The sequence below is a fragment of the Leptosomus discolor genome, chromosome 4 (assembly GCF_034619465.1).
Source record: "Leptosomus discolor isolate bLepDis1 chromosome 4, bLepDis1.hap2, whole genome shotgun sequence".
NCBI classification, from domain to species: Eukaryota; Metazoa; Chordata; class Aves; order Leptosomiformes; family Leptosomidae; genus Leptosomus; species Leptosomus discolor.
In genome coordinates, this window is record NC_141394.1 from 68,494,551 (window position 1) to 68,566,639 (window position 72,089).

Genomic DNA, 72,089 nt, shown 5'->3' on the forward strand with positions numbered 1-72,089 from the left:
CATCTGTGGTCCCTGGGAAAGTAAGACAAGAATCCTGGCTGGGAGAGTGAAGATTTAGCAGGCATCAATCCTTAAGCTTTTAGCACTGAACAGGAATTTCCTGGGGGTTTTGCTGCTTCCCTTATTACATGCAGCATCACTCTAGTTCTATTTTTAGAAATTGAAGATATTTCAGTTTAAATTACTAAAAACGTGCAGTTGGTCACAACATGGAGCTAATCACGCAAGGGAATCCAATAAACTGGACAAGGTAGACCTCACCATTTTCCTTTATCATAGTACTCTGGCCAAGTGTCTCAAGTACAGTCAAGTATCCACGAGTCTCTATCAAGCCACTGTAGTTGCATGGAAAGAACTGGGGGCTGAGATGAAAACAGTCAGCAGAAGTATGAATCCAGTTGCTGATGGATGGGGTGTGGAGATAGGATTGTGGAGTATTGTTTACAATGTTTGGGACACAATCAGATCTAGGAATGGAGTTCAAGACTAAAGTAACCACAGCTTCTTTATTACAGGATTCTGCAAGGCATTTGGGGTTAGATGAAGGCTGCTGCTGCTATGGACAAAGAGCTTATGTTTGTTTGAGGTTATATTAAAACTAGTACTAAAACTAAAGTTGGTGTAAAGTTCTTGTAGAGTAAGAACTGAAAAGATGTGTTGCTGAATGCTAGTGAGACCCACAGGGCCAGCAAATGCATACTGTTGAAGGTGACTTTACAGATGGACGTGGTTTGTTGAGACACAGTAATGTCTGGGGCAAAGGTGAGGGAATAGGTGAGCATGAACTGAATATAATATGCCAGTGGCTTTGATAGGACTGGTAGAGTTCGGGTGAGAACTGCCCCAAGGGATGCAAAGCCAGGAGCCAAGGGGGATGACAGGAACCATTGGGGCAGGGGCCTTGCCAGCCAGGGCCCATCATACCACCCCAGTGGGACAAGTAGGGCACACCCAGGGATGGTAGACAGGTTCAGCCAAGAGTCCAGATCAGACAAGTTCATGGCAGTGAGGCAGGGCTGAGGCCAAGCTGGCAAGTCAGTTTGCTGGTCAGGGTTACAATCATGTCTGATGAGAGTAACCAGGGTCAGACACAGCCCAGTGGTTGCTGGGCAGGTTCAAAGTCAGGCTGGGAGATCCTTTTGCGGGCTGAGGCCTAAATCAACAGGCTCCATGGCAAGACATGGGCATAGCTGTAGCTGGGCTAGAGACTGAAACTTCTATGATGTCATTCATTGGGTAGGATCTGACAGCTTCCAGATGAGCTGAAATGGGGATCCTGGGCCATGGGCAGGCGTGAGGACAGGCCCCAGGTCAGTCTGGTCAGGGCCATTAAAGCCTGTCAGTGCCCCCACGGTGTTGATGGTAGATGGTGGTGAGTAGTTACAAGAGTCCCTGAGGTACCTTCAAGGTTCAGAATTGGGATTCCATCTATTATATCTATTCTATCTCAAGACCTAGAAAAAGGAGATAGATAGCTCTAAACTGTGTCAGACAATCCCCACAGAATTAGGATGTGGGCTGACAGCAGCAGCATGGCTAGGTCTATGGAAGGTTTCACTCAAGCACAGTTAAGGCTAAGTTCCACTCAGGAAATAAGTAAGTGGTATAATGAAAGGCATGGTTTATTCCTGGATCAGCCAAGGCTAGGATAAGAGCTGTGACTGGCTGAGTGAATGAGTTGTGTTTAGTTTTAGGATGAGAATAGATTGTCTTGCAGTATCTGTCTATAGAGCTGACACATTTTTGTGCCAACTGGGAATGAAAATCCAGGTGTCGGTTGAGCTTACTAAGAAGCCAAAATGGTAAAAAAAGAAAAGAAAAGAAAACAAAACAAAAACAAAAACAAAAAAAAAAAAAAAAAAAAAAAAAAAACAAAACCAAAACAAACCAAACAAACAAACAAAAAAAGGCTTTCTACTGTTTTTTTCTGGGTGTGAACAGGAACAAATTGCAGATCAGCTGAAAGCAAGGATGAGGTGCTTGGCTAAACTTATTCATTCAGAAAATTAGATGTGTGTGTGTATCAGTGGTGAAAAAAATACTGAATGTGGATCCCCCTTCTGAAGAGATTTTGGTTGTAATTGACATTATTTAATGTTAGATCTTATTAATATTATGTTTGAAGCTGAAACCAAAGCATCTGGGATATAGCAATTCCAGTGGTATGTTGACCTAGATGGAAAATTTGCAGTATCTCACAGGATTTTTCTTACATCAGTACTTTATGCACACAATCATAGGGGTAGATACAGCACTACTAACCTTATCCTTGAAAGTAATTCTGGTGGTAGCATTTTGAACATCAGCAAGGGCAAGCAGCAAAGCCTGCACTAATACTGTGATAGTGGGTTAACTGAAAGTATGAGGGCCCTATATAGCCACTGAAGAACCTTTGAGTCTGCTGTCACAACAGGAAAAATTGATCAAATTATGCAAATCCTTCCAATAAAAAAAAAGTATGTCTTTAAACAAATAATGTTCTCTCCAGTAGAAAAGGAAGGAGTAGCTCCTCAGACTAATCTAGCCTTCCTGTGGGGGCACCTTGAAAATTTAGTTTGTTCATTTTTTACTCTAATAGATATTATAGAACCACCAGACAACTGTATTATAGGACTATGTTGCAAGATTAATACTGCAAAAACGCATTATTATAAACCAGGTTTTAGTACGTAAGTTCATGTTAGTAAAATAAAATAATCTCCCCTTCTTCTAGCACGTGGTCACATTTGGCAGCCTTTAAGCTGCCAAAGCATTCTTTCTCTTTTCGGTAGCATCCTGATGATGCTACGGGTGACATCTGCAGAGAAAAGTACAAGATTTTTGCAGCCCTCTGTCTCTAACGTGAAATTTCTGTTACTGTCAACAGAGAATATCTCTGTGGTTATCATTAACACCTTGAAAGCAAGAAGGAAAAAAAAAATTATTGACGCAAATGAATACAAATGCAAAATCAAAGAACTTAGAATAGATGCTTTTATTAACAGGAAGTAATTCCTTTGAAAAAGTGTATACACATACTGAGCAAGATACGAAGTTTATGGAATAGTTTTGTAGTGATGGCCAAGACAGATGAGGATAAATGTTGCTTTTCTTTTGATTCTCCTGGACCTCTTTCTCTAGGTTCTGTTCTAATGGGGGAAAGAATACCAAAAACGATCATTTTGGATGTGCAGATGTTATAGAATGAAACTCTCATTTGTTGTAAATGGATTCAGCTTTACTTTAAAACCTAGCATAGCTCTTTTAAGCTTTCACCAAAGATACTGCTGAAGTATCTTTTTCCCTGCAGCGGAGCCTACCAGTTCTCATTTGACTGCCTTTCCCAGCATAAGTTTTTATTTGCAGATATGTTGGACATGCTTCGTTGACATTTAACCTTGTGTCGTTTAATTTGGGCATGGAGGTCAGAGTTTGGTTTTGCTAGGCACAGTATCTGAACATTAGACACTTGAGATAGCTTTGTTTCAAGTGTCATATTATGGCTGTATGGTGAATATCCAGTTCATTTCGGTATGTTCCTTAATTTAGCCGGAATGTTTATCTGTGCAATAGCATGTGCATATGAAAGTATTCTGTGGTATACTAGAGTAAGAGCATGCAGTAATGAAGTTGTTTCAATGAATTATTGAAAATGTCAAGTTGGAAAAGCAATATATTTACAATCCTGGTTTTTGACAGACCTCTATTACAAAGAAAGGCATTACAGGAATCTGATCAAAACCCTTTTGAAATCAATGGGAATTTTCCCAAAAACTTATTTGGCTCTAGGTCATTCATTAGATTATGAATGATCTTGCTGATGAAATTATGTAATATTAATCATTCTACTATTAAATGCAGAAGTAACAGAGGTAAAGGAGGTTTTTGAGAAGGTTATACCATTAAGTTAGCACTATTGATTTTTACCAAGTAGCCTAACCATTGTGCTTTCCCCAGGTAAAAAACCCACTATGTTTGGCCTCTGCTTTTCTAAGCAGTGACTGACAGCAACTAAAGCTGTTACTTGCAAGAAATAAATACATAAATTAAAAATAAACAATTGAGCATAACTGGAAGGAATTAACTAGCCTAGTGTGGAGCCAAGCCTCATGCCTGGTCTGATTCCAAGACCACCTCACTGACAAAGGATGGATTCGAGGACTGTTCAAGTTTTATCACCTTCAAATCCCCATGCATCACAGACAAACTTGACCTAACAAGTTTGTGCTGATCCGTTACGAAAATCCAGAGTGCCAAGTTATTCACAAAACAGTTTATTTGTTGGTGGTTCTTGAAGTCTGCTTCTGTTGAATGGCCTTCAAGGAGAGAAGAACTGGGACAAGGATTAATATTAGGCTGCAGTTGAAAGTGATGATTTAAGAAATCTTTTCTAAAAGGAACACTGTGCTACTTGTGAAATGTGTCCAGTTTTCATCTTTGCCAGCTACCAGTATCAGACACTTATTCACAAAGGTTTTAAAAACAGCAAGGTCTATTCCACCCCAGTCTCTGTCCTTTAGTAAGCTTTCCATGTAGGCATCCAACCTTTCACCTATGTACATGTCAGCGTGAACTGAAATCCCAGGAAGCCATGAGATCAGGTGGCTGTCAGTGCTGAGCAGATACTCAGCCATGACTTCTGTAGAATTTATACCCTCCAGAGTGGAGTACAACTGCAGAAGAGTGGTCAAAAGCAAGAAGAGGGCTAATCTGGGATTGGTCAGGAACAGACACAGACAGCAGTCTAGGACTGGTCAAGAACATGAGTTTTTACATCAAGTTGGGTAATTGAAAGACAGAAAAAAATCTTTTAAGTGGAGGAGTTTTTTAATTTTCAGGGACACTTAGCTAGAGCTAGAGAAAAGCCAGTCTTTTCAAACATGAATGCCTGCACTGACTCAACAGCAGGTTAATTAAAACATGTATTTATATTTCAGGTCCGCAGTCTGAGTGATACGAATGTTTAAATAAGCAAATATAACCTATTCAGCAAAGCCCCTTCTGTTTCTCGCAAATGTAGCATTTCTTACATTTCATTGCTAATGTTTTCGGTGTGATTCCTAATCAAGACACCAAAATATTATGTGAAATTTATAGGTAATCAGTAGATACTGTTTTCCAGTCAGAACCCCTACAGAAACCACTGGTTTACAATATGCCGTCCACCACAAAGAACTTTGTGTTTAGGAAATGTTGATGACTGTTTTTCTAACAAAACACAAAGAGGTAATTTTTAAAAAAATTAAATCATAAAATGAATAATTTTTATTTGTTATTTGCTGATGATTAAAAAACACCAGAAGTATGCATATAAATGAAAGAACCAGCTATGGAGGTACTAGCTTGCTTTGATTTATACTTGGAAGAATGACTACTATACTTATGTCTAACACAGCATGGAAACCAACCCTGTGAGAATACTTGGAGCAATCATTTTCATCCACCTATAAACTGGATTTCATTGGCAACCTGTAACTACAACGTAATTCTGTCAGGTTCACAGATACTAAGGATGTGGATATAGGATTGCAGTGCAGTAGCTGTAAACTGGAGTGCTTCAGTGAATGCTGTTCCTTTCTTTTATACACGTATTTCTCTCTACCTTGGGCAGGGTAATTTTATTTTCCCTGGATACTAAGAGCCATATTTTAGGTTAGACTCCATATCTGGGAGGGAGGGATCAAGCACTTGCATTATTATATTTATATACAGGTTACTCCATGTTGACTCAGAGTGAAATTAAATTAAAAGCTTCTCACCTATTAGCTCCTTCCTGACAGAAACAGCATTTTCTTTGAGTTCTATCTCGTTACTTGCCTGTCATGTGCAAGAGGTCTGCTTAAGTTACTTTATGATTTGCTGGTGTAGAGAAACAACAAACCATCAGCATAACAGGAATAAGGAGGGAATTTTGATTCAGGCACTTAACTCTGAGTCAAATGTCTGCTGAAACAGCAGGTTTGCCTAGAGCTATGGGGAAGATTGCCAGACTGGTATATAGGAGAGAGAGCTATACGCGTAATGACAACACCCTGGGCAGCACTGGGTTGCACAGCACCTCCCCAGATTCTCTGGCAAGTAGCTGTAGCCAGCAGCGCATCCTGAGATAAGATATCATCTGCCTGGCTTCTTGTCTGCTCCCGGGATGTTGCTCAACTGTGGAGGAGGAGGGAGATAATAAACCTTCAGCTCCTCTGACCTCTAAGACTGGGATGCCTAGGTATTCTCTAGGCAGGTGGAAAGCTAGAAGGCTTTAGCTTCCTTTTTCATACCAAGCAGTCCCCGAAAGGTCTGGCAGCTGGTAACCCCAAGATTTCAAGCACTAGTGAGAGAATTGTGAAGTTAAACATTTTTCCTTCTGACCTCCTGGGTGAATAGGGATTTGCACTCTTCATTACATTAGATGTGAAAAATCCCAAGGGGCTGCAGAGAAGCTAAGAAATGTAAAAATTAAGATAGTCAAGTAACGCAACCCTAAACCTCTACGAAGTGTTAATATCATCCCAAGACCAAATTCAGATGAAGCATTGTAATTGAATGACTCCCATTTCTATGATCACAAACCACAGTGCTTCAAGAGCATCCTTTTATTATTATTATGTTATATAAACCAATTTACATCCATTAAAGACTTCCCTCAGTCACACCCTCTCACTTTAGTATTTAGCTGCTTGGACTGAAACATGTGAAAACCCTATCCACAGGATAGTTTTGGTTCATTTGTGTTTTTCCTCATCTTTTCCTCATCTTCTCATAGAATACGTGATTTCACATGACTTTAGCAAAACTTGCTGAGAGACCATTTTTATTGGCACTTAATAAGCATTTCTATTTCAACCCATTATTTGCCTAATCTCCCTGCTCTATATTGTGCCATGGCAGAGCTGCTATTGTAGATAAGTGCTTGGCATAATCATGCACAGTAATATGAACGGTAACCACAGGTACCAAAGTCTCCCACTAGCATTCTTCCAAGTGTCAAATGTCTATGGTTACCTTACAGGTACCCACAGCCTCTGTCTCTCCTGACAGCATCTCTTCAGCCGGCAAGTCACTGCCTGACAATTTATTAGTAGTTGAAACTACATGAACCTGATTAAATGCATGTGGGTCTCAAGCGTGTGCACTGAGGTTGCAGATGCTGCACTTCAACAAGTATATATTATTAATGAAGCTGTGTGGTACTGCCTTGTGCAATGTATACCATTAAGGAGACATACAGGAAGGGTAAGGCAAGGAGGAGGCAGGCTCCTGGTTCATATTATTTTATTCAGGAGCAAAATTTTCATGCCACACCTCCACAAAGAATCTTTGCAATGTGGTTCAGATTATATTGCAGCATTTGGCTTGAAGTGTCCCAAAACACTCAGTTACCGTGTGAGTGTGTTTTGTATGATTCAATAGAAGAGTTGTGGGAAGAAAACCATGCCAAACACCAAATCTTTTCCAGGCATTTCTCTGCACAGCACGGTGTCACACACAACAACAAAAAACAAATCTCAGTTTTGCAACAGTAATGGCTTAAAAGGGCCAGTCTCTGTGAGTATTTGCAATTAAGGCTGAGTAAAATATTTTATTCTACAAGATCACAACCATTTGGCTTGAAGCATGGCTTAGTGTAGTGGCATGCTTTTCTTCAGCCCCAATGGCTTATCCTTTTTTCTCTTTTTAATCTCTCCCATCCAGTGCAAAGTCACTTGGCTAAGATTCATTACAGCAATTCCAAACCAGGTGAGACTAATACAAACAAAAGTGCATTCTGTGTATCCTAATTGTCAGCCTGAATACCTGTACTAGGGACATGGGATTCATAACACGTTTGCCAGGGGACCTGTTTCCCTCATAAAACTAGTTTTTATATCTTTTAATATTTTGTACGTAGATTTGCAAAGAACTCCATTTTGCAGCTTGTTAATGCAGCTTGGCACTAAGGAAATGTTTCTATTCAACATTTCTAAATGTCTGCATTTAACTAGTACAATAATTAATTAATGTTTATTGTAGTTGTGTTTCTGTGAGGTTATTTGAACTGCTATTATGTTGACTGGTTGGTGTGTTTATACATATCATTTTAAAGGTTGCCAGGGAAACCTAGAGCACACTTTTTTGAAGAAAGTAATTCAAATGAATTGTGCCAGTTATAATTTTTAAATAATTTTGCAAGTGATCAGTTACATAATTATGCTAAGATAATATAGCCCTTAATATTTACTATTATGTCCCTGACATATATTTTAGGTAAAGTCTTCTCCTACATTACATGCTTGGAGGGCCACAGCTTAGCAGTTCAAATACGTTAATCATATGAGCATCTGTTTTATGGAGTTTTTTTCCTAAAGTTGCAACATTGAGTACAACGCTTCCATGGATCATTTTATTACTGATTCATAAAAATGACCTTTATAAATTAAAAGCAAAACCAAAAACCTCCATTTTAGGGCAGTATCTGTGACATGTTTCAAAAAAGTGGTTAGGCCTTTGCCTCAGACCCGGATGATGCTTATATGCCTACGTCAAGACTGTGATTCTGAATCCCTATGACACCTGAAAGGTCAAATGACTCTTCACTCTCTCCCCTTTGGCTCTGCCTGCCTGTGGGCATCGGGCCGGCAGCAAAATCCCATGGAGCCCCTCGCTCCCTCCACCCCATGGGATGAGGGAAGGATGGAAGAGCAAAAGTGAGAAAACTTGTGGGTTGAGATAAAGACAGTTTAGTAAGTGAAGGAAAGAGAAAGAAAAAAAGTAGTGTGAAGGCAAGCACTGAGCAGTGTCTGCCTCCAAAAAATCCCTCCCTTGGATTTTATTGCTGAGCATGATGTGGTATGGTTTGGAATATGCCTTTGGTCAGCTGGGGTCAGCTCTCCCGGCTGTGCCCACTCCCAGCCCCTCACCCACCCCCAGCCTGCTCGCCGAGGCAGAAAAGGAAAAAGAGAAAGCCTTGATGCTGTGAAAGCACTGCTCAGCAACAGCCAAAACACGGGTGTGTGTCAACACTGTTCTGGTCACAAATCCAAAGCACAGCACCATATGGGCTGCCCTGAAGAGAATTAACTCCATACCAGCCAAAGCCAGTACAGCACACTGCAAATCATCTCACCTACACAGGAAGGCAACTCTGTTGCACAGAGCTGCATGCTCCATGTTTTTATTCCTTTCCTTGTAGAAAGTTTTTACCTTCAGCTTGCTGTTTAACCTCCCGTTTGTTAGTTGCATCTACTTGCTTTATGCATCCTTTGGACTGGGACTGACTTTATGATTGTGAACGCATTCAGCACGGGAGAATCTCTTCTATGATAGGAGCTCTCAAACACTTCTGCAAAGCCAAATAAATGTGCAAATAACTGAAAAAATATGGAACTGCAAAACCAAATAACTACAATAATGTTTAACCAATAAGGAATTGCTTCTGAATATTTTGAGCCAAATTATGCCATTTACACTCTCTCATGAAGAAGGATTTGACACGTGAGAATGGCAGGGCCTTTGGAATGTAGTAATTGATTGAACAAAACATCAGGCAGTATTGGACTGTTTCATGTAAAGTATTGCAGTCAGAGGAGAGATATTTAACATGATAGCTTCTTTGTTGTTGTTGTTTCACTGTTGAAATGGAAGCATAAAAGAACACGGAAAAGATGAAATGGACTTTTCTCTCTTTTAACCATCTGTACTTCAGCTACAGACTTAACCATCTTTTATCCCTGTTAAGTAAAATTTACTGTATTAATAATCCCGTTAAATGCTGCGAAGTAAATAAACTTTCAAATGGAGTAAGCGTCTTACAATTTACCTAATAATTTAATGACTTTTGGAAATTTTAAGATTTTTGAAACAGAAACTATTATACATCCAATTCATCATAAATTGATCATAATATATTGCAACAGAACCCATCAAGATTAATTCACTTGACACTAATGTAAATGTCATCCATATTTCTGTAGGTGCTCCATTACAATTTGTCTGCAGTTAAATATTAGTCAATCATCACTTAAAATGAAGCCCTCGATTTTTCTCCCCAGTATATCTTCTGGCCATACGTAATGTAACTTGAAACTTGAGCTAAATGGGTATTGCTGCCCTGTCTGTGCCACTAAACTGAACTATCACGAACACACAACTCAGGGGTTTGTGTCTGGTCAGTCTGGAATGAGTATCATAAATGGAAAAATTTATAGAACATAGTCGGTTGAATGAAATTCCGCATTCCCCTTGAGTTAAAAGAGGTGAAAGTGTCTTAAATTGCACAGAAAAAAATCCCATCTTTTTGCAAAAGGTGGGAGCAACGTTGCTGTAGCATTGACCAGAGAATGAAGGAAATCCTGTGAAGGAAAAATGATTTGGCCCCATAATGAGACATGGGGATTTTAAAAATGGCATAGCTGTATTTTAAAGCAAAAATGGCGAAACAATCTTTTTGTAATCTTTTTAGGCAAGGTGGGGATTTTATTAACATTGATCACCCAAAAGGTGCTGAATGCCCTCACAGTCTGAACCCATGATAAATTTCTGACAAATCCTGTGCTTCTGAGCCATTTATGTGACTAGTTACCAGAAACATGTGTGTAGTTCTGAAGGACCCACGGAGGTAGCCAGCAACAATCTCAGTGCTGCGTCTCACACACAGACAAAAACCAGATTAAAGAGACTAAAATAGTTCTCTGCTGCAGGCAAGGGAGAACTTGCAGAAGGTCACTTTTTAGGTGCATGTTGGGAAATTCACCACCAGAAGCGTCAGGGAGGAATGCAGTAAATTCAAACACAAAAATTATGTTCACTCTATGTATAATACTCATATGCAGCAGACTTTTGCATTTGTAATACACACTGCCTTAGGAGGAGTTGAGGGAAGAGTTTTGCAAAGAATGAAGTTGTTCTTTTAAAGGACAAAAAAATTATATATCAATCATAAAGAGCATTGAGATGACAGAAATCAGTTACCTGTTTGTACTCCTGAAGCTCCAGAGATATAACTCAGCAGTATAGATTTAACCATTTAATCAACATTCTCTACAGCTATGGCAATGGTTCAAGCATATCTCTTTGCTAACTCCACAGCTCAAAATAAAATTGTATCTTCTCATTCTCCTAAAATTTGCAGCTTTGCATTTGTGCCCTCTAGTATTTCCACATTGACAGTTAGAAAAATTATCAATGTTCACATTCAAATAATGATTAAACACGGTTGTGTTTGTTTGCTTGGTTTTTTAATAGGATTTGGGGTCAAATATATAAAGAAAAATTAAAAATTTATTTGGTAACACTGATTAGAGGATCTGTGAATTTAAAGGAATTTGGGCAGGACTAGGTCCAACTGACGATGTTCAAGCGAACATGATCGTCTTTACAATCTGTAGGAATTATATGGTGAGATAATCTTAACTCTTTTGCTGCAAACACTGAAGTCTCTGGTAGTCAAAGGGTAAAAGTTGAAATCATCTCAGTATTTGTTTCAAGGAGTTACAGATCAATATTGTTTCACATGAGTAAAATAAGGAGCTCTGTTTCTAAGTGGGGCTCAAGAGCAACCAGAAGTAGAGAGGCCAAGAGAACTGATTTCTGTTGCTTTGATTGCTACATTGCTGGTGTTTAGCAAGTATTTTACTAGCAATAGAGATCTTGGATAGGTGCCCCTGGGTTTTAATTCCTATTCAGTTGTACAAGAATTCAATAAGCCCTACTCTAAATAAACCAGAACACTGGATGCAGGAATTCAGTTTCCAGCTTTTCATTCTCTCAGGAGGAAACCGTTGTTCTTTTCTCCAAATAGTTGTAAACAAGAAAATCAACAAAATATTCAGAGAATGGAAATATTTGAGGTAGAGAAGAAGGGAATCATTTACATATGTGCATTTCTCAGATTTGAAAATTTGGTTTTCAGCTCTGCTCACATTTCTTCCCCACTTAGTGCCGCTTGCTAAGAGTAAACTTTGTTCAATTCTGTCAGAGCTAACAGGAAAACGATAGTACATCACCCAGCAGATTCCAACTGCAGGAAGACAACTTTGCCAAAAAGTAAAAGTAAATAAATTACTTTTTAAAGCACTGATAAGTAACATCAATAAAAGTTTTATTATTGATGTGTCCATGCTCTAAGCAGCAGACAGCAAAAGACCAGATGACTCTAGTGTGGTTTACAGCCTGCTCACTGAACAGGAAACCACTCAGCTTCACTCTGTTCAAAAGCTGCTGCTGACCTAAATTATTTTGTAATTTAGGGTGGGGCAGTTGAAACTCAAATATTTATGTTTGTATTTCACAAACTTTGGGCAACTGGGTGGATGCTTAGATACTAGATAAAATAACTGTGCATTAACACGGTCCTATTGTGATCCCTGGCCACATCTTCATTGAAAACTATTTCTTGTTGTTTCTGAACACTAACTACTACTACTGAAATGATCCATAAATGTTGCTGGACAGACTGATACAGAGCTAAGGTCCAGTAGGTAAAGAGAGTGATGGTGAGAGAACCATCATCCAGGACACTGGATGATGTTGCCAAACCACTCTCCATGCCATTTGAAAAGTCATGGCAGCCAGGTGAAGTCCCTGGTGACGGGAAAAAGGGAAACATTGCACCCATTTTTAAAAAGGGTAGGAAGGAGGACCCTGGGAACTACCAACCTGTCAGCCTCACCTCTGTGCCTGGGAAGATCATAGAATAGATCCTCCTAGAAGCTATGCTAAAGCACATGGAGGACAGGGAGGTGATTCAAGACAGCCAGCATGGCTCCACCAAGGGCAAGTCCTGCCTGACCAATCTAGTGGCCTTCTATCATGGAGTGACTATGTCAGTGGACAAGGGAAGAGCTATGGAGGTCATCTATCTGGACTTCTGTAAGACCTTTGACATGGTCCCCCACAACATGCTTCTCTCTAAATTGGAGAGATATGGATTTGATGGGTGGACTGTTCAGTGGATGAGGAATTGGTTGGATGGTCACATCCAGAGGGTAGTAGTCAACAGCTCAATGTCCGGATGGAAAATGGTGACAAGTGGCATCCCTCAGGGTTCCGTACTGGGACCAGTGCAGTTTAGTATCTTCATCAATGACATGGACAGAAGGATCGAGTGCAACCTCAGCACCCTCAGATGACACCAAGCTGAGTGGTGCGGTTGACACTCCTGAGGGATGGGATGCCAGCCAGAGGGACCTGGACAAGCTTGAGAAGTGGGCCTGTGTGAACCTCATGAAGTTCAACAAGACCAAGTGCAAGGTCTTGCACCCGGGTCAGGGCAACCCCCAGTACCAATACAGGCTGGGGGACGAAGGGAATGGGAGTAGCCCTGCCGAGAAGGACTTAGGGATGTTGGTGCATGAAAAGCTGGACATGACCCAGCAATGTGCACTTGCAGCCCAGAAGGCCAACTGTATCCTGGGCTTCATCAAAAGCAGCGTGGCCAGCAGGTCGAGGGAGGTGATTCTCCCCCTCTACTCCACTCGGGTAAGACCCTACCTGCAGTGCTGTGTTCAGCTCTGGAGTCCTCAGTACAAGAAAGACACGGACCTGTTGGAGCAGGTCCAGAGCAGGGCCACGAAGAAAATCAGGAGACTGGACCACCTCCCCTGTGAGGACAGGCTGAGAGAATTTGGGTTGTTCAGCCTGGAGAAGAGAAGGCTCCGGGAAGACCTTATTGCGGCCTTTCAGTACTTAAAGGGGGCCTATCAGAAAGATGGGGTCAATCTTATTAGCAGGGCCTGTTGCAATAGGCCAAGGAGTAATGGCTTTAAACTAAAATAAAGTATATTTATACTAGATATAAGGAAGAACATTTTTACAATGAGGGTGGTAAAACTCTGGAACATGTTGCCCAGAGAGGTGGTAGAAGTCCCATCCCTGGAATCATTCAAAGTTGGATGGGGCTCTAACCAATCTGATCCAGCTAGAGATGTCCCTGTTCACTGCAGGGGTTTGGGCTAGATGACCTTTAAAGGTCCTTTGGAGCTCAAACTATTCCATGATTCTGTTCTATGACACCAGATAAGGTCAACACCTGTTTATGTGATTTTTCCACACTCAGTATATCTCATATATTCCCTATGGCAGCGTAATAGCAGGATGGAAGAATACTACATTAGGATTAGGGGAAATTGTTATTCTTTTGGCTGGTAGAATGGGAAGGGAGCCATGTGCAGCGGCACAGCTGCATGCTAAAAGAGAGGTTTAGCTCCTATCTCCCTAAGCAAATTCATCCCTCAAACAATATACTGAATCTGCTAATGCATCAATAAGGCTGTTACAATATTTATGTCTAAAATGAATGTTTGCAAAATGAGTAGATCTCTTTGTAACTTCACAAACTTGGAGCTGTAAGTGAATAAAAATATAAGGTTTGGCCCAAGATTGTTGAATTTCCAAACCTGCCAAATCATTTTTCAAATGTGATTACTATCCTTATAGCTTTCACTCATCCTGTTCAGCTGGGCTCTTTGAGAAGTTTCACAGAAGAATGGCAATTTCTAATACTTAAGTGGATATTTTTTTCTTTTTTTTTTATGCCTTTAGATCTTGCCCAAACATGTGCAGCAATGAATCTGGGTATACATCCAAAAGATAAAATTCTTTCAGTACTGAAAATGAAGTGCTATAGCATGTCTTTTTACCATACCTTGTTATTACTCAAAGTCAGCAATAGTTTGTAACATGTAAGGCGTAACAGATCAGAACATTGCAAGATCATAAAAGTTAAAATTAATTCTAAGAAAAGAGGAGAAGAAATGGATACCCACTAGTCGGAAATTGGAAACCCACTAATGAAGAAAGGAAAAACGTGTTTACTTCCAGAGTGCCCCAAAAAATGTTGGCTTCATGATGTTATACACTGCAAAAAGCCATCAGTAAGTCATCCTCTTGTGGGAGATGATTGAAAACATTACATTCGCTGAGGAGCTCTAGAAACCAACTGAGGGAACCTTCCTTCTTCCTCTGCTGCCACTCATGAAGGACTCTCCTGTCTTTGCTGTTTGCTGTTACAAAATGATGGGACAATGACACAGGATCTCTAAACCTGATTCTATGGCAGATTATGGTCCGTAGTAAGGACATATGATTTAAATCACATTGATTTAAAAAGTAAAACACTGCTCCTACTTAAATCAGTGGAAAATGATACTGTATTTCACAACTGTAGCTGAGCTAAGAGATATTTAAAGGAAAGCATACAAAATTATCTAACTAAATAGGGGCACGACTAGCCATACAAATTTATTTGGTATACCATATGTTTACTGTGTCATGTGAAGTTTGCTTCAATGCATTCAATATCCATATAATACAGAAGATTTTGATTTGAGACTGGAAAAAGCAGTTCTGGAAAAATAAAACCCAGAAGTCTGTCATCGTATTGCAAGTCTTTTATTCTCTGTGGGTAGCTGGACATATCACAAAAGCTCACCGTAACTGGCATTTATTCACATGCCTTTTTCACAGTCTCTGAAGCAAAGCCTGCCCAGCCTTTTTGCTTGGTCCTGGAATTAAACCTATGCAATTCAGGAAGCTTCTACTCGTCTTATCTAACCCCTCTGGAGGCTAGAGGAAGATGCCCATATACTTAACAGGACAAGGTTTTACATTCTCCTATGCAGCGTCTTGAGGCATTTCCAGCCTCATTTTTTCTTCTGAAGTGGCTAGGAGACACCCTATCAGGATCACAGGGTTTAATAAAATACAACCCACAATACTTTATTACATTCTGTCACTGGCTGAAACACCATAAACAGTGACTAAAAAAACACTGTGTGTTCACAGACTCACAGAAGTCAATGGGAACAGATTTATCTTCTGCTTTCTCATTTAAAGAAGGGCTGTGTTTCTGACGGGCTTTCATGTATAAATTGCTAACCTGTCACCCTTTTGAACAGGCTTTTTTCAGGTCACTATGAAAAGCAGGCAAGATTGCCACAAAATGCATACAATTTTATTGCCTTGCAAATTAAAGAGAAATTAATTTCTTCCCTTTTGTCTTTTGACATCAGGCATTCTCTGTCAACTGGCAGAAACACACCCACACATATGCCATAGAAATATAACACCTTACTATTGTTATAACTGATATATTCCATTTATTAACTTCACAGAGGATATAGCAAAGCAACAGAAAAATTCCAGACTGAATAAAACATGATCGGTCCCTATAGCTTGAGGAGACTGACTCTTGCCAGCTCTAAGTCTTTAGCTTGCAGTGAAAAAATACTGATGCCAGAAGGTTCACGTGATTGCAACTACCTGGCACAAAGATTCTGTCCTCTTTCATCTCTGTACAACAGCCAGTGCACCAGAAGCCAGGAAATTGGGTGTTTCAGGGCTATATATATAGTAAACAGCAGAATCAGTCCTCCCACAAGCAGTGAGCCTCTTCCACGGTCTTTCACCACCCGGATTGCACGCAGCACTTCCCATTCGGAAGGCCCGATATGTACGGCGTAGCTGACAGAGTGGAATATTCATCTTCACTGCCAAAAGGTCATCCTTAAATAACAGGAAGAGTGGTTTTTAGCTGATTTGCACTCCTCAGCTAGCACAGAGCAAATATTTGGGCATTCACCTTATGTAAAGGGAATGCCCGCAGGAGAGCAGCAGCACCACCTCTCCCTTCACTCATGCTGTGCAAAGGAGGTGTTAGAAGAAAAGGAGAGGGAGGGCTGGACTTCTTCCAAACTCTGGTGGTTCCTGCCTAACAGAATAGATTACAAACTAACCTGGACATCAAATTGTAAACTGATGTTGGATAGCAATAAATCACCCCAAACACTTGTGTCAAACAGTCCCCTTTCAGCATTAAGCCATGAAATGCATGGCTAATAGCTTTGATGTTTACCAATGTTACTCATTTCTTACTGTTGAGGATAAACTAACCCTTTTTTATTAACAGAATTAAAGGCCACAATTTAAGACACTGACTGCCTTTTGTCATTATTAATTGGTACCACCTAATTATCCTTGTCTGCATCAGCTTTCCTTGGTATTGTCATTGATTTAGCTGAGCTTACTTCTGATTTGCACCAGCATAAGTAAACAGAAAATCTGACAACTAGTTTGCATGAATAACTCTCCTTCCCAGCCACCCCCCTCCACCCCACCCCATGAATGACCCTCTGAGCAGAGATAAAAGTACCATGTATATTGAATAAATGAACATTCAATGCCATCTGCTGGGGTATACCAAACTGCAATACCAGGATCATGCAGTATTCAGACCTTAAAAGAACAATAGTGACAAATGTAAGGAGGCTGTTTAGGTAAGGCCTGGCTTCTTTCAAAACACAGCTGGAAGGGAGGGTTGTGGGATGCTGCCCATCGTTCACACACTTCAATGCAGAGTTCAAGAAGTGGGTCTGGTTTTAACTCTCTCCTTGGCATAAAAGGATTTCAGTCCACAATTCCTCCTAAACATCAGAGCATGCTGTTACTATATGTTATAGGTTAGGCTTAATAGGACTTTCATGCTCTGCTTTTGAAATCAGCCTATTATGCAGCCACAGATGCAAGATTTGTGAGGCTACAGGCAGCCTAAGCAAGGAATGCTTCAACAGCCCAGAACAGGAGCACGTACTGCGAAAGGACATACCATGGCTGTTTTGCATTAAACAGTCACCGGATTAAATGTGTAAATCAGGTTTAGGGCAGAATTTGGGAGTCTCTTCTCACTCTCCTGTTCACCAGCTCTTTGGCCCTGTAACTCACGCTCTCCTGGCTATCCCATGAGACAAATTCCACCGGCAGGCAGACAGACACTACTTAGAACAGTTTACAGCCTGGTAGCTGGAGTGTTCTTGATTTTGGGAAATGTGAATTTGGAGCTTCCCAAGCTGAAACCAGGACTCCAATTTCTTGGGCAAGTGCTGTGCTACTACAGAAAAGACATCAGCACAACTCATTTTCTAGTTCAGTCTTGAAAGCAGGAGGTCAGGTTTTCTTCTGACGCTGAAGGAACGAGATATGTTTCTATTCAGAAGAGGGATTTCCAGAACAGGATCACCAAGCGCATCGGGGTGAGCCCTTACAGTTCTGCACCAAGTAGCAAAACTCAGAAGAGAGAGAGTTCAAGCACATCCTTCTCTGGGTATTTTCTGTGGGCGGGCTTAGGCGTGCTAGAGGCTACGAATCCCATTTCCACAAAGCTACTTCCTCATGCATTGTATAGGTCAACAAACTCACGGGTGGCTTTGCTTCATCTCCTTTGTTTTAATATCTGTAAAATATTGCGCAGTTAGCAGATTTTTATTCCTTTATATAAGTTTTTAGTTATTGTATCATTTTCTACAGAATGACACCTGCTGAAGTTTTTTCTCCATTTCATACAGAAAATAGAAGAACTATTCCTGCTAATACCTATAATTTTGTAAGTATCACACTGTTCTTCCTAAAATTTTACTTTTCTTTCACTTCCTACTGTGTGTTAATATTACCTTGGCTATAACACTGGTAACAGAAAATGTAATCCTCATTATTTGTTAACGCAAAATAAAGCATGAGAATTTTGAAGTACATATGAGAACTACTTTGTTTTAGTGGGAGCTAGATTAGAGTGACTCACTGACTAGTCAATTCTCCATTTATGGTCTGAATCTAAAATACACCTTTTTCATACGATCATGTGAAAATAACAGGCGTCAAGCTGAACAAGTACGTAAGTCAGTCATAAATCTCAAGGTTTAATATGTAACCAATCCAAATGAAAGCTGAAAAGCTAACAGCACACATTTCAGTGTCTGAAAACTGTCTTTGAGTTTCAGCTCAGGAGTATAAGAAAAGACTGCAAATACCTTACAAGTCAGAGAAAGATGAAAAGAAAGCACAGGTCTATTGCTTAATAAGCGAGTTGAACAAGTAAAGGATGCCTAAAGAAGGTTGATGCAATGAATACTTCAGCTGCTTCAGGTTTCATAGAAAGGTTAATTACAATCAGACGCTATATGGGATTAATACCAACTAGAAGGCAGTAATAGCACAGAGTGGAACAGGGAAAGAACAGCCAGGAGAATATTTACTTATGCAAAAGCACTTAAGGAAGTATTTTAAGTAATCCCTGAGACATTAATTGTATCTTTGGGAACTCTCTAATGAGTCCTGAGTTCCTAAAGCAATGGGAAAGAACAGTGGTAACCTCAATTTCTTACAAGAAAGCAAGAAAATTCTGAGGGTTTTTGGATACCTGGAGAGACTATTAAAAAATTCAGTCTGAAAGCATCTTTTGGAAATAATATCTGATTATGTACAAAATTGCTAAAGTGAACATGAAGAACATGTCACAAACTCCTCAAACCAAAGTAATTTCCTTCTTGGCAGAAATATGACCATAATGGGGAGGAAAAAAAACAACAGTGGATGTGATATATCTTGATTTTTGTTTGGTCTTTGACATTTCCCAGAAGACAGTCTCACAAGTAGAAACCTAAAAATCTGGTCTAGATGAAAACGTGCGAAGTGTTTGCACAACTGATTGAAAAAGTATCCACGCTCAGCCTAGTTGACAGTAGTTTGATACTGAACTGGAAGGAGTTTCTCAGCAGAAGAGCCTGCAAACCCAGGTATCCTGCAGGGGTCTGTCTAGGGTGTGGTGGTAATTTTTTTTATGTACTGTTGTTAAAAGGCAAACCTTACCCTGACATGTTGTGTCAAGAACACTTCTTGGAGGTCTGCTTGATGTTCCTATAAAGATGTGTACCACCTGGAGAGAGTTCACAGGAAAGTAACACTGGGGATTCAAAGGTTCGAAATCTTCTAAGCTGGTTGACAACTTGAGAAAGCTTTAAAGAATTGTACTAGCTTAGTGAGACTAAAAAGAAATATAATTATAGGCATTAAGTATAATAAAGGTTGAAATAAAGTGGACAGTAATCAATTTTTTTAGTGTCCTTGGAGGGTAAAACAAATTGGTTTAATTTGTAGCACTCAAGAGAAAAAGCATTAACTGAAAGGACAGTTAACTAGTGGACGAAGACACCTCAGGAAGCTATTGATTCCCCATTAGCAGTAAGTTCAAGAGGAGATTAAAACAAACATCAGGAAAGATCCAAGTGTGTGGATGTACCTATTTTGTCTCTGGTAGTAGCAAAACATGACTTACAAAAATACTGGGTACCCTCAGTTGTGTTCACTTGGCAGTAATCTCAGCTCTGTGCTGTTTGTGCATGGCTCCTCCTGAAGGAAGCCAGCAGTTATGTTCCAGCATGTAAACTGTGAGTATGAAGATTGGAGCAGGACTCCAGAACATAACCTTGCACAAACGTAGTACAAGTGTATAGCCACATCCAGAGACATCCTGAGTCACTCTCAGCACTGCATTTCTGTGGACTCCACTGTTCAATACATACTTGTTCTCGCATTCACCTGGACTGCACATTTGCTAGCACAAATTTCCCAGAAGGGTCCATGTTCTTATTTTTTGTGATGAGCTAGTTAACATATTCTTGCAAGTGACATATGTCAACAGTCAGTACGATACAAATACCACATAGGTAATACTGTAATTAAAGGCACAGTTTCAAGTGTCTGCAATGATCATAAAAAATTACACTCTCATTATGTTTTCAAGAGTGGTGACAAGCCAAATTCAGAGATGCAAACTGTCTTCCAAATGGCTACTTCATTAATCTAAACCAAGAATTTAGATACACAAAACCCTTGCTCAAGTACTTTCCAACCCTTTGTTTTCTAATAGAAAATTTCCTGTGCACTAAAATGTCTTGTTCTGGTAATGAAATATTTGCAAATCTGAAATTAATCTTGAACTTAACTGTGTATCTCTTCTTCTATCCAGAACAAAGATTTGACAATGGAGGGCAAGAGTGACTTACAATCTTCCTTCAAAGTATCTGAGGAGGAAGAAAGTGATTATGAGACTGTAAGTTCTTCCACTCTGAAAGCCATCCATGCTTTGAGAATCCTTCCTGCCAAACCTCTGCAAGAATCCGAATATGCAGGTAACTTTTGCTGTCTGCAGAAAGTGAGGCAAACCTAGATGCAAATAGGCACAGTACAGACTTGGGGTTTTCAGTCCAGATATTTTTTTAAATGAAATGGTTCAACTGAAAAATAAAGCACAGTGGGCAGGAACAAGACAAGAACTTTGTCTGCATCTTCATATTCAACAATTACCCTTATTTTCATTAGATTATGTTAAATTAACAATTACATGCTGCTTTTGTAATTTTAATATTACCTTCACAGGAGAAATTCTATGATCCCATTCCACCTGGAATGTGCAAAAAACTGACTGGTCAAACTGACAACCATTTCAGAAAAGCCCACTGATATTTAAGCCTAGAAACCTTTAAGATGGAAAACATATGAAAGAACACATGAAACTTTCCTCCAGAGGGTAATTTGTAGATGAAGAAATGTAATATTCTTTTTAAAGGCACTCTCTGCCACTTTCAATAGCAGTAACAAGCAATTACTTTGAATGTATTTCTCAGGTATTCTTAACTTTGCAAGATAGCTGCATTAACCAAGTTTTGGTTTATTAAAGCCATTCTAAGGCACATTTAATGCCCAAACATACATAGACAATTAATATCCTATTTATGGAAGTGAAATATCATCCTAGCTATCCATCACTGGAAGCCATTATAAACACTCTGTGGAGGTTTTAAATCACAAAAAAAACCTGAGGGGAAATCCTAGACAAGGAAGAACGGAAACCAGAAACCAAAAATATCTGAAAATACGGGATCGACATATGCATGAAATCTTGCTCCAATTCACATCAAAGTTAGCAAAGATTTTTCTACTAATTTTTGTGGGAGTTAGTTTGATGTCTAAATAAATAGATGGCTTTTAATGGGAGTAAACTTATCACTGTGTGATCAGATCACAATCAGAATGGACATCCAGCTATTCTACATTATGGTCCAAAGGCTCATTTGCACATTTTATTTTGAAATATGAAGTAAATTCCATATACTGTTTTTATCTTGGTTAGTAGTAAAGACTTTCAGTCAGTCAGCATCTTTTTTTTGTTTGTCTAAGACTGTCCTGAAATACCAAAAAGACACCATTTTTGTTTTGTGATTTCAGAGAAAACACATTAAAACAAAAAGCTGCTTTTTTGCCTGTGTGTTATGCCCAATAACTATAACGTGGCAGGATAAAAGAGGAAAGGTCTGAAAATATATTTCAGAAAGGCAAAATTCAATGTTAACATTCCGTTTTGCCATCTTTCCTACAGAAATAACAATGTCCTTGAGATATAAAATTAATGACTCAAAACCATATGCTAGTGTACAACCTGTGCATTTCTTTTAGATGAGCATGGGTGCAATATTTACGAAAAGCTGAAGTAAAAATTAAAAAGCTCTCTAGAGAGTAACCCCCCACACCCCTCATAAAACCAGAACAACACAATGGCCTTGCCAAGAACAAAGAAAAACAAATTCACTAATCCGTTCACACTTTAGGTCAAATGTCTGCCTTCACTGTGTACCAGCTTATGAAGGCTTTTCTTTTAACCACAGTGAGGAAGTTTAACCACAGTGAGGATGTTAACCATAAAGCTATAACCAAGGTCATGCTTATGCCCTCAATACAGCTACTAAAATAGCACTTAAGCTTTGAAAAGAAAAAAATTAAAATGCTATAAAAATGGCAAGATCTGACCTGAAAAACATATTTTGAACATTAAAACCTCTTCTTCTTAAAACATAGTATTACTGAATTACTCAGGCTTGCTTTTTGTTCCTCTTTTACAGATAAACGTTGTTTAAGGCCTTCAGGTACCACTTCCCCAACAAACAGCCAGCACGCATCTTGGCCCCCTCAATACCTAGCTGTAAGTAAAGATCTTAAACCCTATTTACAAACAGATTTCCTCTTTTCTGTAATATCAGTTAAAGTTAAGTGCAGTCTACTTAAAGTCTTAGCCACAAACATTTGATTGTACAAGGTCGGACAAATTCCTGAGAGCCATTCCTGTGTCATTTAGCAACCTTACCACTTGCTTTCACTTGCTGACTGTTGGGGATCTACCAAGCATTAGAGGCGTCCCAGTCAGGAGCAGCACCGTTTCTACTAGCCATGGTTTCAAGGATGATGACTAACATCACATTTTTATTCTGTTTTCTTAACAGAAACACACGTCTGTTCTGGAGGGGAGGAGCATGCCAAGTGTTAGAGGTATAATAAAAAATATATACCCAGTTTTGCAATCAGAAATAGAAATTGTTGCTTCCATATTTAGGTTTTCTACATAAGCACAGATTGCAGATGATAGAATAGGCATGGTTTGCAGAACAGCAGCTGCTTTCCAAAATAACCATACTGCAAATTTTGCAATATTGTTTCAACTATCTAACATCAAAGTAATTATTCAGAAAAGGAGATATACTTTATCTCATGAGCCCATGTTCCTCAAGAGGAAGAGGGAAAAAAGCCATTCAATTTAAAAATCAGGTTTTCCTTTTCCCTACAATTGTAAGGACATAACAGGGGGAAGACTAGGTCTCCTGAACTGTTCCACCAAAAGGCTGCAAGATCCTTGCTATGCTTTGCTCCTCCTTCTCATGATCTTATGCTTTTTGGCTCCCTATCCTTCTCAGTCATTTTGTATGAATATATTGTAAAGCATAACTCCCTGAAAGGAGGTTGTAGTGAAGTGGGGGTGAGTCTCTTCTCCCAAGTAACAAGAAATAGGACAAGAGGAAATGGCCTCAAGTTGTGCCAGGGGAGGCTTAGATTGGACATTAGGGAAAATTTCTTTGCCGAAGGAGTGGTCAAACATTGGAACAGGCTGAGCAGGGAAGTGGCGTAGTCACCATCCCTGGAGGTGTTCAAATAATGTGTAAATGTGATACTTCAGGACATGGTTTAGTGGGCATGGTGGTGTTGGGTTGACAGTTGGACTTGATGATCTTGGAGGTCTTTTCCAACCTAATGATTCTATGGTTCTGTGATAGTCTAATAACTATTTTTAAATAGTAATATCAACTTTAGCAATTCCTAGTAAGGATTTACATCCTAGAGTAACTACTTACAAAAGCTATCCGACAATGTTCTCATACTAAGAACATGCTAATTATGTGGTATATCACCTATCACATATTTTTTTTCTCCACTGCTTTACCTTTAACTGTAAATTTGCTTCAAAATCCTATAATTTAGTCACAAATGTACCTTTAATTTTTGTTTGTTCTGTTTTGTTTCTTGTGGTGAAATTGGAGACAAAGTGCTATCTTATTCTTCAAGAAACTAATGAGGTGTCCAGCTACCAAATCCTTTAATTAATCATAAGATTATTTTTAAAGTAGTTTTCTATATACTTTTTTCATATTTGATACATTTTAGATGTAGCAATATCTCATGAAGTCAGCTACTGAAGGATTACATATCTGATTAACCTTGAAAAGGAATTATATTTTTTCTCTTATAATTTTCAAATCTTTGAACCATATGCTAAATATGGTCAAAAAGAACACGGTTGCCAAGCCAGGAAAAATATGATCCTTTCTATGTTTGCTGTAACAACTGATTTTCAGCAAGTAAGTGTCATATTTGATCAGCCAGAAAAATAAAGCAAAGAATTCCATGCAAAACAGAAATTGTTTCTTTTTTTCCTTTTAGCTAATACTATAATACAAAACATAAAGCCAAATAATTCCCACAGATTATGAGAAAGTAAGCACTGTAAAGTTTGCAAAATGAAAGGTTAGATTGACTCTTGTGAGCAAATCCTGATGTAGCTTGTAAAAAAGATTAATTAAGAGAAATTCGAGTAAGCCAGCTTCCAGATCTGCAGAAATCGGCAGGCAAGGTCCCACTGACAGTTTGCCAGTTTAGACAAAGCTTCAAATTCCACCAGGATTTAGTAGGCTGGATTTACATGTTTGTTCGCCTCCAAGAGATGTGTGCTGACATCAAGAAAGATGAACGAAGGACAGTGCAGGCAAGTAAATTAAACTCTGCAGTGTGAGAATGCAACTTACGCATATCTTTAGTACAGCCTGAGTTAATATTGCTTATAGAGGACCCTATTATTTTTAGATAATAACTACTCTGTTATTGAATGTATCTTAACATTTATTCTCATGCCTACTGTTATTAAGTGGCTTTGCCACAAGATGGCATGAACACCACAGACGAATTTCTGTCAACAGTTATTTTCTAGAATTATTAAACATTTAAGGTACCATTATGGCATTTAGAGCAATTTGTTACAGTTTACTTGAAGGAGAACTTAAGATATATTGCATCTCTTTTTGCATTAGTTAGGATTTCAGTATGTAGAACTTTATGAAAATATTTTCAATATCAAGATCTAATGTAAATAGAGTAAGATAGGGTTTTTTATTAGTAAGATGTCCTATGTTCATTTAAATAATCAGTCATATTATGGTAAATTTTAAAACAAAAAAAATATTTACTTTCATTGCTTTTCAATATTTTTATAAATTTCTGTACAAGAATCAAAACAGGCAAAAAATGCATCCCAAACAACTTGACAAGCATATATATACATATATATAGCCTCTGAACAATATTTAAAATTACAATACCTAAATAAATATCACCCTCAAATGTTTCATTCTGAAAGCCAGAGTTAAAACTGAAGTTCACTCTGTTCTATTGAGTACCTTGATGATTTTTTAATTTTCTTTGCTTTATAATTTAAGCTGAAAAAACCAAAAAATCTTGTTGTTCCTGCTTTAACTTTAACTGATTCTTAGTTATGTCTCTTATGAAATGAATGCTTGTGAGTGATATTAAAAAGATTTATTGGCTACAGCACAGGAAGATTCTCAACACTTCTGTTAACCCCAGTCCACAGCCAAGCACCACGCAGCCTCTCTCTCACTCCTGCCCCCTCCCAGTGGGATGAGAGGAGGAATCGGGGGGAAAAAAAAGGGTAAAACTCGTAGTTGAAAAACTAAACTAAAATATAATATATCAATAATAATTAAATATTATATTAATAATATTAATGAAAAGGAATATAACAAAAAGACCCAAGAAAAGACAAGTGATGCACAAGGCAATTGCTCACCACCTGCTGATTAATGCCCCAGCAGCGATCTGCCCTGACCCAGCCAACTCCCCACAGTTTATACACTGAGCATGACCCCCTACGGCATGGAATAGCCCTTTGGCTAGTTCAGGGCAGCTGTCCTGGCCATGCTCCCTCCCAGCTTCTTGTGCACCTGCACACCAGCAAAAGAGGGGAAGTTGGAAAGTCCTTGATTTCCTAGCCACAACTAAAAACTTGAGTATATTATCAAGGTTCTTCTCATACCAATTCCCATACTGAACCCAAAACACAGCACTATTCTAGCTACTGAGAAGGAAAATTAGCTCTATCCCAGCCTAAACCAGGAAAACCATAATTATCTAGGTACACTTAGCCTTGCGTTTTATATGGAAAGAAGCACAAATGTTCGAGCATAATTTGCACCTGAGTCCATCTGTGAATCCATCCTTAAAGGCTAAACAAAGTACAGATCAAACAAAATGCACTCCACTTCCAATAAGCCTCATTCAGAGCCCATTGGCCTCATGGGCAGAACAGCTAACAGAGAAAATACGCACTTCAGCAACCTGCATCTCAGGTCTAGGCTGTGACATGCCTCCATTCCCATATGTAACAATCTCCCACTGAACCTCCAAAGCTTCTTCTAGGGTCACAGGAATTCATGCTCCCCATTCAGTAGCAGGAAAAGTTGCAAGGATGCAGATGTGATAGGTAGGACGACTGCCTATCATGCAACATGACCTTGGAGCAAAGAGTTCTGGAGGCAGAGCTGGGGCAGGGGGAGGGATGGGGCAGGACTGGTGATAATAGTAACATCAATACCAAAATAAAGCTATACCTTTATTTGTGAATTATATGAGGAGCACTCTATTAACAGTTATTAACAATTCTTTTTAGGAGAAAAAATGAAAATACATGGACCCCAGGTAAGCTGAATCTCTCATATATTAAATTTTTCACAGGTTATTTTGCCATTTAATATATTTTTAAAAGCAGGCTGCAATTTTGCTAGCACTAGATAAAGGATAAGAGAACTCATATCTGCAGTTCTTCACTTACTTGCAATCGTGGTTTATGTAGATGTCTTTTACCCCACAGTGCTGTAGAGTAGATAAACCCTTTGACTGTTGACACAGGCATGTCTGCTCAATCTAAACTCCTTACATTTCTCTTTGTAAAACAAGGAAATAAAGCTTACACAGATTTTTGTTTCCTCTCTTCTAGGACCCTGTGCCTCCCCCACGGTAAGGTCACTTAAAAGATCGTTTACCTTGGTCCTCGGGGAACTCAGTGCTGATGAACGCTTACCTCCACCTCTACCACTCATGGTAACAAGGTGACGGGAAGTGAGCCAGCATCCTTTTACTGCCTGGCTCTGACTGGACTCTTTTAGGTTCTGATATGAAATTAGGGAGAACAAAACATAAGCCATAAGTGTTCATTGCAGGAGCTCAGGTGTGCATCTTCAAAATCAACTTGGCTGAGCCTACAACCAAGTCAACCCAGATATAAATTGCTGGGGGAAAAAAAATCTTCCATCAGTCTATATTGGTGCCTTAGGCTGTGTTCACTGTGATAATATTGACTTTATTGCCTCTTAAATATTTCTGCCAATTGTTTTTGCTACAAATCTAAATCACGTCCATGGGCATCAACTGGAATATTACCACTTATTCCCACAGAAGATGGACCAAGCTCTATTTCATGAATATATTTTTCTATGATGTGTCCAAAATTAATCACTTCTTGATCTTTTCAACCCCAAACAATAACTGCTGCAATTAAGACAACGTTCCAAAAGGTCATCCAGGACTGACAAGCTTACTCCTCTGTGCCTACACTGACTGCCATAAAAGCCATAAAGATGTTTAAAGTATGATTAGCATTACAGACAGATTATTCCTTAAGTTAAAATATTAAATAAGAGCATAAAAGGACAGTGTAGCTTCATAAATCCAAAACCGTAAAAGGCAGAAATAAGAACATTCTCATTCCATTATTCTATGAAATTTCACTCTTTGTTTCCGTTGGTGTTACAGTGACCAGAATGGTTCTTAATTCTCTCAGCTGACTTAATTTTGGTCAGTACCATGCAAATGCACAAGGCTCCCTCCCCAGAATCCCACCGCTGAAGAGCTGGTCTGCAGTGTGGCATGGATGAACCTCCAGTTTTACTCACCCAAGCTCTGTGGTACAGCTTCCAGTTGCAGCTGGGCTGTGACTGGCTGGTCACAGAGCACAGGCAGAGTGTGCCCACATCTGCCAGAAAACACAGGGCACATGTTAGCTGTGAGTTTTCTGCGGTGAAGAGCATTTTTTCCTGTGTCTGAATTGCAGCGTGTTCCCTAGCTGGGCCTTATACACAGCCATATCCACACAGAACTATCAACACTGTACTTGGCACCTACTGATGAAGTGCACGAAAGCGGTGTTAGGTGGCACATAACACAGAACAGTAAAGTCTTGCAAATGTGGAATATTGTCCAAAATTTCTATTGCCGTTGAAGGGCCCGAAGAAGCTCCTGGACCTGAGCTAAGCTCAGCACAAATACATTGAAATTCTCTTGGAAAATTCAAATGTTGTACTACTTGAGCTTGCACTTACAACAGAGCCCCTTATTCCCTAGTAGTTTTTAAAACTCTCCTTTGACTCCTCTAGGCCTCTGAGGACACTGCCAAAGCAGTATCAGCCACTTCCTCCAGAGCCGAAGATAAGCAGCCAGTCCTTTCACACGAGGAAAACGCTCAGCCAAGCTCACACATTTCCAATATCAGCAAAAGTCATAAGGTACGGCTGCATTCCTCATCTTCATTCCCTGAGAACCAAAACACTCTCCCTGTTCAAACCACAAGACTTTACCTCCATTGCACCTCTGCTTTTACTGAAGAAAAAAAAAAAAAAAGTTATTCTTTAGACAGCTGTGAATAATTGAAAGAAGTGGTATTTAGCGTAATGTGACACTAGCATTTTTTAAAGAAAAAAACCTGCCAAAATAATAGTAAAGAAGTAAAGGAGTAGAAAAGTAGGCAGAACTTTCATGAACACTTTGTTTAAGGATTGTCCTACTTTTTCTTACTAACATTTAGAGGTTTTGCAACTACTTCTAAGTAGAAACAATCGCACTTACTTAGCATAGTTGGTGAATCAAGTGATGGGGAAATACAGTGACTGCACCAGAGATACAGAAATACAGTCCATATCCCAAGGACATTACATTCAGTAAAAGAAATGACTAATCTGCAGCTAGAAATCGTGCTCCAGCCCATGAGACCAATGAATCCAGACTAAGAGTCACTTCTTGCCCTTTCCATCTTGCCCTTCTCTGTCATACAGAATCACAGAATCCCAGACTGGTAGGGGTTGGCAGGGACCTCTGGAGAACATCTAGTCCAACCCCCTGCTAAAGCAGGTTCACCTAGAGCAGTTTGCACAGGAACGCATCCAGGCGGGTACAGCATACCCACCATACAACACCCATGTTCATTCAGCATCCTGACGTGGCAGTGTGGATGAGTGCCGAGTGCTGAAGCACAAACCGCTTGAGTCCAGCTGTATGACCAAGCATATGCATATGTCAGGGTGTGAGTCTGGTTGCTTTTTTCACACCACCCACATATCTAGTCAATGAGCGTGTATGTACGCTGCTCACTGCCACGTAACTGGATGCGTATGTGCTCTTGCTGTGTGATCAAAATGCACATTCATAAACGGGGACGGTGTTGGACACATGCTGGGAAGAGGAATGACACACATCCAGGGGCCACAGGATACAACACTCAAATGCCTCTTGACAAAAACGTATTGCAGACAGAACTTTGGGTACAACTGAGCTGCATCCATCCTCTCCATCCTTCCTCAAATGGTTTCAATTTCAGTTCATCAGGATGGAATTTTGCCTCATTTTACAAAGGTCACTACAAATCCCATGGGGGGTGGGAATAAAAAAGCTTACATATCAATGAAATAATTTTCTGCTTAAAGCTAAGTATATACTTTAGGAGTGAGCTCTAAAGGTTGGGTTTTGTCCTGAATGGTGCTTAAATTCTTCCATGGATTAGGTTCCAAAAGCTGTTGGTTGTTAAGATGTTTTATTAATATGAAGTAGCTTCGTATTCAAATGCATGACCTGACCTATAGCTGCATAGTTCCAAATCCCATGACTGATCCCCTCCCTCCATAGGGCAGCACATACATTGAAAGGTCTGTGAGAACTGCTACAAGCTGTGTTTGCCAGCAGACATCAGTATGCAGAGCACTTGGATTTGAAAGGTCCTATTGTAAAGCCAAATTCTGTAATATAAATACATGCCATTACTTATTCTAGAAGTAAAAGGCAGCAGCAAAAATCACAACCACCAAACTCCACATTTCACTGCAGTTATAGATACCAAAAAATTCATAATATTGGGGGGGGGGTATCATACTGGGTTTTTTAATCACATGAGTAAGAGAGGAGTGGCAGAGATTAAGACTAAGACCACACATGATCTAGGGAAGGCACTTCACAAATTTCCCACACAAGCACTTTACTCGAAGTATTTCTCATCCATCTTCAGTCCAGTACAGCTTTGTAAGGAGAAAACACACGTATGGGCTGCAGCACGGAGGAGTACGGCACTACAGCCATTGTCTGCAAGACTAAGCAAAGCTGTGAAACCGCAGATGTGATTTAGGAGTGCAAGTCCAGTGTTCCAACAAGATTTGGAAGACTTATAAAATTAAACACATCGTTATTTATACTCTCCTTAAATACCTCATTAAAAAAAATAGGCATGTGCAGGATCTTGGAACGTATCTTAGAAGCTTTGGTGTGATTTAAACTTTTACACACCTGTGGTAAGCAGGCCGTGCGAGTGGCATGTCCCCTCGTGGTGGAGGCCAGCCCTGCAAGCACGCCTTTATTACCACTTATTGGGTTATTACCATACACCCAATGTCCTTAATATAGGCTTTCATACGTCAAATAACAACCTTGGAGACCAAATTGCAGAAGCTAACACAAAAGCAACTATCCAAACCCAAAACAGTTCCTCTCCTTTCTCCTAGCCTTCCTGAAACTTTCCCTTAACTGATCATTCCCAAATTTCTTGCCCCTTTAACCCTCCATGCTGATGTTTTCAGCACAGGTGCAAGGAAGAGACCCCCTTCTCACTGAACAAGTGTTGAAAAACAGCTCCCAGGGTTTTCTATGACATGTCTTCCTTGTGCATTCTCTCTGACTGATTTAGCAAAATAACTCACTGTTGTGTTTTCTCAGTCCAGGATGTAAGCTAAGCAGGGAGTAAATCCTGGAGCCTTCAAAAAGCTACTTGATGTTTATCCATGCCTTATGTTGCTAAACAACTGCTAAAATCTGGTCCTCTACCTCTTTTACTATGAGATAAATGCTGCTAAAGTGCATGAGTGTTCATCATACCCAGGACATCTAATAGAAGATGTCAGACTCAATACATTGTCCCTTTTTTGGGGGGAGAATATTTTCTGATGAACCTTCTCAGGAAGGGAAGATATTCCTGTTGATCAGGCGTATCACGAGAAGGCAGAAAAAAACCTAAACACCTCCTTGAATCAGGACCATGAGGAGCATCCTCCATTCCTCTTTGTCCTGGTTTGTACCTCCTTTCCTCTACACTTTCCATTCTGCCTCTGCGAATGTTTCATTTTTGAAACTCTTCAGTCGTCAAGGAACTTACCTCCATTTGTAGCTGACTTTAAAGTTTGCAATAAGACTTTTTGGCATGAGATGAAAAGTGTTGAAGCAAGCTGATAAACATTCATATCTCTTCTCCCCTTCCAGAATAAATCCTTAGTAAAGACTTTTTTCATTTACCATAATGAATTCAGTAGATGCTATTCTTTTTTATGAAGTCCATAACCTTCTCCTGCAAATAATTTATGTAAAAAAGTAACAAGCCTCTGAATTTCTATAGCAGTAATAAAGTCCTTCCCTTGCCAAGGGCTGTTAATTTTCAGTGATGATGCAATCAAAGTATTTAAGTACTCAGAGTCATTTTTATTTTATGATAATGAATTGTTTTGCATATAATTCTTTCTTTTCCAGACATCTATCTGTTAAGGAACTAAATGAAGTAAGTAATCATCTTTGTATATATTAGGACCATAAAAACCATACACATTCCATGGCTGCACAGCCTGTCTTGTAATTATTTTAGCCTATTCAGTAAAAATAGTGTAAGAATCATATTAGCTTTGGGTCATAAATGTATCTACCTTTAATGTGTGTAACATTTTCAGTACTGCTACTTCCTGAATAGCAGGTAAGTTCCAGGTAAGTTGCTTGCAGAAATAAAACCATACATACCTCAACAAAATCAAGGTACCTCACCAAGTATCCATATAAAAGCATATCGCATAACTGCCAGATGCTGCGTATGCCTATGAAGGGTGAGGAGCACGAGAGACACTTTCTTTCAGAGAAATAGATTTCACATAGATTTTTTAAAAGCAGAAAACTGAAATTATAAGGTCAATAGAGCAGTGTAATTATATTACTGTGATGTAAATACAGGGCTACCTCAAAAATAAGATCACTCTTTTCAATAAGAGAAATAAAAACTGACAAATTTTATATCCAGAATGAACTTCACCTATTATCCCCCTGCTCCCTTCTCCCTCTCCTCCCCCGGCTCCTTCCCTAGGGCCTCGCACAAGCCCTGCAAAATCCATCACCTCAGACAAATGGCAGCTTTGCCTGCAAAATAGCTCCGGCAGCAGCTGAAGGGGCCACCACACTGCTGCTCAGGTGCCTGCGTGGTCCTCCTCCTTCCCCCAGCCAAACCCCTCGCCACCCTCCCCAGCAAGCCGGGGACCACAGCCACAGCGATGCATGGTCCTCACCACCCTCTGAGCCCAGCACAGCCCTACCTGCCCGAGCTCACACTCCGCTGTGTCCTCAAACCTCCCGAGCCATGGGCAGCCCTGTAAGCCCCAGTACATCTCCCAGTTCATCTCCCACTAGCCCCATCCTCCAGCTCACAACCCACCTTCCTCACAGCCAGTCTGCAGAGCTCCACCAAGGGCAACTCAAGGCTCCAGGCACCGCTGAGACGTGTGTGCTCTCAACGCCGGCAATGCTGAAGCAGCGGCTCTGAGTTCCTGTCTGACAGAGGCTAAAAGGGCTCTGCCCTCCCTCCCTGCACCTCCAAGTTGACCACTTCTCCTCCCAGCACGGCCACCTGCAGCCCCGCTGCCAGCAACCCCTGCACCAGCTGGCCGTGTCCAGAGGGCAGGAACTGAGAGAGGCAATGCTGGGAATGCACCTATAGGCAAACATAAAGCAGAAAGCAGTAACTTTTACATAAACACTGGCAAAGACAAGTGATTTTTTTTTTTTTTCCCAGATCCCAGTTTCTGTAAAAAAGTTTTTTAACAAGTTCCTTCACTTTCGACTCGGCCTAATGAAATAAAGCAGAGGAAACAGGTTTAGCAATAAAGAGGTTTAGTTATGACAAGCGGTTTCCTATAAGATGTATTAAGAGATACAGTTCCTACAATAATGCAGAGTGTCAAAGGACGTTTGTAAAATTCAGATAGGTTATAATTTATGGCATTTTGTGTTTCTATTTACTGCACTAATAACACCTCTATTGTATTGGTTTTTTATCTCATTGCAAGGGAACAGAGGAAAGAAAGGAATCTCTTAACTAGTTAAGCTCAGCCACTTCCTACCACAGCAAGCTGTAGCACAAATCTATAGACTGGTCTAGCTCTAACTTTCAAATCCTTTGAGTTTTTCATCTTCACATTTCTGACTGGGAGGCTGTCCCAAACCTCACTCCTCCCATGGTCAGAAATGCTTTTATCTTGAAAGATCATTACAAAACATCGTTTGATTGCAATATTGTAATTAACATTTAATGCTAAAAAAAAATATATGTTGGCAAGAAAGATAATATTTTAACACAAAAAGCTTTGTCTTGTCCTAGAAACTGACTCATTACAAACCAAATATGAAAACATCACCAAGAACAATAAATGTCTTACATCTGTAATGAATATTTCTGGCTGGGTACTGTACAGCTGCACAAATACTGCAGCTTCTAACAGACTCTTAGTTTGGCTACATCTTAAGGAGAAATATCGTATATCTGATAACAAAGAAAATAAAATTTAATTTGGATCACTTCCCATTCATATAGATCCAAAGACATAGTTTCAGTGTGACGTGGAGGAGACAGAGTGTGCCCTTGTCAGGGTTTCAGACACCAAATGGCAGGTCAATCAGTTTGAGAGCAGGACAGCCCTTCACCAGGACCCAGACAAGCTGTAGGAAAGGGTCACAGAATCACAGAACGTTAGGGGTTGGAAGGGACCTCAAAAGTTCATCTAGTCTAACTCCCCTGCCAGAGCCTCCTGAAATTAGAAAGAACAAACACAAAATCCTGCCCCAGGATAGACTAACCCCCTTGGCAGCATCTCAGCTCAAAAGGACCTGGGAACTATAGGTTGAACATGAGCCACTGGTGAGCCCTCGGTGGCCATAAAGGCTAACAGCATATCAAGCTGCATCGACAGAGGCATAGCCAAGAGATCAAGGGAGGGGACTATTCCCTTCTACTCATCACTCATTAGACACCACCTCGGGAATGCACAAGGCTGCTGTTGACAGAGAGCAGTGGGTGACCAGAGGGTCACCAGCACAGTCATGGTGTGCAGTACCTGTCCTGTGAAATGAGGCTGCTGGGCCTCCCTTAGCCTGGACAGGGAATGGCTCTAGGGGAACCCAATAGCAGCCTGCCAGTGCCTAAGAGATGATTACCAGGCGGCAGGGCATGGCACTTCGCAGAGTGCACAGTGGAGGTACCAGAGGCAACAATCTTGAAAGGAGGGAGGTTTTAACCAGAAATAAGGAAGAAAAATTAATTATGAGAGTATTTGTGAGGGTGTTGGAACAGGTTGCCAAGAAAGGCTGTGAAATCTGTGTTCTGGAGGTTTGCAAGGCCCAGCTGGTCAAAGCTCTGAGCCCAGGTCTCATCCCACAGTGCTGCTTTAAGCAGGTGCTTGGTCCTGCCTAGGTCCCTTCCAACCTGAATGAGACTATGAATTTCTAAGTAATGGGAAAAAATTAACGGGGAAGTAACTTTTAAGGAAGACTCAAGGTGTAACATCTACAAAGAGTAAAACTTCCCTTTAATATTTATGTATTACAGTCTTGTGTGTTTCAAACTAACAACCAAAATAATTAGTTTCCCATGTGAATCAAAATAATATGGTGAAAGTTAATGAGTCAAATTCTGGCCTCTAGACACCTGTCTATCATTCATTTCTTTGTAACATAATACGCTGAACTAAGACTCTCCACAGTGATTTTGAATGAAGTATCAGCCATGACAATAAAAATAATTGTACTACCAGATAAGGAGCTTGAAAAGAAATGACTGATTTTAAACTTTATCTCCAGTCAATCAAAATCAATCTCTTGATTTAATACAAGATCAATGAAGGAAAACCATATTGTAAGTTACACTGACGCACAACAGTCATCATGAAATGGTGATCATTGCAGTAAACCATATGTTCAATTATACCCCCAAAAATTCCGTTCTCAATGTTGCCAGTGGACTGAGATCAGCATTCAGCCTTTTTTGACAAAGTGATCAGGTATTAGTGATTAAATATCTATAAATTGTTTTAAAATTAAAAGATAGTTGGGTCTCTTGGGGTAAGTTCAAGCTGGTCATCAAAAGAAAAATACTTACTGTCTATGTTATCATTTTATATAGGCACCTGGAAGAGAACAAGGTTAGTATTTAATATTATGATAGTAATTTGTTGTCTTTCCTTCATATTCCCAGAACAAAATATTCTATCATTAAAATTCCAGCTGAAGCAATCAGTATAGGCACCTGACATCTATCCTGCTATGTAGCATCAGGCCATCTGGATCTATATTTAAATGAGTGAGAGACACCCCCAGGTATACGTCTGCTGAGAACAGAGAGATTTAAAGTGACCTCAACAATTGTGGAAAACGTAGCAGAAAAAAGGAATTTAACTTGGCATTAACTACAGCTATTTGGGGAACCAGGGTATCATATTTGTTCTAAGCAAATCAAAGTCCTAAGGTTCTGAGGAAAATAAGAGTGCTGGAACCTAAAAAATGGAGGGGAGGATACCCCGAAGAGAAAAGACTGGATTAATCTGATCTGCACAGAGAACATCACCCTCCTCTCCACCTTGCTCCTCTCCCATAATTTGAGGGTGAGAATTTTGAAAGAAAGTTTTTTAAAAGCTTTAAGTTTTTAAAGCTACAAAAAAATTTTTTTTTTTAAAAAAAAAAAAACCACATGGTTTAAAAACATGTCAGTTCTTCAGATGTACATACAGCTTTGAAAAACCAGCTTAAGCCACTCGTTGTTTATGTGTGCATGAAGGTCCATGAAAAGAAATGTTATTCTGAAATACTCTGGAGAAAGACACAGGCTACATGATTTTTATGCTGTTTACACCTTTGTGCTAATGAGTTCATCATTTCCTCTGGCATTTCCTTTTGCAGTTTATGGCACGGTTTCCTGATTTTCAGCTAGAAATAGTGCTGACTGCATTAATACATTCAATGCCTCTGTATCCTGTCCTATACAAAGGATTTATGAACCCTCCATATAAGTCTAGTACAGCATTTTACAATATTTACCATTATGTTAAGCCATATTTGGCATCAGCAAAACCTGTAATGTTCGCCATGTAACATTCAGTATTAGTATAAATGCTTCCTACTGAAATCATTAGCTGACTCATTTAAGCCAGACTGATTGCAGCCTATTAGGTTTTTCTATTGAACTGCCTGCCCCTCACATATGAATTTAGTTATTTCACAGTATTTGCTAGATACTGTCAAAGTTACACATAAGAGGAAATAATAATTTCTTATTCTTTATATTAATAGTTGTAGATTTGGGGAGGAAACCTGAAATATCTCTTCAAGCACAGCATCATCCTGAATGCAGGTAGGAATATAAGAATTTCATGAGCTTGTACTGGATGCTTCAAGGACTGAACATTCTGCCCTGGAAAATTATACTTCACTATCAAATAAATGCAAGATGATATCACTTTCTGATGCCATGTAGTGATATATTATGTTTTGCCCTGATGTATGACAAGAACCATCTTTGGAAATTGCTTTCAAACTATTGTAATTGCACATTCCATTTTTATCTTTAACAGCATACTACTGTATTACATTTTTGCCTCACTTTCCATGATAGGGTGCTAAATACACTGTATAAAGAAGCTCTGCCATCTCCAGCCTCAGCATTTCCTCTCCCACTTATTTTCTATTTTTATACACAAAGAATACATGCTCGGCCTTTCAAAGGCCAATTATTCTTCCATAGAAATCTCTCACAGTTGCTGCTTTTCTGTTCCAACCTATACAAATCTTTCTTTTCTAAACGTGCTTTTAAACCTATATCCTCCTAAAGTACCGAACAGAAACCAAAAGTATAGGATAAAGTATAGGAAGTATATGAATGATTTAGCTTCTTCCCCAGACAAATACAGAATCTCTCATCTAGCTTTGTTTACAATGATGGCATTTCTCCAAAATAAAATAATTGTCTGGAATAAGTGTGACAGTATTTGTGATCCCTAGTATTTTGTTTCTTCTCAGGCGGTACCACTGGCTCGGTTATGTGAGGTTATTTGGTTGGTTCTCTTCCCAGTGTAACCGTTCTAATTAATAGCACAACAAAATACCAGCTGTGTACTCAGCAGCAGTCTAGAAAATCAGAAGGGGCAGGGAACAACTGCTCCCTGGGTCTTCCTATAGAAGGATTGGGAACATCAGATGAAACTAGCAGGGAACAGGCTTAAAACGAACAAAAGCAAATGGCGCTACTCTACACACGCAGATAAAATATGAAACTCTTGCCAAATACTCTTGTGGAGAGTAAAAATTTACAAGACTTCAAAAAGTGGCTGGTGAAATTAATGGAAGAGAAATCTGTCAAAAGATGTCAAATACAAAATTACCACTCAAAACCCTGGAAGGCCCAAAGCTGCAATCAACAGAGGAAGGGGTATTCTAGGGAAGCACAGCTATGCATTGCTCTCTAATTTGATACTTACTTAAATACTGCCACTAACAGAAATACTTTTCTGATGTCTTTTTTTTTTTTTTTGCCTTTTCCTAGCCTTCAGTCTACATGGAGCTCTAAAAACATTTGCAGCTCAGGTAAGAACCAGAGATTGCTTTGAATACCAAACCAGGCATAGATAAGTTTCTACATGTGTACGTCCGCATTGGGGATTTTCAACACACGGCGTTAGTGCAAGGGGATCGTTAAAACAAGTAAAACAATGGCACAGCCCATAGTAGTGAAGAAACAAGCAGAGTTATTTGCTTGGCTATACCCATGCCTGGTGCAAGCTAAGAAATGCACAACTAAGAATGTAAGTGTTACACCATTGCAGACGCCCACACTCAGGAAAGGACAGGGATTTGGATGAGCTACTGAAGCGTGTTGGGGAGGGGAAGAGAAGGCAAATTGCTTGGGCATGCAAAGAGATGCCCACAGAGAAAGAGCATGCTGTGAGCACAACTGCCTCTGCTTTTCCAGGCACAGACGCAAACAGCTGGGCTAAATGGAAGCTACAGATATTCAGGACATTGTGGAGCAATGTGGAGCTATTAGGGGTTTAATGCCTTTGTGTAAACAAATAAAGTGATCTTTGAAGAAATTCCTTTAGATTTATCCCAGATTCCTAGAGGGAAGGACTTGTAGGTGCCATTATCAGGCAGGTCTGTTAAATAATTAGGGCTGGAAATAGGACTTCCATTGGACTATGCGGTTTCACCTAAGAGAACGTACTGGAAGCCAGCATTAACATTGGCGAGGCGTCCTGCCAAGAAACAGCCTGTGGTATGGCTTGCCTGGAACTGGGGCAATGTCCCTCTCTCTCCTCATTTTCCCTGGGTTATGTTAAGATTGTCAGAACTGAATCCAACACACAGGAGTAGTTTAACTAGATTCATGTGCTCAGTCCCTTTAATCTTGGAGACAATACTTCTACAAACAGTATTAAAATTGTGTTAGCTTTTTTCTGTCATATCATATTGTATCTGTTGTCCACCAATCCCTCTACCTAATTTCTTTTGGAAAAATATGGCCTCATTAGCATTTAACCCAAAATTGCTATGTGGCTCATCCCTACCTTTCAATATACTTACACCTGCTTTAAAAAGTATTTTCATATACCCAGAAGAGACAGTAAAACACCCCAGAACGTACTTACAGAGTTTTGAAAAGCAAAATCCTTTCATTAGCCAAACTTCATGATACGAATTGTGTAAACAAAAGAAAATGTTTATCATTCTGTTTTTGCAAAACTGCATACTATAGAAGGTGCTATAAAGGAAACTCTCTGATATATTTGTCTTTCAAAAACAGACTGATTGGTAAAGAGGTGTATCTACACCTTAGATGGAATATGCATAAATAACATGACCTTGGTCTTTTTGGTTTTTGAATGTCACTAAAATGCCCCAGCCAAGTTAGCTCATGCTGTATCTCCACTCCTCAATTGAGAGATCAGGCCTTAGGAGACCCAGGGGCTTTGGGGACTGAGAGGCTATAGGAATCATCCATGCTGGTAACTTCCTGCTGTCCTTGACTACACGCCACACTATACTTTTATATTCTCCCTTAACAGCCTCTGCAAATGCCCTTTTGTAACAAAACAAAACAAAAAAAAAACCCACACCAAACCCCTACGCTGTGCCAAGAACCAGTGAGTAGCATAATATGAATTTATGGTAAAAGCAAAATCCCACCAGGAAGAACACGTGGACTCTATTACTTGTTCAGACAGGATTCACCCTTACTTCGGTCATTTCTAGGCTAAACAAGCCCACTGCCCTCAGCTTTGTTTCACAGGCTCAAGCCCCCCAATTCTGGGGGTGGCCCTCCACTGAGCCACTTCTGGTCATTAATGCCCTTCTTGTGCTGGGGGTGCAATTCCACATACCCTCCTCTGGATACTTACTAAAAATCTTTCTTTACATAATCCAGAAAGCTCACCCAGGTCTCTGTTTGCTGCTGTTCTCAGGAGCCTCTCAGTCTTTTTCTGAGGTGCACCATACCCATCTCCGCTTCAGACACTTCCTACCATGCCTTCACTGCTCTCAGTCATTCAGGCTCTCTGGAACAGCACAGTCTCCTTTGCCCTCTGTAAATGCCTTACCCTCCTGAGACAACACTGAGAAAACAAACAAGCAGCCTTTCCCTCTGCTACCCCACAACTGCCTTTAAATTCCATGTTTGGATTAAAAAAATATTTTAAGAAAAAATATTAATTTTATACAATATCCTTTTTTTATCCTATTTAAGTACATTAATATTAGGCTTATGGCTGGACTCAATGATCTTAAAGGTCTTTTCCAACCACAGCAATTCTATAATTCTTTATTTCTCTCTCTGGTAGTTCTTGCTTAAAAGCAAACTATTTTCTGTGCAAAAACCTAAAACATTCTTCTTCAGTTTCTCAACAAGCTGTTGTTAACTCCATCCCAGACAGACTCAGTACATGAGTATTGCAAGATATGTTGTGGGAAAAGAAGCTGAAAATTAAGAGACACCAGAAAAAAATTCTACAGAACATACACAGGACAGCCCCAAAGCAAACACAGTCCTAGTTGTGGGGTGTCTTCTTAAAAACAGAGCATCTGGGGAAAGCCACCAAAAATGCAATGTGAACACAAATGCCAAAATCAGGATCCGATAAGCTGAAAGGTGACGTTTTCATTTTGACAACTCTAACTGCAAAAACAAAATGCAGATGTAAAACTGTATCCTGGGCTGCATCAAGAGAAGTGTGGCCAGCAGATCGAGGGAGGTGATTCTGCCCCTCTACTCTGCTCTGCTGAGACCCCACCTGCAGTGCTGCATCCAGCTCTGGGGTCCCCAGCACAAGAAAGACATGGACTTGATTGAGCGGGTCCAGAGGAGGGCCACGAAGATGATGAGGGGGCTGGAGCACCTCCCCTGTGAGGACAGGCTGAGAGAGTTGGGGTTGTTCAGCCTGGAGAAGAGAAGGCTCCGGGGAAACCTTATAGCGGCCTTCCAGTACTTAAAGGGGGCCTACAGGAAAGGTGGGGAGGGACTCTTGATCAGGGGGTGTAGTGATAGGATGAGGGGTAACGGTTTCAAACTGAGAGTAGATTTAGATTAGATATTAGGAAGAAATACTTTACTGTGAGGGTGGTGAAACACTGGAACAGGTTGCCCAGAGAGGTGGTAGAAGCCCCATCCCTGGAAACATTCAAGGTCAGGTTGGACAAGGCTCTGAGCAGCCTGATCTGGCTAAAGGTGTCCCTGCTAACTACAGGGGAGTTGGACTAGGTGACTTCTAAAGGTCCCTTCCAGCCCAAAACATTCTATGATTCTATGTCTGGTCCCAGACCCCTTGAACAGTGATTTCTTTCTGAGTGGACTGATCGCCTGCTGAAGATCATGGCTGTTTATCTACTGAAATCAGTGGATGTTGTTTACTGTCCTAAAAACACATGTAATGCTGTTATAAACCAGAACAGGGTACATGTATACATGAAACAGTGAAGCACAGTGAACACTACTATTCTGTAAAAGAACGTCTTCCGAGTAAAATTTCTTTAATATTCAGTCATATGCTTTGTATGGGCACAAAAATAATAAACTGATAAAGCATGAACAATAGATAAAAACATAATGAAATACCGCTTTGGCAAACAGTAACCTGTGACAGTAACCAGAAGGAAAAAGATGGAAGCCCTTGATAATCACATTTTTCTCATTTACTCTTACAATAGACATTAGGTCATTTCACCCACCAACATTGCTTTCTGTTGTAGAGAAGGATATGATGGGGTTTTATCTCCAATTAACCATTTTTCCCCCATGCCATTTGACCTATACAATAAAAGCAAGCCCTTGCTTTTCTTAGGCTGTTTCCACTGCATCCTAATCGGACTCAGCCCGAGCCTCCCACATTATCCCACGATTCACGCTCCTGCCCCATCTCCTGTGTTCACACAGCTTCCCAGTTATGAGGTGAGTTGGGTCCAGCTGGTAAACGGAGGCCTTAAATCTACAGACAGCAAATCACATTTGCTTTGGGAGGATGGTTTTCAGCTATGTAAGCTCCCTCAGTCGGCTGCCTTCTCAGCGGCACAGTATGGAGCGGGAACACGCAGCCGGGGACCACCACCTTCATCTTTTTCTTAATGCAAGAGCAACTTCACTTCCTGGCCCTAAATTTGTTAATTGAAACAAGTCACAGAACAGACTGAAATTCACCAGCACAGCAGAACCTCTGAACCCTTTCAGGATTCAACAGCTGGGTAGAAACAATGCTAGCCGGCAGCGGGGTAGCAAGGGGCTTTAATATGATACAGCATAGCAGCAGCTCTGATCCAACACAAATAAAAGGGGCTCAAAAGGTGAAAGTAGAACAGAACAAACCGTTACACTTGTCCCATGTTTATTACTTTATTTAGCATTTGCTATTTTATTATTAATAGTTTATCTTTAATATTTTGCTATGCGTGCAAGAACCTGGCAGAGTGATGTCAATTAAAAAATAGCAGGAAGCTAATGTGTTAAATCTCCTAGGGCATGAATCTGAAATCAGTGGTGCTGCATTAGCACAAGACCACTCATAACTGACAGCTCTAAATTTTAAAGGTTAATATCACAACACTGTACTTCTAAACTGTAAATGCTATTCTCAGACTTACTAAGTAAAACTGATAGGGTAAAATGAAACTATAACTTATATTTTTAAAATACAACTTTTTTCCTTACAAATTTGCTTTTACAGGGTCCACATTAAGTGCGGAGAATTTGTTAGTGAAGAGGTCACCATCTCCTACACTGTACACAGCACGCAAAAATATATCAAAACATTCACTTGTGAAATGGGAAATGCAATCTCTTACCCAACCAACTGAAACGGTAAAGAACCTTTGCTTCAGAAAGACACAGGTTCTTAGAAAACAGGATTATTGCTATAGGGCACACACACCCTAAGAATTGCTGTTTACTGAAAAAATTCCCCCAAGAAGTTCAACTGTCTGAAAGCTTATGGGTGTTCAGCACCCTTGAAAACAGTCCAAGATGAGTCCTTGAAGCCACAGATAAGAATTCAGATGTCTAAGTTGATTCAGATTTCCTAACAGGACTTCTCGATATAGATGCATTACAATTATTTTTATAAACTGTGCTAAATTTGCTTTAAATGCAGATTAGATACAATCTGTTTTCACTGGCTTTTGCTTCTGCCAGCTGTGGTTAATTTCTATACACTGATTATGCCATCTTAAAATTAAGGATTTAAACAAATATGAATGGTACATAGGAGAATATGACCGTCATGAAGCAGAGAAGGCACTGCTGCAGGAAAACACTGTAAGTACAATTTATCTTTAAGCTCTGGGTGAAAACATCTGTACTGTCCACGACGGCTTACAAGTATTTTGTGAACTAACCAAACAATCCATAATTTAAATCTGTGTCATACAGGATGAGATGTTCTTGGTTAGAGATTGTTCAAAGAAATCAAATGCTGAACCATACGTTTTGGTTGTCTATTATGGAAGAAGAGTATACAACATTAAAGTACGTTTTCTGGAAGAGAGCCAGCAATACGCACTGGGAACAGGGCTCAGAGGAGATGATGTAAGTAAAACCCCAACTAGCGTTATAGTCTATTGCTTTTATGTTGCACTTCACGAGTTTTTAGTACTAGAGATTAGTTACAAACTCTTCCACATATCAAACTTTCTTTTCATTAGTTTCTTTTACAATACTCTCATTTCAAGTATGTCTCAAAGTTTCAAGCAATTCCAAGATAGTAATTTAGAACAGAACTTTACATACGTGCTCAAATTCAGACTTAGATCAATGTGAAGATTTCCTAAGTACTTATAATACTTCTACCTACTCTAAGTACACCTGCAAAGGGGAAAGAAAAGCCCTCCCTTTCCAGGTATACATAATATTTTAGCATATTTTTTAACTTGTTATAATACAAGCATGTATTTTAAAATACATACAACTCCACATATCTGACCGCATGGCCTGTTGCTGTTAGTGCTGCATAATGTCTCTTACTGTCTTCCTCAGAGTAAAAGAGGAATTAAGATCTTTTTTTTAAAAAATAAAATGAGGAAATAGGACAAAAGTTGTCATGGATATTCAGAAGCAGTTAAATTATACGGGCCCGCACCAATCAGTCTTTCAGATACGGTAAATTTCAATGAGAAAATCCCTTTAGATTAGCAATGCTTTTTTACATAATTAAATACATTTATATTCAGGATAAGAGTCTAATTCTTATTCTACCTATATGGTTAAATAACAAATACTGTATCTGCATGTCTTTCACACAAGGAAAAAAAAAAAAGTTAAAACTGAAGCAGTCATCTCTCTAAAGATGTGATACTTGAAAAAAAAAAAAAAAATAAAGAACACTCAGCTGCACAGCAAAAAAAGCAAAGCCACAACCTCCTGTGAGGGTTATGAGCTATGTAAACAACAGACACAAACCCAACTAAGGTGAAGCAGCAAAGCCTCGGTAGCTGAATCTTCAATTATGTCCTTTTCATGCGTGTCAATACTTTTGAAATTTCTTTCCTATAGACAGACTTTAAAAAACCACCGCAATCAAAACTGACCCAAGCTAACTTAAGAAATTGGGCAGGTCCAAGATTTACATTTGGATTATTATTAGAAATCACGGGATAGGATTCATGAGCTTTCAGAGATGACAGGCAAGGTTTACTGGCAAGTTGTTCTTCAGAAACACTAGTTTAATAGCGAGGGGAAAATATACCCTTCATTGTTCAAGCACAATCAAACAGTTTGGAAAGCAGAAGGGTCAAACAAATCAAGAACTGTGCTGCAGGTACCATCATCCTGGCATTGCTGTAGTGAACCATCAGTCTTCTGTAAAACATTAGCTGCATTTCTGAACTAAGCCTCCCCGATAATTCCCTGGAGTTTTAGTTTGACTTAGGGGAAAGCAAGTTCAGTTTTCTGTGGTTCTTACATCGTTTAGTCTTCCTGTAATGGCCCTGATAAAAAAAGGCTCAGATTAGAAACAACGACTGACTAAACAAATGGAACAGAAACGAATTATGGTACACTACAGGGTAACGTAGTATGTGTATGGTACACTACAGAGTAAAGACATAAAGCTAAGTTTTCGTCATTTTAGCAAATTTAGCGATTAAGGCAACTAGAAAATTACCTAAACAATACCTGAACCATTTTTACTGAACTAAAAGGAAGGAGAACACAATCCCTCGCATCTCAGGAAATAACACAATATATGACTTCATTGCTTGTTCCAACTTGTGCACAGGAAGTACATACCTTAAATAGTGCGTCTGAACTGGTAACAGTGAAATTGGAAAGTTACAATTCCAGAATAAGGATTTCAAGCATCTAGTACACAACCAACAGTCTATCTAAGAGTTGGCTATACCAGATCAAATCTGTGATCGTAACATGTTACCTTAAGCCTTTTTTTTTTTTTTTAAATTTTGAGTATTGTTCCTCTAACTCAGATCACCTACAACAGAAAAATTTCAGAATTGGTTTGCTAGTCAGCTATGTGTAGTACCAGGCAGTCACAGGGATTGACGGCCTCCTCCTTCTATGCATTATTCTCAGCAGCAGATGTAAAAACAGAATTAACTGGGCATGAAGCACATATGCAATAATGAACAACCAACAGCACCAACCTTGAGCTACTTCCATCTCAGGCAGTCTCAAAGGATTCCCAAAAAAATGCTCTTTTTTGAAAACTGTCACCTCAACTTCTGCACCTTGCTTAAGGTTCTTATCTCAGGAGGGTGAAAACAATTTGTTAGACTGTGAATTAGAGCAAAATTGCTGCCTATAATCTTCCAATGCCTGTTAAAATGCTTTCCAGAGCACTCTGCATTGTGCCTCCACAGGGGAACCCTTTGTTACACCACATCTGCAGTATGCAATGCAGTCAGACCAGCTGCTTTATCTAGATTAGCTGAATATTCCCTCTCCACCTGCCAAAGAGAAAGGAACATAAACAACAAAGAAGCAGCTGCAGACCTACTACATTTCTCCCCAGTTTGTGATTTTATTCAAAGGTTCAGTCTTAAAGATTTTCTGCAGTGTGTTTTCACTTTTGGGCTAGTCTATTTTCATCCATTAAAAACATGTTTTTCCTTACACATAAATATAATTATTCCAAGTTTTCCCTATCCTATTGCAACTTTTGATTTTTCACATATAGTTTACAAGTTGTTAACACTTTGTATCATCAAAGAAGATTTTCGATTAACAATTTTTTTTAAATGTATTTAATTCAGCTTTCATGAGTGCTTCCATCATTAGTTCTCATGTAGCCCTGTAAGGCCATAAGGGGGTGGAAAAGTGTTGATCATCAGATTTCTGCTTATGTTACAAGTAATTGAAGTTCCATGCAGCTAAATGAGTATCAAGCTGGAATGTAATTAATATAAGTAGAGGAAAAAAAAAAAACAGACCCCACCACTAGCTGTTAAAGGAGCTGTATCTTTTGCTGGCAATTAGGCCACAGAAGTTCATAAGTTATACTGAGCTCACTAAAGGCAAAAATCACATAAAGCTATAAAGACCAGATCCCCAATGGGACATACATGGAATTTAGGCACTTACATTCAAAACTGCTGTCCTGAGCACCCTTTATTTGGCAGTTGCCTTCCTCTACTCCAGTCGGTTTTTAATACTAAAGACCCAGAGGTGCTTCTTTTCACACACAGAGTTCTTTCTGAAGGTAAAAGAAATCAAAATCTTGCTCACATTTAAAGCTGGTCATGACATAAAATCAAATATTTTTCTCTCCTTTGCAAAATTAGATCTGCCACACACACAAAATACGTGTTTTTAGCATGTCCGCAGCATCACGCTCAACTCACAATGCAGTAACACCAAAGGCAGAAGTAGGCTCCTCCTCAACTCAGTGCCTGTTTTACACAGAAGCTTAGAGCTTGGCTTCATACCAATGAGTCCAAAGAACAGCTCAAGAGGAGAAACAGTGACATAACAGCTTAGTGGTGTGATGAGCGCTTAGCAGTTACACACAGGGAGAACTATCTAAACTGCAGGACTGACAACCCTCGGAACGGCAGGATTAAAAGACTCCCACCAGGACAGATGAGGATAAATACCTTGGATACCTTTCCATTGCTGTTTGATCAGTTCAGGAATCTCAAGCCACACCTTTATGATTTTAGGAACACCAGAGAACAAGACTAAAAGCATCCTGGGACCCTTCTTGTTCCATGCTTTAATGGGATTTTATAGCAACTTTCTCAGTAAGCTGAGTGGGAAAATAAAAGGTCCATTTAAAAAGGTACAAAGAAACCTTCAGTGTAAAGTATCATGTACTGCTTATTAAGCATAACTTTTGACATGGTAAAGTTAGTAATGATTTACAGTTGCTCAGTTGCTTCATTGTTCCAAAATCTGTCGTCACATCTGGCATCACAAACTTCTGCAGGTGATGCTGCATTCTCAGGGCTTAGACATGCTCTCCCCTTTTGCCCTAAGCGGCCGGCTGCTTTCCCCTACGCAATACAAAGCGACACAAAGGAAATAAGAGGATTGAAATCTGGTGCTTTTCCTTTTATGATTGCTTCCACCCAATCTAATCATAATTCTATGCCAAATATTACCTATTTCTAACACTGTCACTCACAAGTCTTGTAATGTGATTGAGAAGACCACCTAGCAATTTCACTTTCAGTCACTAATTTTTCTTTTTCCCCCCAGAAATTTAATTCTGTGAAAGAGATCATCGACTTCTACAAATATGTTCCCATCACACTCATTGATGGAAAGGATAAATCAGGAGTCCACAAAGAAAAATGCTACCTTACGTATCCATTCAATTCGCACAAAAGATGTTTTCTGCCTTAACGTCACTGATTTATTGGTACAGATGTAAATAGAAAAATTATTTAAATGTCTTGAAAAGCAGATTAGCCTTCAAGGAGGAGCTACTCATAATAATATGAAGCGTTCTAAATGCTCCACTAAAAAACTTCTCTCCAACTGAGAACCCAGATCTACTCCATTTTTTGATTCTTGTAATTTTTTTTTAACTTTGAGGATACAGGTAAAGTATGTGATAGTGTATTAATTCGCAGAAAAGAGAGACTGATTCCTGGTATCTCGACAATGATTGAGCAATTTGCTTATCTTGCACTCTACCTTCTAACAAGATGAAAACCAAACTCAATCTCACTTACCTAAATGTCCCTGAAGCTCAGTTAGTAGCAAAACCTAATAAAGCATTCTACAGTCACATAAAAAAAAAAAAAAAAATCTTGCTTCTAAAAATACATATGAAATGCTATGTATCAGTGTGTGTATGTGTTTGCACAGTAACAAGCTGTGCTCGGCAGCCACCGAAGTCAGTGGGTGTCAGCTGATGCTCATAGGTACTGGAGCAGATCATAAAGCTAGCTTTAATCGTATAGATTCTATTATTTACCTAACACTTACTCTTTAGCTTAAGTAGTGGCTACTTGTATCCCATATCTGAGTCTTCAAGCACATACATAGTAGGACCATTATGCAAACAGTCCCTCTGAATTCACACCATGTGCAAATATAGAGATAAAAATCATCAGCAGGAACAGTAGATGTGCTTCAAACTCAGCAAGAAATCATGTTCCAGTGTGTATCAAAGATGACAAGAAGGTGGTATTTTTCCAGCAAAAAAATACGGTAATATTTATTCATATAATTTGAGTTTTGGAAGGCTTAACTAAATTCACTATAAACACGAAAGGCAAACTTCAGTATTTCTCTGCAAAGCATCCATAATCTTCCTTTTTAAGCACGCTCAGAAGTTCAACTAGGTAACTGGAATACACCAAGAAAGCAACCTCAGTTACTTTATCCTTACAGAAGAAGAACAAGAAGAATAAAAACATTTAAGCCCAAAACATGACATTCCAACCCAATTTATGATGTAGTATGTCGTGGAACAAACTAGCTCTAAAAAAATTTTAGCAGCTGGTTGTAATTTCCTTGCAACCTTTTTATTTCTCAGTGCTGCATCAAAATGCAAGAGAACGTTCATTATAATTATTTCTCTCAAACCACCGAGACTTAAACTTGAAGGAAATTATTCTGACATGACATCACCTAATAATAAGAATGAAAATTAACAAAACAGAAGCCACTAAGTAGAGTTTGGCAGAGCTCATAAAAAGGAAAAGAAGCATGATGCAATCTGCTTGAAGAGTTTCATAGCCACCATAAAATTTAACTTACAAAAGGTTTTCATGTTAAAACAAAACAATTTTTCTAAATTAAACCCAAGAAAAAAATAGCAGATTATGACATGCACAGCTTTGCAGATGTTTACAAAAAAGGTAAACTTGCTTACAAAAAACAAGCATTACTAGTATACTTAAACCACTGAGTTTATACAGCTGAGCAGCAACACTTCCCCTGTCGCCCCACAGTACAGCTTTCATGAGGAATGTTCTAATTTTGCCAGTGACGACTCTCACAAAGCAAATTCAAAACTATTTATTTAGTAGCTTCTACAGCAACAAAATTAATTCAAACAGTAACCTGGACTGAAGGATTTAAAAAAAAGGAAGAATTTTAACCATGGTTTCTTCTTACATTAACAATTTCAATATTTATTGTATGTGATATGCCAGAAAATGGCATATATGTGATACGCCAGGAAATGGAAGCTATTTTCACAATCGAAAAGGCAAATAGCACTGTTAGGTTTGGCATCGAAGTATATTAAGTGAAAAAAAAACCCTCTAGTGTACCCATCTAAAAAAATATAATTCCATTTGAATACAAAATGAGAACTGTCATTTCATTATTATTGACAAAACCGACAAAAGGAAGTTTGTTCTGTGGAACAGGTTAGTCTGATACAAACGATACAAAAATTTTCCATGTATACATGATGAAAAAGATCTGACTTAAAGCACCAACTATCTTTAACACTGTATTGCAAAATGATAGGAAAGCAATGTTTTAACTGGTTTTCAAAATAAGCCTCAGTCAGATGTAGTTTTAAAATATTTACATTTCAATGCAGATACGATACATACTTTATCAAAACAATGTATAACCTGCTGGAGTATATAAAAAAATATTCCCAGCCTCAACTGTTTACAAAAAACGCACCAACAGTGAAAAGAGTTAGGGGCTACCAGGTTTTTAAGAGTAGTCCCAGTTCAAACATAGAACACGCATCCAGCATTAGAGTCAGTATTGACTTTCTTACCTGTAAAAATGTAAGAAGCTATTTTAATCGTAAATGTGCTTCAATATAGCTCATTCTATAGGACTTAAAATTGACAAGACAAAAACATCTGTTGTTCACGTATAGAAACACTGGACTTCAGTATCACCCATCCCTCTTCTTCACTAAAAACTGACGTAGGAAACCAACTGCGCAATGTTTACACTGCACTGAAGTCAATAGATACACGCCAGACGTACATATGTAACCAGGCACATGCTTGTATGACTTGGGGCCTACATAAAATATATTCTAGCAACATCTAAATGCTTAAGATTACAAAGGATGAAAGACTGCACTAAAATCTGATTCAACACTGTCAACATAAAAGCTGTGCAACACGGGTTTTCATTTTGAAAAGCCTTCAGCAAGCTGCCCCTGTAAATAAGCAAACTCACCAACTAGAGCTCTAGCCAAATGCCCAACTCTGCAAGTGTGTTGCTACCAGACTACACACCCACGGTGGTAGAGGGTTTACATTTGGCTATTACTTCCTTACAGTTCAGAACAGCTTTGGGACTGTATAGAGAAAAGCTTCTCTCTCCTATCTGTCCAAGCCTGATGACACCTCCAGCTCTGCCTGTTCTGAACAAAGGCAGTACAAAAAGCTGACAGTGCTCTGCTATCTCACATCTACACAATACAGTTTAAGTAAAGAGTGAGTACTAAACAAAATTAAACTTTTTAGTGCTATCTGACCTAGCGGGAGTAACTCGGATCCCACAGATTCTTCATTTATACCCTTGTTATCTCCTCTGAAGTCAGCAGAAGTGGTTTTCTTTCACTACAATAGAGTGCTTGCATTTAAGTTTTACTTTTCACATGTGGTGCTTAATTTGCCATAAAATCTATGAGACACATTTGCTGTCCTCAGAGGATCAAAGGTGCTTTTCAGTACACATATGCTCAATCTCTGAAACACCATGTTGTAATAAAGCAAACTAAACCCTGTTAAATTTACAAAGATCTTGTCATCTAAGATTTTAATCCATACAGACCTAGCACAAACCAGTTACACACAGTATCCTAGCACAGAGAATGGTAACTAGAAAGTTGTTTGCATAGCAAATCAGTTTCAAATTTCTCCTATGGAACAGATGAAGTTGACCTCCAATACAAATTTCAAACACAAAGAGTGCAAAGTAGTGCTTAATCCTCACTATCAGCTTCTCACTATCTGCCCTCTTCTTCCACGTTGCTAATGGTGGAGACCTTTTGGCAAAATAAAGCAGTTATTTCAATCGTCCTTTCTAAGCAAGTTAGTGGCACTCATTAAAAATAAGAGGGGAAAGGTCCTCTAGTCTCTCACTCAATGCTTTTTTGCTGGAAGAGAAAGAACATCCCAACCCTTGGTTGCCTCTATCAAGTGCCTCTGTCCATGACTTATCCATTCTTCCTGGTCCATATATACTCTTCCACAAAACCAACACTTAAACAGACACTGAAGTGTTTCAGCTGGTGAAGGTTCCACCACCTGGTAGTTGTTTTTATGGGTCTTTTTTAGTTTCATTTTTAGCATGCTTTGCTTTTTTGCTTGGTTTCCCATCTCAGCATTCTGAAGAGTAAGACGCTTTCGGTAACGTTTGACACCAAGACAACTACTTGTCCTTTCTGACAGAACTACTTTCAGGACTTGACCTTTATACTTGTTGATAGTCTTCATGACATTAATTATCTCTGGCGAGTCAACATCAGGATGGTTTAGTACCACAACTGGCTGGTTACGACGAGGGCATTTTATCAACTGATTCATTCTCAGAGGGACAAGCCGAAGACGTCTTGCTGTCAACAGATACGACGTGTCAGAACTCGAACTGGTTTCTGACTGAGTTCTTGTCTTCCTCTTAGGAAGCTCCCTGAAGCTTGCTCGTTTTGACTTATTTTTGGAACCTAGCTGACTTTTTGAATAGTGTTTGCCTTGCTTACTCATATCACTGCTTTTCTGAAACAGTACACCAGTTTGTTTGCTATTATTTTTAACGCTTGCCTCTCGCTTTGGTCTTTGCCTGAGGGATATACTTCGGGACTCAGCATTCGGTTGACTCTGATGAGGCAAACATGGCAAATTACTGCCAAGTGTCTCAGAAACGCTGACAGGAACTGGACGAGGCAGAAACATTTCATTGCAATACACGGAAGGAGCTGATGTTTCACTCCTGTTTCCTATTCCGTTTGAGTTTTGACTGCTAGTAGCATTCAGCACTCTCAGTATTGTCCCTTTGGGGATAAACACTGGGGTAGCAACATGGGAATTTTTAGTTACCCTGCCTTTAGACGTTCTTGCAAGTGTAAGCAACTGATCTTTACTGTGTTCCTCACTACTAATCATACTGTTTCCACCATGCACTTGAGGCAAAGACACAGACTGTTCTACTTCAGTGGCAGGAACAACTCTCTCACCGCTTGTTGGATTTCCTTGAGGGAAAAGCACCTTTTTACTAGAAGCTTGACATCTCAAAGGCATAGATTTCATGTTAGATTCTGCAGCAGACATGAGCTGAGCAATCTTTCTACACAGCAATGTTGCTGACTTCTTATTGCATGTTGTGTCATCCCATCTGACACCCTCTGGAACGTTTTCAGCCCCAGAGCTAAGAGAAAATACAGACGAAATAACAGGTCCCTCAAAAGGGTTGCCTTTATTTTCCATCTTCTGCAGTTCTAATGATTCCAGAAGACAACTGTTCTTTTGACTTACGGTTTCAGCTCTCTTTACTTGGCTAAAGGCAAAAGCCACATCCTCGCAAGGTGGATATTTAGTGACAGGGAAGTTTTTTCCTGCTTCAGAAGATGTAACAGGTTTCTTACCAAAACCCTTACCAGCTAAATGTGCTTCTGTAGAGCTGACGGGCAGATTCCTACACTCTTTATCATCCCTCTTTAGAGGCAACGTATCCTTTTGTTTAAGGACCTCAGAAGAACAGGTTTTGCGCTCCTGAGCAGCTTCTTCTGAAATGTTCTTGGAACTTTTATCTTCAGAAATAGCAGCGTATTTTGGAGGGGATATATCCACACCTTCTTCGTAACAATACAAGTCACAATGCAAGTTATTTTTTCCACCTACTTCCCACCTTGAGGATTTAAGATCACTTTTTTTTTCAGTACTATTCACCACCAGAGACTGAGAACAAAGTTCTATAACACCTGAATGGACATCAATACCTTTCACCAAATGAAAGCATAATTTTGATGCATCTTCCCTCTGTACAGATACAGAGTTACTGTCTGAGAGTTGAGAATCAGAAAAACAAAGACAATCAGAATTCTTGTCATATGTACTATCCAAACTAAGCTGGTTACTAACACTGGGTAATTTGTCTACATTCACTTCCATTGTTAGCAACTCGTTTTGACACACAGATGATTTTTTTCCTTCTGCAGATCGTTCTATACCTTGATTCTCAAGTTCCTCTTCAGCACCGTTCACAGGTTTGAAAGCTGCTTCTTTCATAGGAATTAGTTTAAGAACCAGCTGTTGTGCTCCATTCACTATTTTGATCTCTACTATCTGAGCTAAACAGTTAGAAGGAATTACAAGTTCAGATGGTGCAATTACTGTTAAAGGCACCCCAGGTTGTAAAGGCTCTGTTTTTGGAGAATAAACCTCAACTTCCACACTCTGATTCTCACATACACTTATTTCAGATGTCTCCAATACTCTTTTATCCTGGACTGATGCTGTGTTTATGCTACATTCTACGTCATGAGATGAACAGACTGTTTTAGTTGCTTTACCTGGAATCTCACAAACCATATTTGAAGACGAATTTAAAAGTTCATTCTGAAAAGGAATTTTATATTTCTGCTTTTCAAATAAAGTGCTTTGACTTGGCTTCTTTTGCTTGTGGTTTACGATAGCACTTGACAGCCGTTTTGTGGGTGTTTCATGTACTCTTCTTGTATGTTTTACTATATAGTCATGTCTAACAGCACCATATTCACAGTATTCACACTGATATGGAAAAGTTCCAGTGTGTTTCACCAAATGCCTCTGGAATTCTCCTTTGGTGTAGGATATGTAACTACAGTGGGAACAAATAAATTTGATTTCTTCATGTTGACCTACATGCTTTTTATACTGTAAAGGATCCTTTGTTGAAAATCTACATTTATCACAGTAGTATTTACCTGGCAGAAAATTTTTAACTTTAAATGTTTTCTGGGTTTTACTCAGGGAATTTTTTCCACGTTTTTCAAAGTCTACAGCATTGGCACCCTCAGGAACAAAATGGAAAGCTGGTGGTGTAATACGACTGCACTTCTTGCAGATGAAATTTTTGTCTTCAGTCCACCCAAGCTTCTTACGATTTTCCATATCTTGCACTGAAATTTTCTGAACGCTTCTGCATTTCATACAGCTTATCAGTGACAACTTACTGTTCTCAGCCTCAGCTCCTTGGTAACAGAAGTTCTGGTCATCATCCCCTTTAGACAGATTTGTTTTATCCTCAGAAGATTGCTTTGGGGATGTAGTTAAGGAATTATTTTTACCATTAACTTGGCCAGGGTACAATCTTGGTAAAATTTCCCTCATTTTTTTCAACTGCATTTCAGAAGACGTGTTTGATAAAACTGGTGGAGTCACAACAGCAACGGACAGAATGTTTTCTTGATATTAGTCTTCTGTATGCTGCTTATCAATCAATCATTTAGGCCACCAATCTGCAGAATTACACTTTCGAAGAAACGTTGCTCAAGCAGCTGCATCCATATTATATTCCATGTTCTTAATTGTATTCAATCAACTTGCAGAACTAAAGAATAAAAAGCAGAAGATTAAGTCAGTTATTATTCACTGATCACTGAAATATGATGAAGTAACACCTGAACTATTAGCGGACTACAGCTAAATTACAGAGTGCAAGTCTACTGTTAACATACCATTGATTGTATTCTGCACATATAACCATTAACTCTAAGTAAAACATACCAAATTAAACAATCCTTTAACATTTGCTCTTATTCAAAATGTTCATAAATTCATACAAAACCTAAAGAGTTCATGCTATTTATTCCATGCCATGAAAATTTTTACATGCAAGGAATATATTTATAAGCTGAACAAGAAAGACACTTGGTAACAGAACTGAGCAGCAGAATATGATTTCAGTTCACATACAGCCTTAACTCAGGAAAAGATATTATCAAACAGTGCAAGTGCCACTCATTTGTGAACCCCAACAGGAAAAAGGAGAGCAACTAGGTATCAGAAACATGCAACTGTGAGTTTGTTTTTAAATATATGTATTTTTAAGTTAGCATGAAAATTCCTGAAGTACAGACGGAAGTTCTTTTCTAATCACTGCCAATGTTTCGGATCCAAATAGTCCTGAACACTAATTCATAACAAGATGTAATTTACACTTCACATGTTCTCAAAGTAATGAAGTCAAAACAATCTGTGGCTGCAAAATTAATTACTTTCACTTCTATTAATATCATAGTGTAATCACTTCTACGTACATGGACAAGCATATAAATAATTAACTCCATCCTGTTAATACAAGATGTGTCAATCAAGCAAAATAAACAATGCAATAGAAGGCAGAGGAGAACATTAATATCAGTGTAAAACCACCACATTATATGCAGTATATTTGGCCCCACAAGTCCCAGCACTTTTACTGTCTCTTTTCTATACTTAACATGAACACGATCTCAGCCTTTAAGCTTTTGCCGAGGCTACGAGACCAGTGTTATTCGTAAAATTAACAACTAAGTTAGCCTTTTGAAACATACATAAAACAAAACAAAGTCCAAAGCTAACAGCAACAAGTAAAACCTACTCACCGTCTTTCTTATTCAAACATTCTTACTTACATACTATTGCACAGATCTTGCATTCATGCATGGACCCTATTTCGTGAGGTTTTTTTCTAGATTCCTTTAGATTTCAATACATCCCACAGAAGGCTTCTGAAATCCAGTTCCTCTCCAAGTCTATCTACAGAGACCAGGGCTTGATTTGGGCTCCAAAAGCACAGCGCTGAAATCACCTAAGTAGCATCTTATTACAATCATAGAATCATAGAATGGTTTGGGTTGGAAGGGACCTTAAAGATCACCTAGTTCCAATGCACTGCCATGGGCAGGGACACCTGCCACTAGACCAGGTTCCTCAAAACCTCATCCAACCTGGCCTTGAACACTGCCAGGGAGGGGGCAGCCACAGCTGCTCTGGGCAACCTGTGCCAGTGCCTCACCACCCTCACAGTGAAGAGCTTCTTCCTAAAATCTAATCTAAATCTATAATCCTACATGAATGAGGAAAACTTTACGCTATGGTACACCTCCACAATGGCTTGACAGGACCAAGCGTCTCATCCAGAAAGTTTTTCTTGCATCTCCCTGTGCTCCACCTGCTAGTATCACTAGCTGCAATAGGAATGCTGCCCTAACAATGAGGCTCTGCAAAAAGCAAGTACACTGATGTAACCTCAAACTACTGCAAAAATAAGTTAGAAACCTGGTTAGGGACAGCATAATGGGCTTTTGACTCTTCAGCAGGTGGATGGCTGCACACCCGTAAAACTCTTCTGCTTATAAGCGACTAGTGTTTACATGATCTGAAGTTTATTTATTTTTTAAGCAATTCTAAAAGTTGGTAACATTATGCCCTCTATTATCCAAATTCTAAAAAGAAAGAAAAACAAATGTTTCTGGTCATCTCAGATGGACCATTCTTCCCCTTCTCAGACCTAAGATGAACCTTGTTGACACCCAAGTGTGACGGCAGGCTTACGTTCAGGAGATCCACTGTTTTACTTCAGGAGAAAGATAGTAAGAGATCTTGAAAAGCTCAGATCCAGACCAAAGATGCTTTGAAGACTTCTATACAGCTTTAAGAAAGAACTAAAATTGCATTTGAAAGGAAAGGGTGACGTTAAAGTAATATTTGCCTTTTTTTGCTGTTAACAGCTATCCATTGATACTGAAACTGCCCTCCATATGAACTGACCAAGAGATAAGCATAGAGCACTTTATGCCATCCACATCCTTGACCATAAAAAGTAGCATTAAAAACACAGGGTTTTCTTCTATTTTTTTTCATGTAAACTTCAACATGAAAAAGGATCCACCACCTTTAAAGAGCAAGAAAGTGCAAAAAAACATGGTCAAACATTTTAAGAACACTTCAATTTGCCAGACAGATCTGGGCTGCTCAGTCCAAGAGGACAGTAGAAAAATCTAACAAAGATAATTCAAAGAACAGGCTATAATCCTTCTAAACTTTCCTATATGAAAACAAATAGAAAAAACAAGCTTTCATTCAGACCTGTGATAAATACCATGTTTCTAGAATCCAGGTTTTGAATGTTGTTGGAGTTACTGCAACTGCATTTGAGATGTGCGGTGGGTTGATCCTAGCCAGCAGCCAAGCAGCCACACAGCCACTTGCTGGCTCCCCAGCCCTCCCTAGGCCGGAACGGAGTGAACGGAGAAAAAGAGTGAGAGAGCTCATGGGTCAGGACAAAGGCAGTTTAACAGGTGAAGGACAGAGGCAGGGAGGTAATGCACCTTCCACAAGCAGACCAATGCCCAGCCACACTCCAAGAACAGCCACCTTAGAAGCCAAACCCCCTCTCCCCTTCTTTCTCTATTTCCAGTTTTCATTGTTGAGCATGACATTATATGGTATGGGCCATCCCCTTGACCAGCTGTCCCAGTGGTGTGCCCTCCAAATCTCTTGCCCACCCCAGGCCTACCCACTGCAGCAGAAGCCAGGGTGGGGGTGGGGGGATGAGGGAGAAAACCTTGACATTGCGCAAACACCGTTCAGCAACACTCAAAACACTGGTGTGTTACCAATGCTGTTTTAGCCACAGATCCAAAACACAGCACTGTACAGGCTGCTAGAAAGAAATTTAAGTCCATCCCAGCCAGACCCAGTATAAGGTGAAAATGAACTGAATAGCCAGGTGACCTGAAGTGATGCCACTGTTTCCCTATCTATTTTTTCACCAATCTTTCCTGAACACTGAATAGTTAACAAGAAAAGTTTTGATGCAAACAGGTCCACTGTATCATTATTTTGGACAAAACAATCCCAAAAGCACATTGTAATTTTATTCTTACATTTAAAAAAAAAAAAATATTTGCTTTTTCTGGTTTCTTCAGAAAAATGACACCATCAATGTACACAGAGGGGTGGTGCAATCCAGCATCCGTTTATGCCATACCGGGGTGGGGCGGAATATGCTTCAGAAGATTTAATTAAAAGATACATACTCAATTTTTCAAGTTGCAATCAAATGCAAAGCACACAGACCAATCTAAAGACAACATTACATGAAGACCCGAAAGTCTACAAGGAGTCTGAATGTAAAACACAAGAATAGGATGAATGAAGAATGGAATAACAGACAGCAGGATTGCTAAAATCAATTCCAGTGCCTGTCTTTACAGGAACGGATTCAGAAGTAGTTTGTAAAATGCTTTGAAATACAATAAGGTACCTGAATTAGGAGAAACTGAAAAAAATTAGAGGCCTTAGTTTTGAAAAACATTGGAAGCAGAAACTTAAAGAGGTATATTGAAAAAAGGACATGAGAAGGAAGATAAATAGAACTCTCTCATTCACTCCTCCTCCAAATATCTGCAATTCAGTGACATTAAGAATGGGGCATTTAACAACAGGAAATATTCCCACCTTTCACACAACACTAGTACATCTTGAACCTTGATGCTCAAGACACAGAGATCAATAGATCTGCAGGAGTCAAAAGACAGCCAATACATAAAGGTTAGAAAACAAAGACCAGTTAAAACCAAGAAAAATAGGCAGAAACATCCTCTGCAGCCTGTGCCAAATTCATGCAGTACAAGTTTCTTTGCACTGCAGCAGATTATAAACCACCGGTGGCCACTGTCAGACAGGAATTGCCAGTGTCTTCCCATTATTCTATACTCCTGAAATTTCCATTTACTTCAAATACATTAAATACTTTGCTCATCATTTTGAAGAAAAATATTTATTTTCCAGTGGTTTAGTTCCCTTTTTTATCTCAAATTATATGCTGCTATCAATGGAATGGGTGTGACAAGCAGCATGCATTTATCACATGTGATCGAATAAGTAAGACCTTACTTCAGCAAAGCACACACCTCTCGCACACTAAGTTCAAAGACTGTATCCAACAATCAAGGCCTGCTTTGGTATTGAAAAGCCCATCTAAGCCATCTCCTAAGAGAAAGTTCGGAGTTGAAACAGAATTAGAAGATTCTGCATCACTGCACCAGAAAGCTACAGCGTGCATAATTTGAGTCTCGGTGAAAAACTCAAATCTCTGTGTACGCTTAAAATGACCTTGCCTGTATTTTACAGTTATATACATGCCACATGCTATCCATTTAACATTGACTGATTGCCTCTGTTAAGCAGAGTTAACCATTCTAGTGATGCAACTACATGGCTGCAAGTGTCAGTCATTAATTTTAGTCCTAATGACTGGGACAGATCCCAAGTACTTCACTCGAGCATAATATATTGTACTAACTAAAAGAACTGATTTTGTATGAAAAACAAACTATTCAAACACACCAAAGAATTTTTATCTACAATTATTTCTTCTTAAAAAGACATTTTGTTTCACAATAACAGCTAATCACACAGTCATAACACTTTCTGTATCTGAAATTCACATGAAGTTTTTCCATCAACATGAATAAGGAATGTCAATGCAGAGAATTAAGAGCAAAGACTATGCACCAGGTTTTCAGAGCTTACTTTTATTGCAAAATATACAGTTATTTCACTCTACAGAAAAAAAATTGCATTCAAAATTTTTACTAGTTATGAGATAAAGTTACGCAAAATACTGATCACAAGTAAATCACTACTTTTAGAATGTATAGGTGAAAAATTGTCCAATGTATTGACATTTATTGGCATCGTATTAAGTCAGGTACATATATGGACTATACAGTATTCTACTGAAATGGAGGTCTGATTCTCTGTGGCTCTAGACCGAGGCCTAGCTTTATTTGTATCTGAAAGATACACATTTCTGACATATCATTCACTTTCTTGGTGGTCTTCTTGCAATAAGCTATGCAAGGCACTCTCAAATAACTACTGTATCAAAAGCAGCATTTTAGGTAATGCTCAGAGACGTTTATAAGGTTGTCTATTGTTCATATGTATGATCACCTTCTAACTTTATCCTGCACATTTCACCATTTCACACAATTTACAACCATTAACAAAATCTTTCTGTATATCCAAAGCATACTGACTAATATTTAGCATTACCTTACTCTAACCTTTAAGGCCTGCAAGCAATAAAACAAGGAAGTATTGCACCAAAGGAAAGGGGAGAGGAGGGGGGAGAGTGCCATTAAAAGTACATAACTCTCCATGCCTAGATCTCAGTACAGTCACGTAGATGCTAAAATTTATTTCTACAGATTTAATTCCTGCTAAAACTAGTCACATACTATCTGTATGTGCAAGAAAAGGGCCTTGCCTATAACTATTTACTGTAGTAACAACGCAAAACAGAATGCTAGCAAAATCCTGTAAAATACCATTAGTCGTCTTAATAATAAACCAGACTTTTTTATTAAATGTGTATTTCAGGACACTTCACCTACATCTATGATGACATTGGATCATTTATTTAGAAGAAATCCAGGTCATTTTGCACGTCTAAATTATCTCAGGTGTCCAATGGAATACTTTTTTATGATAGATTCTCTTGCAACAAAATTCAATGCAGGATTTAATTAAGCAAATCTTATGCCCGAATACTCTAAAGAACACAATTTTCACACAAAACACAAGATGCTCTATTTTGCTCAGTCATACAGTTACTAACCCGAAAGCTTCTTTTCTTCAGGGAAAAGACCAAGATGACAAACTGGACAACAGCTTTATAGGCCAGACGAGCCTAAGGCAGCTTGATGGCGTCCACGAGACAGCAGCACCCGCCAGCCAACACCAAAAAATCCCATTTTCCCGGGCATCCAGCCCACCCACGCAGAAGTGCTGCCGCCTCTCCGGGGAAGAGAGTCCTCCCTCGCTCAGGGCCCGTCTCCGGAGGCCGAGCCCCGCCGGTGCCCAGGCGAAGGCTGCGGGGCGGGTAGCGGACCCTCCGCAGGCCGCGCAGACCTCCGCCCGCTGCTGCCGCCGCCGCCGGGGAGGCGGCTCCGCCCGCGCCGCCGCGCAGTGCCGCCGCCGGCCCGCAGGGGGCAGCACCGCGCGGCCCGCCGGGCCGCAGCCCGCGCTCGCCGCTAGGACCCCCGGGCCCTCGCTCGGGCAGCGGCGAGCAGCCGACAGCCGGGGCGCCGGGCGGGCTGGCACAGGCCGCGGTGGGGGAGCCTTACCTGGCTCGGCAGAGGACGAGGAGAAAAAAGGGCGGGCGGGCTGGCTGCCTCGGGGGAGGCTGCCTCCCCGCCAGCCGCCACCGCCGCCGCTCCCCTTGTCTCCAGATGCACAAGAAACGCAGCGCCGATCCTCATCCTCATCCTCCCCGGCCCGGAGCTCCCGCCCTCCCGCTCCGCCCTGAAGCACTTACCCCAGCGAGGGTGAGGGCGAACCCCCCGCCGCCTCAGCACGGCCCGCCGCCCACCGCGGCGACGGAACTGATCTCAGCGGCCACGGCGGCGCCGCGCCGCCCCATTGGCCAGCGCCGCACCGCTGCTCCCGCCGGCGGCGGCGGGTAGAGCTCTACTGAGGCGCCCCGGGCGCGGCGGCGGCGGCGCAGGCGCGCTGCGCGCCCCGGCCCGGCCTGCGGGGGCCCCGGAGAAGGCCTCGGCGCTGAGGCGGTGCCTCGGGGAGCGCTGGGGGGCGCGGTACGAGCCGTGGGGCAAGAAGCTGGGCTGGCGTTGGAACACCTGCAAGATGGCAGGCGAGGGCGTAGGAGAAGTCGGGCTGTTTCCTGCTCGCCGCCCCTCGAGGGTTCTGACAGGGCAACAGGTCGTTGTTCCCGGCAATCCGCCACATTCCCCCTGGTACCGCCGTGTTCTGTTGGTGCGTGGCGTGGGCATACACTTAACAGGGATTGCACAGTTGAGTCACAAAATGACATAGTAGTTGCATATTTTTCAGCTGCTTCCTATAAAATCCAAGTTCCTCTTCAAATAAACTCTTCTTAGTCAAATTTGAAGGGACAAAAAAGGATTTTAACTGCCATCATCTTGCCCTCTAAAAGTACCTTTAACATCACTGCAGTATCTAACCACTGTGCTTAAAAGGGAAACCATAATTAACACAGGGCCCAAAGTCTTTCCAGATGGCATCTTTAAGATGGAGCTTTTTGGTACATGGCTTCAAAGTTAATCTTTGTTTTGCTGACTATTCTGTTAGCATGGGTTCTGTGCAGTAAGAGGAACCATGACTAAGTTCCATCTTCCGATAGTTCTGTACTGGCATGATTGGTAACAGGGCTTGACCTGTCATCATTGTCATCATTGTCTACACATGAACAGGGGTCTCGGATTTTACAGTGAGCTCTTTGAGACACAAAAAAAAAAAAAAAAAAAAGGAAAGGGAAAGCTAAAGCTATCAGACAGGGAACTTTGGGGAAAAAGAACCCTCTCAACTATGAATTTTGTCGTTCCAAAATGAGATGTTGCCCTCAGAGACTGTTACACCTTTTTGATCAGCAGCGTAAGAAAACACTGTTAATAGCTGAGTTTGGAACATTGTGGTTTATTGAACATTTTTAAAACTTGTGAGGAAGTTTTAAAAATGTTCAAAGAAGGTCTTCTGGCTGATAGAGCCTGATTTCTAGAGGGCATTTGACAACGACTGTCAAAGAAACTAAGCAGTAATGGCATAAGACCAAATATCTTGGAATGAATAAAGGTTAAAGATGGAGCACAGGAGGTTGGAGTGAGTAGGTGCTATTCGTAGTATAGGGGTCACAGGCACACTGCTGTAGCGATCTCTGCTTGGACCTGCTCAGCATACTCACAAGTGACTTGGAAAAGGAGCTGGGAGCTCAAGCGAGAGCCTTCTGATGATATCAAGCTATTCAGGGACTTAAGGACAAAAGGCCACTGAAGATCTGCAGAAGGACCTTATGAGGCTGAATAACTAGGCAGTGTAAATGGCAGATTACATTTTGAATAGATCAAGTTGATGCACAGAGGGGAAGAACTCCTAACTTCAAATATAAAATAATGAGCTCCAAGCTGACTACTACAGTGCAGGAGCAAAATCTTGGAATTACAACACATTTCTGTTAAATCTCACTTCAGTGCTTAATAGAGTTCAGAAAAACAAGCTGTATGCTGAGATTTGAAAGGAATAGAGAACAAAGCATCCTTATGCTGCTGGGTAAATTCATGGTTTGACCACATCTTGAAAGCTGTTTGCGGTTCCAAGTTCCCTCAGCTCAGAATAGTAGTGGAAAACGTTCAATGAAAGGTAAAAAGGATGATCAAAGGTATTTTGCTCTCAACTTTCATGTAAAGAACAACCAAGTAAGCTTCTGTCTGAAAAAAATGTGGCCATTGTTATAACAAAGGGCTGAAAGTCGTGAGTGTACATTGTAATGTAAACAGTGGTAGGTGGGAACTGTGTATGTGGATCCCATGAAAGCCACCAGGGACAATCTGTGCTTAGTGACTTGTGTCAGCTACTCTGCAAAGGCGATTATGTGGTGTTAGGAAAATTCACTTACCTAACTATTGTATCAGGCAGTCTTTATAGCACGGAAGTGTATTAACTTGTTCGTATATATTAGTTCTCATTATACGCTGCAATGTAACAAGGTAGTGGGATTTTACTGGAGACTCTGGTATTGTTCATGCTCAACAGAAACAAACTGGAGGACAGCCCAGCGCTGGAAATAAGGACTTAGCTTCTTGGAAGCATAGAGCTGTCCACGAAGGATAAAGGCTACCCAGATAAAGGCAGCATCCTATCCCCTCTAACACATCTTTGGAACGCTCCCAGTGTCATTTGGCACCATAGATAAGTAACTCTAGCAAGACTGACTCCAGGGACGTCTGGATCAATAGACAAGCAGCAAGAATGCCACAGAAATACAGTTGCTTTGCAAAGTTTTACTGTTATTGGCAATCAGTAGTGTGGGTCTTAGTAATTAACCAAATCGTGTTGTACCTGAGTAGCTGAAGGGTATAAGAACCCCGTGTAAAATCACACTCAGGGTGACCCGGTTCGGCTGGGACACGTCATGCGCATGAATAAATATTTACCCTTGTCATTCTATACTTTGTTTCCCAACCTCTCTCGGTCGGCAGGGGCCAGTTGCAAATTTTCACAACAGTAAGCTACATTTAACAGATCGTTTTCTTCAAAGCCAGAAAAATTAGAAACATTCCTAAAATAAAAGATTATATTCTGTAACACAAGTAATAATTTAAGAAATAGTTTGCTAGTCAAAAGGTTTTTTTCAGCTCATGTAGCTGTATCTGAAACAGTCCAGAGGGCAATAAATATGCTTCATATCGGTGAAATGGAATCAGTTCTCTGGTACACAACACCGACTAAGCACTTCTGCCACACTTTCTTAGATATGTGTAGCTAGCCTGCTCTGAAGTTAGGAAAGCAATTGCCTGTAACAAATGCAAATAGATTAGTCAGTATTTAAATAAGGCCAGACTAAACAATGTCATCCAGAAGAGGCTTTGTTATGGAAAGCTTGAGAGTTAATTTGCATCTTCCTCAGCGTTTTCCAGCTACAAAAATTCAGTCCCTTCCCTGCATTTTCTAACGTACGTTCAAAGCTACCCCATTTCCTTTCCCTGTCACAGAGTGCTGTCTTCGCAGAGATGTCGGACCCGATCAGCTCCTCTTTCTCGCTTAGTCTCCAGCCCTGAAGCTAGTTAGACTACCAGAGAGGGAGTCAGCCTGCTGCAATTACCACCTTATCACTCCCGTTTCGTTTGCCATTTGCCAGTCGCCTTTGGTGACCTCTGAATTCCCAGCTCTTGCCAGGTCTTTTGTCCCTTAGCAGCTTGTCCTGTGACTCACCTGGCCCGCAGTGCTAGTTAGGTACGTGTGAGCATCCCTCCTGAGGTCCCTAAAGTGAAGGTCACTAGTTCATAACGGTAAGGGTTGTTACCCAAGTAGGAGGTGCTGCTGGTAACGCTACTAATGGGCAAGCGGAAGCAGCATCCAAGCAAGTAGCCTATTTTACTTCTCAGTGGGTCCTCGTTTCTACAGCAAAGACACGATGCCCTCCTGCGTCCTTTGCACCATTGCCATCCCCTGTGAGACTGGACCTGTCGTGTGCTATGGGACACCCACATACCAGCAATTCATCGCAACTCCTCTGCTGCTTGTCCTGTTGTCAGCCTGCATTTCTTTCCACCCTCTAACAAGTTATCTGACATGAAATGCTGATCGTGGCTTATAGAGCCATGAGAGCCACAGGTATACAGTTGCTGCTGCAGAGCTTCAGCTTTGCAGCTCAACTGCAAAAGCATGAAACGGCTGTGTTTGGAGAAGGCTCAGGACAAAAGAGAATAAAGACGGTGAGTAAATGGGCTATTAGATTGATCAGGTGTTCTATGAGCTTTTCTTGGGACAGTTTTGCTTTGCATGTTCCTAAATTCACAAGGTCTCCCAAAGAAGAAAGCAATGTACTGGAAAACCCGAGAAAACCAGCAGTGATAACCCCAGTTGAAAAAGAAAAAGGGCACTTTTTGGAGACGTACAGAATTTTTCTCCAAGCCATTGCAGTACCCTCACATAACAGCTTCTCCTGTCCCCCTTCAGGACACTATCATAACTATAGTCAGGTGGATATGGTTTTTCACTCTATGGGCTGCAATGATGCAATAGCACAGTCTGTTGAACACTGGGAATGGAAAGGAAAAAGCTTCTTTTGGGTATGTATTCTGTGAATGCCCTTTGTAGATCTGAGTTATGTCGAGTGGAACAGTTTGGCTTCCGGGTGAAAATATACTACTTTGTAAGCATTCAGAGCACTTAGAAAAGAAAAATGCAGTCTTTGTTTTCTGAAACATGCAAGCACAAACTGCATACAATGACAATACTCTGGGTTTAAAATAGCAGCAAAAGAAGTTCCAATTCCACAAGTTTCCCAGCCCCTCATAATGTAGGCTTGGGCTTTGAGACAGAAGGAACCAGCTTAGTTGTTGCTTTGCATTTGTGCAGCTGATCTTAATGCTGAATACTTTTAAGTGGCTAAGCAAAGTGCATACATTATGTGATGCGTTCTAGCGGTTTCTTTAGATACAGGTTGCTGCTAATTACAGAGTGCTGCCTCCTGCTATTTTGTATGATTGGAGGGCATTAGGACTATTAAGAAGTGCCAAGAAGGTAATTTTACATTATGATGTTAATTTCTTCATCTGTCTTTTTTTAAGCATTAAATGGCTAGAGGGTGATCAGATTTTGCTCTACCAAGCATACAACTACTGGTTTTCTGCTGCTCTCTAGTGGCCAACGTGTAACCCTGCTGCTACACTCTGTAAGATTGCCTTCACGTTTTGTTATCAGAGTGTATCACTGTAACATGATAAACTTGCCTGCAGACATCCCCCTTCAGTTTAAGGAAATGTAAACTTCGAGCCTTGGGAAAGAAAAAAAACCAAGTCTTCTGCATTTTTCTATCTTCCATGCGCCAGCTTTTCTAATATTTTCCACCCACGTCCCTATTTGTCAGTGACCTCACCAACTTACAGATAGTATCTCTTTTCTCCACCCCAAAACATACACAGGCAAAGCCTCGCTCCCCTGTGCCTGAGTTACGTGGCAGTGCCTCATTCTGCCTTTCACCAAGCAAAACATGTTATGATGGGCTAGTAGCAAGCAGGGCAAAACAGCTACTAGTTGGATTAATTCAGTTGTCACTCCTCCAGCAAACAACCGGGGTTTGCAGTCTTACAGGGAACTCACTCACGTAGACCTCTACTCATTTATCAAATTAAGCAATTTGGGAAACAGATTTCAGCATGAGGGTGAAGGTTGTGGGCTGTGTGATCACATAAGCCTTGTTCCTTTGGGAAATCAGATTAACAGACAAAAGTTAAGGCAAAGAGAAAAGCCAGCTGAGGGTATAGCCAGGGCAGAAACTGGACTGACATTCTGAATTAGCAGAGATGGGAGCTTCTGCAGCAGCTTTTCAACAAACTGTGAGCATTCATTAATTTGGGAGTGACTTGGGCACTTCAGTGAAGGGCAGCACACAACGACTAACTGCAAGAAAGACCAAAGCTGAGCCAGAGCCCCTTCTAGCACTGTGTTCCCTGTTCATGGCTGAGCTGAAAAAAGCCCCTGGAGTAAGGACCCAGGGACAGCTGCTGTCAGCCAGCACATCTCCAGTGGCAGCCTCCAGGAAGGAAGCCATAGGCAGTGGTGGGGACCCCAGTGCACACCACAGCTTCCTGAAGGAGAATGGGGAGGAAATATTAAGTGAGTGAAAGCAAAAATTAAAAAGTAGGTCAATTAGAACTGGTCACTTGTAACTGCATGTGGTTTTAATCTCCCTCATTACTTTTTTTTTTTTTTATGGCTTGTAGCTATTCCTTCAAAATGTTTGAAAGTACCCAAGGATAGAGTAACAGTCTTCAGTCAAGCAAGAAAATATGTTCATGGTAAAGATGTATCCTGTAAACTGATTGAAATAGTCTTGCATTTTACACAGAAATTAGAAATATAGTGCTTAGCCAGATACCACTGACATGTCTTAATACTCTTTTCATATATAGGCTGCAGGTTCACTAAAACACCAATGATACAGTATATTTTAAGTGGGATAAATACTCTGCTAGATATTTGTTTTACTTCCAAATATATACACATGCAGTAACACAATCCATTTAGTACTGTATGGTGGTACAGTCTGATAAAAAACAAACCTTGCAGTAATCCTGTTCCAACATCTCAGGAACACCCAGTGCTTTCCTAGGAACCCCTGCCACCAACACTGGCTCCTCAGGCTTAATTAATCTGTTTCAGATTCTCTAGGGGAGTGTTTATACAAGGAAAAATATACCTGTCTAGGAGAAATAAGAGAGGCTTACCACACAACAGGTAAAATCAGTGTGGGTGTTGTCTTACCTGTATTAGTGCTAGCTGCTGTGTGATAACAAAAATACATCTTTTTTTTCTTTAGAAATCAACTGTTTTCATATTTCTGTGAAAGCAGATTTGCTCCACTGCAGCAGGTGCCTCATTCCCCTGACTTATCAAAACTTCAAAGGTGTCTTAGACTTACTTCTAAGTATTGTAACTGTTACTAGCACTTTTTCAGATAGTTAGCCATTCTGTAAAGCTTCTGTTTTATCATCTAGGAGGAAATGAAAGACATCCCTGTTAAACCTATACCTATCTAAAACCTGTTAAAGCTATAAAAGTCTTAAATGACATACCTTTATTTAAAATAATTTTACCTTGTGACTTCTTATAAAAGGATCCTAGTGTCATATTAAAGAGAATATTCAAGAGTAACACAAATCCAGAAGAAGATTGCTCAGTACCTGCATTTTCTTTAGACTAAATGAAGAAAGGCAAAAGAGGCGTTTGGGGGCATTTTTGTTTTTCTCCTATAGTTCAGAAATTCAGGTCATCATTATTGCTTGAGTTTTACTTTTGAATCTATGGATTTTAATTCCTGAAGAGGTAAAGGCGATGAATTATAGGAGGAAATGGTTTTAGTCATTCTCAAGGTTCTACCATTAGTAAATAAGTGCTTCAGTCAAGCCTGAGAACTGCATTTTCTTTTTCCTGTTCAACATCCCAAACCACTGGAGCTGCTCTGTCAGACCACAGAGTACTGAGAATGGCATGCAACAGGACTGTGCTTTATGAAGTATGAGCCCTTCAATACAGCCCTGAGACATGATTTGATATCAAAACTACCTCATTCTAGATCAAAATCACATTTAAGAGGCATCTTTTAATTTCTTATCTTAGAAAGGGATGAGAAGATTAAAAGTTTATACAGTTTCTGGCTTAATTTTTTCCTGAACCTGAAGATTCCCAGAAAGTATCTCGGACAGCTGACAGTTAAGGGTGCAATGCTGCACCCATACAATTTAAGAGGGAAAAGTGTAGTTTTAAGACAGTCTTCCAGCAAGCCTACTACTGTAGAACTTATTCCATATTTGTCATTTGATGCAAGAGCCTGAATTTTAGAAAATGCTGCAGAATCACAGATTTTCCATACTTGAGACCCATGAGGTTTTAAATTTTCCTTCTGGTATGGCCACTTTAGCAATAAAGGCATTTTAAATATCCCTTTGATGAGTCACAAGTGTCTATTAAACTCTTTGTGGTCAACTACCATTTCCATTCAAAGAGTCTCATTGCTCTTTTATAGTAATCATTCACTCTCTCCAATTAATATTAAGGAACAAAAAAATAATGTTTCAGATTTGTACAGTCACAAAAGAAATCTTACCAAATTCCTTGATCTTCAGGCATAGCCCCAAGTGTAGTGAGAGGAAACATTGTGTGACATTACCAAACAGCTCCAAAATAGAGCCTGAAAAATCTTGGATATTCACAAATCTGAAAAACAATTTGTTAAGCATCAAGTACAACATACTGAATACTATAATCTCCAGTTTATCGTCTCTACTGTTCATCAGAAAATAGACCTGATAAATACTATCACACTTGCTCCCTATACACTACAACTATAGTTGTAGATATAGATATTTTTATTTTAAATGTGCCCTGAAGAGAAAGGTGATGAACAATAAATTACTTTAGATAAGGCTAAAAAAAATCAGCTTTTTTGGTGTAACCACTTTCAACCCCACATACTTCAAGTTAGTCCCTCCCCTTTGGAGCTTTAAACCTCCTTAGTTCTCTAAACAAGCTCCAAAGGTAAAAAATAATCGGTGCTGTGCAAGAGCTTGGACGAGCAATTGAGGGAGTCTTAGGCTTCAGCATTTAGCTGCCTAAGTCTAGTTTGATGGCATCAGTCTGGACAGTTCAGAGAACTCAGAATGAGAGGAGAACTGTGCTGGCAGAGTATTAGATACACAGAGTCTCCTATTTGAGGACTGATGTACCTTATTTCTTTTGCAGCTTTTACAAGCTACATTGAAAGAAAATAGATTTGAGCAGCTTATAATGGGGACAGACCTAGATATAAATGTACTCCAAAATTTTATTACTTTTTAACATACGTTTAGTCCTGTAATCATCACTGAAAATAATGTGCATAGTTGTAGAAAAGATTTCTGGTTTTAAATAAAAGTCAGTTAATTGACTTTGAACAGATAATGGGTGTAGCTAATCTTTTGAATACACCTAATGAGCTTATTTGGCTTTTTGAAGTCAATTTGATGTCTCAACAGGCATCCGTAGTGATATTTTTAGTTGCAGTAAATAATTTCATGAAATAATGAGGTTTACAACAGGGAAATCTTTAGTCAAATTAGAATTCCAAGACCAGAATACATGTGCTAGCATCTGCAAATTGGTATTTTTTTCAAGAAAAATATAGTCTTCCATCTCCACTCCTGAAAACTGTTCAACATAAAGGAATCAACCCAATAAGATTGATTCCAATGGAGATGCTCTTTTTGCTGTTTACCATAGTGCATTTTATTCTGCACTGATATTGCCAAAACATGGCCCTGAGTTAAAACTGATTAAATTCATTAAGTCCTTACAGTGAACTATTCTTCTGCATAAGTTCTTGAGTTTGGTCTTGTAACTTTAAACAGTTTTACTCTAGCAGTGAAGCACCAGTCTGGTTTCATATTATTACTGAGTTTCTGGGAGTTCTGCCTAAAAAAAAAAAAAAACAACCTTAAAGCTGCAGAGCAGTATTCAACAACCACAGATTTATTTAAATTATTACTATTTTTTGGCTATTAAGAGCTCCAAAAATTGTTTATTTAAGGTCTTTCAGTGCTTATATATCTGAATGGCCCCAAGACCCCATCTACATCTTTAGCTGCCAACAGAACTTTATAGCCCTTGCCTAGCACACATCACTGACTTACTAAATAACACAAAATACTGTATTGTTTACTTGTGCCTTTAACTATATTTCTTCAGAGCTAAAATTAAGAAGTGCAAATGGTCCCCTTTTTATATACTGTCACTCAATTTTACCAATATTAAATTTATTTCATTTCTATTCCTATTTTCTTTGTAACAAATGTCTATCAAGACACTTCATAACACAACGAGAAACATCATGAGGTCTGTATTCAATTCTATATTTAAAAGTCAGTCATTAACTGATCAAAATATGGAAGTATGATCTGTTTCTTTCTGTGCTCAGAAGTGGATTCCTTCCTCACTGTCATCTTTATTCCAAGCTCCAAAGGCAGGATTCAAAATCCACTAAAGCTGATGGAAGTCTTTCCATTGATTTTCACTGGGCTTTGGTCAAGCTCCAGATGACCTAGATAATTACGTCAATGAACAAGCTAAAACTCATTGAATCTGCTTGTTTACAGAAGCAATGAAGCAGGTCCAAATTCTCATTTAATCTCACTATACTGGATAGACCACTGATGAAACAGCAAGCTAGTAAAAGGCAGATTTTAAAGAGACAGACCTGAAACAATGTGCTGTACAAGTATCATTTAATTACCTCACTTCTCTGATCTTCATTTCTCTTGATACAACCTGCCACAAACTGAAGATTTAAGAAGTGACTTAAGAATGCTATTTCTGTTCCCTGTCGTTGTTTTCAGTTATTTTTGATGTTGGCAAAATGGATGCGTGCCCACAACATTGAATAGCGCAGTGCCAAGACACATAAGCTTGAAGGGAGTTCTACCCCATCAGTAAGACTGTGTGTCCCCTCAGACCACCTAGGGAAATCGAGCTGCTTCTCTCTGCCCAACAGCCCAATGTCTTTGTGTTGCACTTTCCTCTCGCACACATGCTTCTAGGTTTGAAGTTGGCAGGAACTGAAC

At 39.8% G+C, this 72,089-nt stretch overlaps 2 protein-coding genes across 3 annotated transcripts; one reads left to right on the top strand and one right to left on the bottom strand.

Moving 5' to 3' along the window:
• The first annotated feature begins 14,510 nt into the window (after positions 1-14,510).
• Positions 14,511-47,890, top strand: CLNK (cytokine dependent hematopoietic cell linker). 2 transcript variants are annotated; one of them, XM_086464639.1, is made up of 16 exons: positions 14,511-14,536; positions 18,286-18,325; positions 20,747-20,909; positions 22,677-22,756; positions 23,055-23,100; positions 26,843-26,871; positions 27,170-27,189; positions 28,605-28,733; positions 32,008-32,035; positions 35,690-35,708; positions 36,853-36,913; positions 38,102-38,142; positions 42,765-42,898; positions 43,274-43,351; positions 43,466-43,621; positions 47,744-47,890. In XM_086464639.1, exons 1-16 carry the CDS (start codon positions 14,514-14,516, stop codon positions 47,888-47,890), a joined length of 1,194 nt encoding a protein of 397 aa, XP_086320765.1. In that variant the 5' UTR covers positions 14,511-14,513. The 2 variants fall into 2 exon arrangements, with proteins under 2 accessions (XP_086320765.1, XP_086320764.1); XM_086464638.1 differs by lacking the exon at positions 14,511-14,536 and having other exon boundaries at positions 18,251-18,325.
• Positions 47,891-51,499: 3,609 nt separating this feature from the next.
• Positions 51,500-54,807, bottom strand: ZNF518B (zinc finger protein 518B). Its single transcript, XM_009953720.2, has one exon. The coding sequence runs from the start codon at positions 54,805-54,807 to the stop codon at positions 51,568-51,570; it is 3,240 nt and encodes a 1,079-aa protein (XP_009952022.1). The 3' UTR covers positions 51,500-51,567.
• Positions 54,808-72,089: the final 17,282 nt, after the last annotated feature.

Coding starts and splice junctions, on each gene's coding strand:
- CLNK (XM_086464638.1), top strand. CDS start 18,251: ATGACACCTGCTGAAGTTTTTTCTCCATTTCATACAGAAAATAGAAGA. Junction 26,872..27,169: donor TGAAAATACATGGACCCCAG/GTAAGCTGAATC, acceptor CCTCTCTTCTAG/GACCCTGTGCCTCCCCCACG. Junction 43,622..47,743: donor CAGGGCTCAGAGGAGATGAT/GTAAGTAAAACC, acceptor TTTTCCCCCCAG/AAATTTAATTCTGTGAAAGA.
- ZNF518B (XM_009953720.2), bottom strand. CDS start 54,807: ATGCAGTTGAAAAAAATGAGGGAAATTTTACCAAGATTGTACCCTGGC.